Consider the following 70,949-nt stretch of genomic DNA (forward strand, 5'->3'; position numbering starts at 1 on the left):
AAAGGGGCGGGCCCAACAAGGTCCCCTTCATGGGCACTATCACTGCTTGCTGTCAGGGAGGCTGCCAGACAATTTTCCATGCACACTCTGGGCTGGGGGGCAGTCAACCACCAGTACACACAGCAGAACCTAAACCCATACCATTATTGCTAAGCAGCAAGACAGGGGCCCATTGCACTCCCACGGGGCCTTTTTAAATGCAATCCATAACCCGGATTTGCCAGGAACCCTTCTTACTCCTCCTACTTGCATGTGACACTGGGCTTAGGATCTGCATAGGAAACACACACACAAGCACACACCTACCTTTGTTGCCTGCAGATGCCTCCTTGGCTGTCCCCAAACGGTATCAAACCAACACCCACGGGAAGCTGTAAGCATAGAGGACATGCCTGCACCCCATTGGACTTACCTGTGTGGGTTAAATCCGGGTTATTTGACAACCTATGGCGGTGATGGTTCTGCTCAGGCAGAGCAGTGCTGATGCTCCTCATAAAGCTGTCGCTGCTGTGAAGGTTCTAGGTGACATCACAAATCCCTATGGTTACATACACAACAAAGCTGGGTTGTTGTTGTTTACACTCTGCAAGGCCTGTGGAAGTGAGTGACATCATAGCACTGTAGTTCTGAGGGTTCTAGATGGATGCAACAATCTCCTGTTGCTTCTATGAAGGCCATAATAGACGACATCACCAAACAGCTCCATAGTCACATACACAGCAAAGGAGAGATGTTGTTTACACCTAGTGATGTCAGTGGTATTGAGTGACATCACAGCACAGTGCTAAGGCTCCTGGGCCTGGACACAGCAGCGGCTGCAATATCTCAACGGAGAATACGTTTATATATATGTGTGTGTGTGCGCGTATATATATATATATATATATATATATATATATATATATATATATTTCTCCGCCGAAATCACTTTTAAACCCATTTCCACCTTTTTTTCCCTTCTCTTCCTCTTACTTTTTTTTCACGTTTTTTTTACGTTTTTCTCCTTTTCGCCTCTTTTCTGGGCGTATTATTCTTCTTTTTCTTCTTTTTTTTCGTCTAATGCATACCCCATCAGTGCAGCAATGCTTATTCAATACCGCCAGCAGATGGAGACACTGGGGGATAATTTTCTAAGGATTTATACTGATTTTTCCTGTCTGAATTTGTCGCACAGAAAGTTGCAGGCCAAATATGTGTGACATTTCTGCGACTTTAGCTTCTAGAGCATTTTTACAACATTATACATAGGTGCTGAATACATAAAAAGCGACTGTTCAGCGACAGACAAGTCGCATCGGCTGAAAGTAGGCCAGAATGTCAGTCCATGTTGGAGCAGGTTTAGATACAGTCTAAAGCATAGATCTCAAAGTCTGTGCACAGAATTTAGCAAGGGCCTCGCACCTTCTGATGCATCAGGTAGGTGCACTATAGCATAGCCTAACCCTCTGTACTTTGGTCTATATTGATGCGGGACATAGACAGCCAGCTGATGACCAATCCATTAGTGCAATGGATGGCTGGAAGCATTTGTCTTTGCCTTTGCAATACCACAGAAGCAATGCATGGTCAATGTACAGCAATGACACACCTGTGTGAACAGCCAGGAGACCCCCCCATGTTATGTTACATAGTTACATAGTTAGTACGGTCGAAAAAAGACATATGTCCATCAAGTTCAACCAGGGAATTAAGGGGTAGGGGTGTGGCGCGATATTGGGGAAGGGATGAGATTTTATATTTCTTCATAAGCATTAATCTTATTTTGTCAATTAGGAACATTCAGCACCCACCCGCTATCAAGGCAGCTGCCTATCATGTCATGCCCTACCTGCACAGGTGTGCTGGCTACTCAAATGATCCAATTAAGGAGGCCATTTAGTCAGCAGCAGCAGAAGTCCTGTGCCTGGACGCTCCAACAGCGGCCAGACACAAGCAGAAGCAGCAGAAGCAGCAGCAGCACCACCTTTTGTTTTTTGGCTGCAGCAGCAGCAGCAAGGCCCACAGGGCTGGCTAGCTGGCTAGCCAGCAAGCAGGTAGCAATGAAAGTAGGAATCTTTCTTTTTAACCCTGTAAGGGGGTGGTGCACTGTACCCGAAGATACTGCCATATCGGGTCAATGCATAGGGCGACGGAAGCAAGCTTCGAAATCGGCCCCCGTTCTCAAAAATCCATTTAATATATGGTCCCCAGATAGGGGACGTATCAGATATTAAACTGATAAGAACAGATTTTTTTTTTTTTTTATCTAAAGCCGAGGAACGTGCTTTCGATTCACCCAAAGTGCAAGAAAAAGTGCAAACGTGTTACACTAAAAAAACGTGCACAAAGGATGCGGTCTATCGCAAGCCCTTCTCCGATAGGAGAGAGGCCCCCCAACAAACCTTACCCTTCGCCTCCGGACCAAAAGGTACCTGCGAGGTTCCAGGTTCGATGTCCCTTTTCGCCGAAGCTACTAGGGGACCACAAATGCTCCCGGCATCCCCCTTGGCGTTAGCCAAGGTATCTGCCCGCAGAGCCGATTACGGTAGGTACCCTGCCAAAGCAGGAGTACCCGGGGTGTTTGCAGGGAGGTGCGGAACCGAATGGCCACACACACCTCCCCTAGACCGCCAGGAGGGACACCCAGAAGGGCTACCGCATCCTGACCAATCCTGTGAACACACAACACGCAAAAAGTGACACAGTGAGACAAAAAAGAAATAAATAAGTGAATGTGTGCAGATATACTGCCCGGACATCCGGCCGGATCTATAAAAATTTCTCTGATCCTAGCCAGAAGGCCGGGAATCAAGAGGTGAGTGCCACAAGGTGAAGAGATTATGGTGCCCGTGCTTCAACTCAGTGAGTCTATTCTCCCAGTGAGTTTCGGCACCTCGGGGTCACCACTCCCCGAGGCACAAAAGTACCTCGGCTCTAGACCCTCTCAGCCTCATGGCGAGACCCGGAGGGAACAGGTCACATCGGGGCAGCCGTCGAGCTGATTCCTCAGAACCAGCCCCGGAAAGCCCTGGTACACCTGCATCCTCCATGCAGCACCCATCCCCACCAGCATGAAAACTGATAAGAACAGATACTACACTTGATCTTAGCCAAAAGGCCGAGAAGCGATAACCGTGAAAGGGGCGGGCCCAACAAGGTCCCCTTCATGGGCACTATCACTGCTTGCTGTCAGGGAGGCTGCCAGACAATTTTCCATGCACACTCTGGGCTGGGGGGCAGTCAACCACCAGTACACACAGCAGAACCTAAACCCATACCATTATTGCTAAGCAGCAAGACAGGGGCCCATTGCACTCCCACGGGGCCTTTTTAAATGCAATCCATAACCCGGATTTGCCAGGAACCCTTCTTACTCCTCCTACTTGCATGTGACACTGGGCTTAGGATCTGCATAGGAAACACACACACAAGCACACACCTACCTTTGTTGCCTGCAGATGCCTCCTTGGCTGTCCCCAAACGGTATCAAACCAACACCCACGGGAAGCTGTAAGCATAGAGGACATGCCTGCACCCCATTGGACTTACCTGTGTGGGTTAAATCCGGGTTATTTGACAACCTATGGCGGTGATGGTTCTGCTCAGGCAGAGCAGTGCTGATGCTCCTCATAAAGCTGTCGCTGCTGTGAAGGTTCTAGGTGACATCACAATCCCTATGGTTACATACACAACAAAGCTGGGTTGTTGTTGTTTACACTCTGCAAGGCCTGTGGAAGTGAGTGACATCATAGCACTGTAGTTCTGAGGGTTCTAGATGGATGCAACAATCTCCTGTTGCTTCTATGAAGGCCATAATAGACGACATCACCAAACAGCTCCATAGTCACATACACAGCAAAGGAGAGATGTTGTTTACACCTAGTGATGTCAGTGGTATTGAGTGACATCACAGCACAGTGCTAAGGCTCCTGGGCCTGGACACAGCAGCGGCTGCAATATCTCAACGGAGAATACGTTTATATATATGTGTGTGTGTGCGCGTATATATATATATATATATATATATATATATATATATATATATATATTCTCCGCCGAAATCACTTTTAAACCCATTTCCACCTTTTTTTCCCTTCTCTTCCTCTTACTTTTTTTTCACGTTTTTTTACGTTTTTCTCCTTTTCGCCTCTTTTCTGGGCGTATTATTCTTCTTTTTCTTCTTTTTTTTCGTCTAATGCATACCCCATCAGTGCAGCAATGCTTATTCAATACCGCCAGCAGATGGAGACACTGGGGGATAATTTTCTAAGGATTTATACTGATTTTTCCTGTCTGAATTTGTCGCACAGAAAGTTGCAGGCCAAATATGTGTGACATTTCTGCGACTTTAGCTTCTAGAGCATTTTTACAACATTATACATAGGTGCTGAATACATAAAAAGCGACTGTTCAGCGACAGACAAGTCGCATCGGCTGAAAGTAGGCCAGAATGTCAGTCCATGTTGGAGCAGGTTTAGATACAGTCTAAAGCATAGATCTCAAAGTCTGTGCACAGAATTTAGCAAGGGCCTCGCACCTTCTGATGCATCAGGTAGGTGCACAATAGCATAGCCTAACCCTCTGTACTTTGGTCTATATTGATGCGGGACATAGACAGCCAGCTGATGACCAATCCATTAGTGCAATGGATGGCTGGAAGCATTTGTCTTTGCCTTTGCAATACCACAGAAGCAATGCATGGTCAATGTACAGCAATGACACACCTGTGTGAACAGCCAGGAGACCCCCCCCCATGTTATGTTACATAGTTACATAGTTAGTACGGTCGAAAAAAGACATATGTCCATCACGTTCAACCAGGGAATTAAGGGGTAGGGGTGTGGCGCGATATTGGGGAAGGGATGAGATTTTATATTTCTTCATAAGCATTAATCTTATTTTGTCAATTAGGAACATTCAGCACCCACCCGCTATCAAGGCAGCTGCCTATCATGTCATGCCCTACCTGCACAGGTGTGCTGGCTACTCAAATGATCCAATTAAGGAGGCCATTTAGTCAGCAGCAGCAGAAGTCCTGTGCCTGGACGCTCCAACAGGGGCCAGACACAAGCAGAAGCAGAAGCAGCAGAAGCAGCAGCAGCACCACCTTTTGTTTTTTGGCTGCAGCAGCAGCAAGGCCCACAGGGCTGGCTAGCTGGCTAGCCAGCAAGCAGGTAGCAATGAAAGTAGGAATCTTTCTTTTTAACCCTGTAAGGGGGTGGTGCACTGTACCCGAAGATACTGCCATATCGGGTCAATGCATAGGGCGACGGAAGCAAGCTTCGAAATCGGCCCCCGTTCTCAAAAATCCATTTAATATATGGTCCCCAGATAGGGGACGTATCAGATATTAAACTGATAAGAACAGATACTACACTTGATCTTAGCCAAAAGGCCGAGAAGCGATAACCGTGAAAGGGGCGGGCCCAACAAGGTCCCCTTCATGGGCACTATCACTGCTTGCTGTCAGGGAGGCTGCCAGACAATTTTCCATGCACACTCTGGGCTGGGGGGCAGTCAACCACCAGTACACACAGCAGAACCTAAACCCATACCATTATTGCTAAGCAGCAAGACAGGGGCCCATTGCACTCCCACGGGGCCTTTTTAAATGCAATCCATAACCCGGATTTGCCAGGAACCCTTCTTACTCCTCCTACTTGCATGTGACACTGGGCTTAGGATCTGCATAGGAAACACACACACAAGCACACACCTACCTTTGTTGCCTGCAGATGCCTCCTTGGCTGTCCCCAAACGGTATCAAACCAACACCCACGGGAAGCTGTAAGCATAGAGGACATGCCTGCACCCCATTGGACTTACCTGTGTGGGTTAAATCCGGGTTATTTGACAACCTATGGCGGTGATGGTTCTGCTCAGGCAGAGCAGTGCTGATGCTCCTCATAAAGCTGTCGCTGCTGTGAAGGTTCTAGGTGACATCACAAATCCCTTTGGTTACATACACAACAAAGCTGGGTTGTTGTTGTTTACACTCTGCAAGGCCTGTGGAAGTGAGTGACATCATAGCACTGTAGTTCTGAGGGTTCAAGATGGATGCAACAATCTCCTGTTGCTTCTATGAAGGCCGTAATAGACGACATCACCAAACAGCTCCATAGTCACATACACAGCAAAGGAGAGATGTTGTTTACACCTAGTGATGTCAGTGGTATTGAGTGACATCACAGCACAGTGCTAAGGCTCCTGGGCCTGGACACAGCAGCGGCTGCAATATCTCAACGGAGAATACGTTTATATCTATGTGTGTGTGTGCGCATATATATATATATATATATATATATATATATATATATATATATATATATATATTCTCCGCCGAAATCACTTTTAAACCCATTTCCACCTTTTTTTCCCTTCTCTTCCTCTTACTTTTTTTTCACGTTTTTTTACGTTTTTCTCCTTTTCGCCTCTTTTCTGGGCGTATTATTCTTCTTTTTCTTCTTTTTTTTCGTCTAATGCATACCCCATCAGTGCAGCAATGCTTATTCAATACCGCCAGCAGATGGAGACACTGGGGGATAATTTTCTAAGGATTTATACTGATTTTTCCTGTCTGAATTTGTCGCACAGAAAGTTGCAGGCCAAATATGTGTGACATTTCTGCGACTTTAGCTTCTAGAGCATTTTTACAACATTATACATAGGTGCTGAATACATAAAAAGCGACTGTTCAGCGACAGACAAGTCGCATCGGCTGAAAGTAGGCCAGAATGTCAGTCCATGTTGGAGCAGGTTTAGATACAGTCTAAAGCATAGATCTCAAAGTCTGTGCACAGAATTTAGCAAGGGCCTCGCACCTTCTGATGCATCAGGTAGGTGCACAATAGCATAGCCTAACCCTCTGTACTTTGGTCTATATTGATGCGGGACATAGACAGCCAGCTGATGACCAATCCATTAGTGCAATGGATGGCTGGAAGCATTTGTCTTTGCCTTTGCAATACCACAGAAGCAATGCATGGTCAATGTACAGCAATGACACACCTGTGTGAACAGCCAGGAGACCCCCCCCCATGTTATGTTACATAGTTACATAGTTAGTACGGTCGAAAAAAGACATATGTCCATCACGTTCAACCAGGGAATTAAGGGGTAGGGGTGTGGCGCGATATTGGGGAAGGGATGAGATTTTATATTTCTTCATAAGCATTAATCTTATTTTGTCAATTAGGAACATTCAGCACCCACCCGCTATCAAGGCAGCTGCCTATCATGTCATGCCCTACCTGCACAGGTGTGCTGGCTACTCAAATGATCCAATTAAGGAGGCCATTTAGTCAGCAGCAGCAGAAGTCCTGTGCCTGGACGCTCCAATAGGGGCCAGACACAAGCAGAAGCAGCAGCAGCACCACCTTTTGTTTTTTGGCTGCAGCAGCAGCAAGGCCCACAGGGCTGGCTAGCTGGCTAGCCAGCAAGCAGGTAGCAATGAAAGTAGGAATCTTTCTTTTTAACCCTGTAAGGGGGTGGTGCACTGTACCCGAAGATACTGCCATATCGGGTCAATGCATAGGGCGACGGAAGCAAGCTTCGAAATCGGCCCCCGTTCTCAAAAATCCATTTAATATATGGTCCCCAGATAGGGGACGTATCAGATATTAAACTGATAAGAACAGATACTACACTTGATCTTAGCCAAAAGGCCGAGAAGCGATAACCGTGAAAGGGGCGGGCCCAACAAGGTCCCCTTCATGGGCACTATCACTGCTTGCTGTCAGGGAGGCTGCCAGACAATTTTCCATGCACACTCTGGGCTGGGGGGCAGTCAACCACCAGTACACACAGCAGAACCTAAACCCATACCATTATTGCTAAGCAGCAAGACAGGGGCCCATTGCACTCCCACGGGGCCTTTTTAAATGCAATCCATAACCCGGATTTGCCAGGAACCCTTCTTACTCCTCCTACTTGCATGTGACACTGGGCTTAGGATCTGCATAGGAAACACACACACAAGCACACACCTACCTTTGTTGCCTGCAGATGCCTCCTTGGCTGTCCCCAAACGGTATCAAACCAACACCCACGGGAAGCTGTAAGCATAGAGGACATGCCTGCACCCCATTGGACTTACCTGTGTGGGTTAAATCCGGGTTATTTGACAACCTATGGCGGTGATGGTTCTGCTCAGGCAGAGCAGTGCTGATGCTCCTCATAAAGCTGTCGCTGCTGTGAAGGTTCTAGGTGACATCACAAATCCCTTTGGTTACATACACAACAAAGCTGGGTTGTTGTTGTTTACACTCTGCAAGGCCTGTGGAAGTGAGTGACATCATAGCACTGTAGTTCTGAGGGTTCAAGATGGATGCAACAATCTCCTGTTGCTTCTATGAAGGCCGTAATAGACGACATCACCAAACAGCTCCATAGTCACATACACAGCAAAGGAGAGATGTTGTTTACACCTAGTGATGTCAGTGGTATTGAGTGACATCACAGCACAGTGCTAAGGCTCCTGGGCCTGGACACAGCAGCGGCTGCAATATCTCAACAGAGAATACGTTTATATCTATGTGTGTGTGTGCGCATATATATATATATATATATATATATATATATATATCTCCGCCGAAATCACTTTTAAACCCATTTCCACCTTTTTTTCCCTTCTCTTCCTCTTACTTTTTTTTCACGTTTTTTTACGTTTTTCTCCTTTTCGCCTCTTTTCTGGGCGTATTATTCTTCTTTTTCTTCTTTTTTTTCGTCTAATGCATACCCCATCAGTGCAGCAATGCTTATTCAATACCGCCAGCAGATGGAGACACTGGGGGATAATTTTCTAAGGATTTATACTGATTTTTCCTGTCTGAATTTGTCGCACAGAAAGTTGCAGGCCAAATATGTGTGACATTTCTGCGACTTTAGCTTCTAGAGCATTTTTACAACATTATACATAGGTGCTGAATACATAAAAAGCGACTGTTCAGCGACAGACAAGTCGCATCGGCTGAAAGTAGGCCAGAATGTCAGTCCATGTTGGAGCAGGTTTAGATACAGTCTAAAGCATAGATCTCAAAGTCTGTGCACAGAATTTAGCAAGGGCCTCGCACCTTCTGATGCATCAGGTAGGTGCACAATAGCATAGCCTAACCCTCTGTACTTTGGTCTATATTGATGCGGGACATAGACAGCCAGCTGATGACCAATCCATTAGTGCAATGGATGGCTGGAAGCATTTGTCTTTGCCTTTGCAATACCACAGAAGCAATGCATGGTCAATGTACAGCAATGACACACCTGTGTGAACAGCCAGGAGACCCCCCCCCCCATGTTATGTTACATAGTTACATAGTTAGTACGGTCGAAAAAAGACATATGTCCATCACGTTCAACCAGGGAATTAAGGGGTAGGGGTGTGGCGCGATATTGGGGAAGGGATGAGATTTTATATTTCTTCATAAGCATTAATCTTATTTTGTCAATTAGGAACATTCAGCACCCACCCGCTATCAAGGCAGCTGCCTATCATGTCATGCCCTACCTGCACAGGTGTGCTGGCTACTCAAATGATCCAATTAAGGAGGCCATTTAGTCAGCAGCAGCAGAAGTCCTGTGCCTGGACGCTCCAACAGGGGCCAGACACAAGCAGAAGCAGAAGAAGCAGCAGCAGCACCACCTTTTGTTTTTTGGCTGCAGCAGCAGCAAGGCCCACAGGGCTGGCTAGCTGGCTAGCCAGCAAGCAGGTAGCAATGAAAGTAGGAATCTTTCTTTTTAACCCTGTAAGGGGGTGGTGCACTGTACCCGAAGATACTGCCATATCGGGTCAATGCATAGGGCGACGGAAGCAAGCTTCGAAATCGGCCCCCGTTCTCAAAAATCCATTTAATATATGGTCCCCAGATAGGGGACGTATCAGATATTAAACTGATAAGAACAGATACTACACTTGATCTTAGCCAAAAGGCCGAGAAGCGATAACCGTGAAAGGGGCGGGCCCAACAAGGTCCCCTTCATGGGCACTATCACTGCTTGCTGTCAGGGAGGCTGCCAGACAATTTTCCATGCACACTCTGGGCTGGGGGGCAGTCAACCACCAGTACACACAGCAGAACCTAAACCCATACCATTATTGCTAAGCAGCAAGACAGGGGCCCATTGCACTCCCACGGGGCCTTTTTAAATGCAATCCATAACCCGGATTTGCCAGGAACCCTTCTTACTCCTCCTACTTGCATGTGACACTGGGCTTAGGATCTGCATAGGAAACACACACACAAGCACACACCTACCTTTGTTGCCTGCAGATGCCTCCTTGGCTGTCCCCAAACGGTATCAAACCAACACCCACGGGAAGCTGTAAGCATAGAGGACATGCCTGCACCCCATTGGACTTACCTGTGTGGGTTAAATCCGGGTTATTTGACAACCTATGGCGGTGATGGTTCTGCTCAGGCAGAGCAGTGCTGATGCTCCTCATAAAGCTGTCGCTGCTGTGAAGGTTCTAGGTGACATCACAATCCCTATGGTTACATACACGACAAAGCTGGGTTGTTGTTGTTTACACTCTGCAAGGCCTGTGGAAGTGAGTGACATCATAGCACTGTAGTTCTGAGGGTTCTAGATGGATGCAACAATCTCCTGTTGCTTCTATGAAGGCCATAATAGACGACATCACCAAACAGCTCCATAGTCACATACACAGCAAAGGAGAGATGTTGTTTACACCTAGTGATGTCAGTGGTATTGAGTGACATCACAGCACAGTGCTAAGGCTCCTGGGCCTGGACACAGCAGCGGCTGCAATATCTCAACGGAGAATACGTTTATATATATGTGTGTGTGTGCGCGTATATATATATATATATATATATATATATATATATATATATATTTCTCCGCCGAAATCACTTTTAAACCCATTTCCACCTTTTTTTCCCTTCTCTTCCTCTTACTTTTTTTTCACGTTTTTTTACGTTTTTCTCCTTTTCGCCTCTTTTCTGGGCGTATTATTCTTCTTTTTCTTCTTTTTTTTCGTCTAATGCATACCCCATCAGTGCAGCAATGCTTATTCAATACCGCCAGCAGATGGAGACACTGGGGGATAATTTTCTAAGGATTTATACTGATTTTTCCTGTCTGAATTTGTCGCACAGAAAGTTGCAGGCCAAATATGTGTGACATTTCTGCGACTTTAGCTTCTAGAGCATTTTTACAACATTATACATAGGTGCTGAATACATAAAAAGCGACTGTTCAGCGACAGACAAGTCGCATCGGCTGAAAGTAGGCCAGAATGTCAGTCCATGTTGGAGCAGGTTTAGATACAGTCTAAAGCATAGATCTCAAAGTCTGTGCACAGAATTTAGCAAGGGCCTTGCACCTTCTGATGCATCAGGTAGGTGCACTATAGCATAGCCTAACCCTCTGTACTTTGGTCTATATTGATGCGGGACATAGACAGCCAGCTGATGACCAATCCATTAGTGCAATGGATGGCTGGAAGCATTTGTCTTTGCCTTTGCAATACCACAGAAGCAATGCATGGTCAATGTACAGCAATGACACACCTGTGTGAACAGCCAGGAGACCCCCCCATGTTATGTTACATAGTTACATAGTTAGTACGGTCGAAAAAAGACATATGTCCATCAAGTTCAACCAGGGAATTAAGGGGTAGGGGTGTGGCGCGATATTGGGGAAGGGATGAGATTTTATATTTCTTCATAAGCATTAATCTTATTTTGTCAATTAGGAACATTCAGCACCCACCCGCTATCAAGGCAGCTGCCTATCATGTCATGCCCTACCTGCACAGGTGTGCTGGCTACTCAAATGATCCAATTAAGGAGGCCATTTAGTCAGCAGCAGCAGAAGTCCTGTGCCTGGACGCTCCAACAGCGGCCAGACACAAGCAGAAGCAGCAGAAGCAGCAGCAGCACCACCTTTTGTTTTTTGGCTGCAGCAGCAGCAGCAGCAGCAGCAAGGCCCACAGGGCTGGCTAGCTGGCTAGCCAGCAAGCAGGTAGCAATGAAAGTAGGAATCTTTCTTTTTAACCCTGTAAGGGGGTGGTGCACTGTACCCGAAGATACTGCCATATCGGGTCAATGCATAGGGCGACGGAAGCAAGCTTCGAAATCGGCCCCCGTTCTCAAAAATCCATTTAATATATGGTCCCCAGATAGGGGACGTATCAGATATTAAACTGATAAGAACAGATACTACACTTGATCTTAGCCAAAAGGCCGAGAAGCGATAACCGTGAAAGGGGCGGGCCCAACAAGGTCCCCTTCATGGGCACTATCACTGCTTGCTGTCAGGGAGGCTGCCAGACAATTTTCCATGCACACTCTGGGCTGGGGGGCAGTCAACCACCAGTACACACAGCAGAACCTAAACCCATACCATTATTGCTAAGCAGCAAGACAGGGGCCCATTGCACTCCCACGGGGCCTTTTTAAATGCAATCCATAACCCGGATTTGCCAGGAACCCTTCTTACTCCTCCTACTTGCATGTGACACTGGGCTTAGGATCTGCATAGGAAACACACACACAAGCACACACCTACCTTTGTTGCCTGCAGATGCCTCCTTGGCTGTCCCCAAACGGTATCAAACCAACACCCACGGGAAGCTGTAAGCATAGAGGACATGCCTGCACCCCATTGGACTTACCTGTGTGGGTTAAATCCGGGTTATTTGACAACCTATGGCGGTGATGGTTCTGCTCAGGCAGAGCAGTGCTGATGCTCCTCATAAAGCTGTCGCTGCTGTGAAGGTTCTAGGTGACATCACAATCCCTATGGTTACATACACGACAAAGCTGGGTTGTTGTTGTTTACACTCTGCAAGGCCTGTGGAAGTGAGTGACATCATAGCACTGTAGTTCTGAGGGTTCTAGATGGATGCAACAATCTCCTGTTGCTTCTATGAAGGCCATAATAGACGACATCACCAAACAGCTCCATAGTCACATACACAGCAAAGGAGAGATGTTGTTTACACCTAGTGATGTCAGTGGTATTGAGTGACATCACAGCACAGTGCTAAGGCTCCTGGGCCTGGACACAGCAGCGGCTGCAATATCTCAACGGAGAATACGTTTATATATATGTGTGTGTGTGCGCGTATATATATATATATATATATATATATATATATATATATATATATATATTTCTCCGCCGAAATCACTTTTAAACCCATTTCCACCTTTTTTTCCCTTCTCTTCCTCTTACTTTTTTTTCACGTTTTTTTACGTTTTTCTCCTTTTCGCCTCTTTTCTGGGCGTATTATTCTTCTTTTTCTTCTTTTTTTTCGTCTAATGCATACCCCATCAGTGCAGCAATGCTTATTCAATACCGCCAGCAGATGGAGACACTGGGGGATAATTTTCTAAGGATTTATACTGATTTTTCCTGTCTGAATTTGTCGCACAGAAAGTTGCAGGCCAAATATGTGTGACATTTCTGCGACTTTAGCTTCTAGAGCATTTTTACAACATTATACATAGGTGCTGAATACATAAAAAGCGACTGTTCAGCGACAGACAAGTCGCATCGGCTGAAAGTAGGCCAGAATGTCAGTCCATGTTGGAGCAGGTTTAGATACAGTCTAAAGCATAGATCTCAAAGTCTGTGCACAGAATTTAGCAAGGGCCTCGCACCTTCTGATGCATCAGGTAGGTGCACTATAGCATAGCCTAACCCTCTGTACTTTGGTCTATATTGATGCGGGACATAGACAGCCAGCTGATGACCAATCCATTAGTGCAATGGATGGCTGGAAGCATTTGTCTTTGCCTTTGCAATACCACAGAAGCAATGCATGGTCAATGTACAGCAATGACACACCTGTGTGAACAGCCAGGAGACCCCCCCATGTTATGTTACATAGTTACATAGTTAGTACGGTCGAAAAAAGACATATGTCCATCAAGTTCAACCAGGGAATTAAGGGGTAGGGGTGTGGCGCGATATTGGGGAAGGGATGAGATTTTATATTTCTTCATAAGCATTAATCTTATTTTGTCAATTAGGAACATTCAGCACCCACCCGCTATCAAGGCAGCTGCCTATCATGTCATGCCCTACCTGCACAGGTGTGCTGGCTACTCAAATGATCCAATTAAGGAGGCCATTTAGTCAGCAGCAGCAGAAGTCCTGTGCCTGGACGCTCCAACAGCGGCCAGACACAAGCAGAAGCAGCAGAAGCAGCAGCAGCACCACCTTTTGTTTTTTGGCTGCAGCAGCAGCAGCAGCAGCAGCAGCAAGGCCCACAGGGCTGGCTAGCTGGCTAGCCAGCAAGCAGGTAGCAATGAAAGTAGGAATCTTTCTTTTTAACCCTGTAAGGGGGTGGTGCACTGTACCCGAAGATACTGCCATATCGGGTCAATGCATAGGGCGACGGAAGCAAGCTTCGAAATCGGCCCCCGTTCTCAAAAATCCATTTAATATATGGTCCCCAGATAGGGGACGTATCAGATATTAAACTGATAAGAACAGATACTACACTTGATCTTAGCCAAAAGGCCGAGAAGCGATAACCGTGAAAGGGGCGGGCCCAACAAGGTCCCCTTCATGGGCACTATCACTGCTTGCTGTCAGGGAGGCTGCCAGACAATTTTCCATGCACACTCTGGGCTGGGGGGCAGTCAACCACCAGTACACACAGCAGAACCTAAACCCATACCATTATTGCTAAGCAGCAAGACAGGGGCCCATTGCACTCCCACGGGGCCTTTTTAAATGCAATCCATAACCCGGATTTGCCAGGAACCCTTCTTACTCCTCCTACTTGCATGTGACACTGGGCTTAGGATCTGCATAGGAAACACACACACAAGCACACACCTACCTTTGTTGCCTGCAGATGCCTCCTTGGCTGTCCCCAAACGGTATCAAACCAACACCCACGGGAAGCTGTAAGCATAGAGGACATGCCTGCACCCCATTGGACTTACCTGTGTGGGTTAAATCCGGGTTATTTGACAACCTATGGCGGTGATGGTTCTGCTCAGGCAGAGCAGTGCTGATGCTCCTCATAAAGCTGTCGCTGCTGTGAAGGTTCTAGGTGACATCACAATCCCTATGGTTACATACACGACAAAGCTGGGTTGTTGTTGTTTACACTCTGCAAGGCCTGTGGAAGTGAGTGACATCATAGCACTGTAGTTCTGAGGGTTCTAGATGGATGCAACAATCTCCTGTTGCTTCTATGAAGGCCATAATAGACGACATCACCAAACAGCTCCATAGTCACATACACAGCAAAGGAGAGATGTTGTTTACACCTAGTGATGTCAGTGGTATTGAGTGACATCACAGCACAGTGCTAAGGCTCCTGGGCCTGGACACAGCAGCGGCTGCAATATCTCAACGGAGAATACGTTTATATATATGTGTGTGTGTGCGCGTATATATATATATATATATATATATATATATATATATATATATATATTTCTCCGCCGAAATCACTTTTAAACCCATTTCCACCTTTTTTTCCCTTCTCTTCCTCTTACTTTTTTTTCACGTTTTTTTACGTTTTTCTCCTTTTCGCCTCTTTTCTGGGCGTATTATTCTTCTTTTTCTTCTTTTTTTTCGTCTAATGCATACCCCATCAGTGCAGCAATGCTTATTCAATACCGCCAGCAGATGGAGACACTGGGGGATAATTTTCTAAGGATTTATACTGATTTTTCCTGTCTGAATTTGTCGCACAGAAAGTTGCAGGCCAAATATGTGTGACATTTCTGCGACTTTAGCTTCTAGAGCATTTTTACAACATTATACATAGGTGCTGAATACATAAAAAGCGACTGTTCAGCGACAGACAAGTCGCATCGGCTGAAAGTAGGCCAGAATGTCAGTCCATGTTGGAGCAGGTTTAGATACAGTCTAAAGCATAGATCTCAAAGTCTGTGCACAGAATTTAGCAAGGGCCTCGCACCTTCTGATGCATCAGGTAGGTGCACTATAGCATAGCCTAACCCTCTGTACTTTGGTCTATATTGATGCGGGACATAGACAGCCAGCTGATGACCAATCCATTAGTGCAATGGATGGCTGGAAGCATTTGTCTTTGCCTTTGCAATACCACAGAAGCAATGCATGGTCAATGTACAGCAATGACACACCTGTGTGAACAGCCAGGAGACCCCCCCATGTTATGTTACATAGTTACATAGTTAGTACGGTCGAAAAAAGACATATGTCCATCAAGTTCAACCAGGGAATTAAGGGGTAGGGGTGTGGCGCGATATTGGGGAAGGGATGAGATTTTATATTTCTTCATAAGCATTAATCTTATTTTGTCAATTAGGAACATTCAGCACCCACCCGCTATCAAGGCAGCTGCCTATCATGTCATGCCCTACCTGCACAGGTGTGCTGGCTACTCAAATGATCCAATTAAGGAGGCCATTTAGTCAGCAGCAGCAGAAGTCCTGTGCCTGGACGCTCCAACAGCGGCCAGACACAAGCAGAAGCAGCAGAAGCAGCAGCAGCACCACCTTTTGTTTTTTGGCTGCAGCAGCAGCAGCAGCAGCAGCAAGGCCCACAGGGCTGGCTAGCTGGCTAGCCAGCAAGCAGGTAGCAATGAAAGTAGGAATCTTTCTTTTTAACCCTGTAAGGGGGTGGTGCACTGTACCCGAAGATACTGCCATATCGGGTCAATGCATAGGGCGACGGAAGCAAGCTTCGAAATCGGCCCCCGTTCTCAAAAATCCATTTAATATATGGTCCCCAGATAGGGGACGTATCAGATATTAAACTGATAAGAACAGATACTACACTTGATCTTAGCCAAAAGGCCGAGAAGCGATAACCGTGAAAGGGGCGGGCCCAACAAGGTCCCCTTCATGGGCACTATCACTGCTTGCTGTCAGGGAGGCTGCCAGACAATTTTCCATGCACACTCTGGGCTGGGGGGCAGTCAACCACCAGTACACACAGCAGAACCTAAACCCATACCATTATTGCTAAGCAGCAAGACAGGGGCCCATTGCACTCCCAAGGGGCCTTTTTAAATGCAATCCATAACCCGGATTTGCCAGGAACCCTTCTTACTCCTCCTACTTGCATGTGACACTGGGCTTAGGATCTGCATAGGAAACACACACACAAGCACACACCTACCTTTGTTGCCTGCAGATGCCTCCTTGGCTGTCCCCAAACGGTATCAAACCAACACCCACGGGAAGCTGTAAGCATAGAGGACATGCCTGCACCCCATTGGACTTACCTGTGTGGGTTAAATCCGGGTTATTTGACAACCTATGGCGGTGATGGTTCTGCTCAGGCAGAGCAGTGCTGATGCTCCTCATAAAGCTGTCGCTGCTGTGAAGGTTCTAGGTGACATCACAATCCCTATGGTTACATACACGACAAAGCTGGGTTGTTGTTGTTTACACTCTGCAAGGCCTGTGGAAGTGAGTGACAGCATAGCACTGTAGTTCTGAGGGTTCTAGATGGATGCAACAATCTCCTGTTGCTTCTATGAAGGCCATAATAGACGACATCACCAAACAGCTCCATAGTCACATACACAGCAAAGGAGAGATGTTGTTTACACCTAGTGATGTCAGTGGTATTGAGTGACATCACAGCACAGTGCTAAGGCTCCTGGGCCTGGACACAGCAGCGGCTGCAATATCTCAACGGAGAATACGTTTATATATATGTGTGTGTGTGCGCGTATATATATATATATATATATATATATATATATATATATATATTTCTCCGCCGAAATCACTTTTAAACCCATTTCCACCTTTTTTTCCCTTCTCTTCCTCTTACTTTTTTTTCACGTTTTTTTACGTTTTTCTCCTTTTCGCCTCTTTTCTGGGCGTATTATTCTTCTTTTTCTTCTTTTTTTTCGTCTAATGCATACCCCATCAGTGCAGCAATGCTTATTCAATACCGCCAGCAGATGGAGACACTGGGGGATAATTTTCTAAGGATTTATACTGATTTTTCCTGTCTGAATTTGTCGCACAGAAAGTTGCAGGCCAAATATGTGTGACATTTCTGCGACTTTAGCTTCTAGAGCATTTTTACAACATTATACATAGGTGCTGAATACATAAAAAGCGACTGTTCAGCGACAGACAAGTCGCATCGGCTGAAAGTAGGCCAGAATGTCAGTCCATGTTGGAGCAGGTTTAGATACAGTCTAAAGCATAGATCTCAAAGTCTGTGCACAGAATTTAGCAAGGGCCTCGCACCTTCTGATGCATCAGGTAGGTGCACTATAGCATAGCCTAACCCTCTGTACTTTGGTCTATATTGATGCGGGACATAGACAGCCAGCTGATGACCAATCCATTAGTGCAATGGATGGCTGGAAGCATTTGTCTTTGCCTTTGCAATACCACAGAAGCAATGCATGGTCAATGTACAGCAATGACACACCTGTGTGAACAGCCAGGAGACCCCCCCATGTTATGTTACATAGTTACATAGTTAGTACGGTCGAAAAAAGACATATGTCCATCAAGTTCAACCAGGGAATTAAGGGGTAGGGGTGTGGCGCGATATTGGGGAAGGGATGAGATTTTATATTTCTTCATAAGCATTAATCTTATTTTGTCAATTAGGAACATTCAGCACCCACCCGCTATCAAGGCAGCTGCCTATCATGTCATGCCCTACCTGCACAGGTGTGCTGGCTACTCAAATGATCCAATTAAGGAGGCCATTTAGTCAGCAGCAGCAGAAGTCCTGTGCCTGGACGCTCCAACAGCGGCCAGACACAAGCAGAAGCAGCAGAAGCAGCAGCAGCACCACCTTTTGTTTTTTGGCTGCAGCAGCAGCAGCAGCAGCAGCAAGGCCCACAGGGCTGGCTAGCTGGCTAGCCAGCAAGCAGGTAGCAATGAAAGTAGGAATCTTTCTTTTTAACCCTGTAAGGGGGTGGTGCACTGTACCCGAAGATACTGCCATATCGGGTCAATGCATAGGGCGACGGAAGCAAGCTTCGAAATCGGCCCCCGTTCTCAAAAATCCATTTAATATATGGTCCCCAGATAGGGGACGTATCAGATATTAAACTGATAAGAACAGATACTACACTTGATCTTAGCCAAAAGGCCGAGAAGCGATAACCGTGAAAGGGGCGGGCCCAACAAGGTCCCCTTCATGGGCACTATCACTGCTTGCTGTCAGGGAGGCTGCCAGACAATTTTCCATGCACACTCTGGGCTGGGGGGCAGTCAACCACCAGTACACACAGCAGAACCTAAACCCATACCATTATTGCTAAGCAGCAAGACAGGGGCCCATTGCACTCCCACGGGGCCTTTTTAAATGCAATCCATAACCCGGATTTGCCAGGAACCCTTCTTACTCCTCCTACTTGCATGTGACACTGGGCTTAGGATCTGCATAGGAAACACACACACAAGCACACACCTACCTTTGTTGCCTGCAGATGCCTCCTTGGCTGTCCCCAAACGGTATCAAACCAACACCCACGGGAAGCTGTAAGCATAGAGGACATGCCTGCACCCCATTGGACTTACCTGTGTGGGTTAAATCCGGGTTATTTGACAACCTATGGCGGTGATGGTTCTGCTCAGGCAGAGCAGTGCTGATGCTCCTCATAAAGCTGTCGCTGCTGTGAAGGTTCTAGGTGACATCACAATCCCTATGGTTACATACACGACAAAGCTGGGTTGTTGTTGTTTACACTCTGCAAGGCCTGTGGAAGTGAGTGACATCATAGCACTGTAGTTCTGAGGGTTCTAGATGGATGCAACAATCTCCTGTTGCTTCTATGAAGGCCATAATAGACGACATCACCAAACAGCTCCATAGTCACATACACAGCAAAGGAGAGATGTTGTTTACACCTAGTGATGTCAGTGGTATTGAGTGACATCACAGCACAGTGCTAAGGCTCCTGGGCCTGGACACAGCAGCGGCTGCAATATCTCAACGGAGAATACGTTTATATATATGTGTGTGTGTGCGCGTATATATATATATATATATATATATATATATATATATATATATATATATATATTCTCCGCCGAAATCACTTTTAAACCCATTTCCACCTTTTTTTCCCTTCTCTTCCTCTTACTTTTTTTTCACGTTTTTTTACGTTTTTCTCCTTTTCGCCTCTTTTCTGGGCGTATTATTCTTCTTTTTCTTCTTTTTTTTCGTCTAATGCATACCCCATCAGTGCAGCAATGCTTATTCAATACCGCCAGCAGATGGAGACACTGGGGGATAATTTTCTAAGGATTTATACTGATTTTTCCTGTCTGAATTTGTCGCACAGAAAGTTGCAGGCCAAATATGTGTGACATTTCTGCGACTTTAGCTTCTAGAGCATTTTTACAACATTATACATAGGTGCTGAATACATAAAAAGCGACTGTTCAGCGACAGACAAGTCGCATCGGCTGAAAGTAGGCCAGAATGTCAGTCCATGTTGGAGCAGGTTTAGATACAGTCTAAAGCATAGATCTCAAAGTCTGTGCACAGAATTTAGCAAGGGCCTCGCACCTTCTGATGCATCAGGTAGGTGCACTATAGCATAGCCTAACCCTCTGTACTTTGGTCTATATTGATGCGGGACATAGACAGCCAGCTGATGACCAATCCATTAGTGCAATGGATGGCTGGAAGCATTTGTCTTTGCCTTTGCAATACCACAGAAGCAATGCATGGTCAATGTACAGCAATGACACACCTGTGTGAACAGCCAGGAGACCCCCCCATGTTATGTTACATAGTTACATAGTTAGTACGGTCGAAAAAAGACATATGTCCATCAAGTTCAACCAGGGAATTAAGGGGTAGGGGTGTGGCGCGATATTGGGGAAGGGATGAGATTTTATATTTCTTCATAAGCATTAATCTTATTTTGTCAATTAGGAACATTCAGCACCCACCCGCTATCAAGGCAGCTGCCTATCATGTCATGCCCTACCTGCACAGGTGTGCTGGCTACTCAAATGATCCAATTAAGGAGGCCATTTAGTCAGCAGCAGCAGAAGTCCTGTGCCTGGACGCTCCAACAGCGGCCAGACACAAGCAGAAGCAGCAGAAGCAGCAGCAGCACCACCTTTTGTTTTTTGGCTGCAGCAGCAGCAGCAGCAGCAGCAAGGCCCACAGGGCTGGCTAGCTGGCTAGCCAGCAAGCAGGTAGCAATGAAAGTAGGAATCTTTCTTTTTAACCCTGTAAGGGGGTGGTGCACTGTACCCGAAGATACTGCCATATCGGGTCAATGCATAGGGCGACGGAAGCAAGCTTCGAAATCGGCCCCCGTTCTCAAAAATCCATTTAATATATGGTCCCCAGATAGGGGACGTATCAGATATTAAACTGATAAGAACAGATACTACACTTGATCTTAGCCAAAAGGCCGAGAAGCGATAACCGTGAAAGGGGCGGGCCCAACAAGGTCCCCTTCATGGGCACTATCACTGCTTGCTGTCAGGGAGGCTGCCAGACAATTTTCCATGCACACTCTGGGCTGGGGGGCAGTCAACCACCAGTACACACAGCAGAACCTAAACCCATACCATTATTGCTAAGCAGCAAGACAGGGGCCCATTGCACTCCCACGGGGCCTTTTTAAATGCAATCCATAACCCGGATTTGCCAGGAACCCTTCTTACTCCTCCTACTTGCATGTGACACTGGGCTTAGGATCTGCATAGGAAACACACACACAAGCACACACCTACCTTTGTTGCCTGCAGATGCCTCCTTGGCTGTCCCCAAACGGTATCAAACCAACACCCACGGGAAGCTGTAAGCATAGAGGACATGCCTGCACCCCATTGGACTTACCTGTGTGGGTTAAATCCGGGTTATTTGACAACCTATGGCGGTGATGGTTCTGCTCAGGCAGAGCAGTGCTGATGCTCCTCATAAAGCTGTCGCTGCTGTGAAGGTTCTAGGTGACATCACAATCCCTATGGTTACATACACGACAAAGCTGGGTTGTTGTTGTTTACACTCTGCAAGGCCTGTGGAAGTGAGTGACATCATAGCACTGTAGTTCTGAGGGTTCTAGATGGATGCAACAATCTCCTGTTGCTTCTATGAAGGCCATAATAGACGACATCACCAAACAGCTCCATAGTCACATACACAGCAAAGGAGAGATGTTGTTTACACCTAGTGATGTCAGTGGTATTGAGTGACATCACAGCACAGTGCTAAGGCTCCTGGGCCTGGACACAGCAGCGGCTGCAATATCTCAACGGAGAATACGTTTATATATATGTGTGTGTGTGCGCGTATATATATATATATATATATATATATATATATATATATATATATATATTTCTCCGCCGAAATCACTTTTAAACCCATTTCCACCTTTTTTTCCCTTCTCTTCCTCTTACTTTTTTTTCACGTTTTTTTACGTTTTTCTCCTTTTCGCCTCTTTTCTGGGCGTATTATTCTTCTTTTTCTTCTTTTTTTTCGTCTAATGCATACCCCATCAGTGCAGCAATGCTTATTCAATACCGCCAGCAGATGGAGACACTGGGGGATAATTTTCTAAGGATTTATACTGATTTTTCCTGTCTGAATTTGTCGCACAGAAAGTTGCAGGCCAAATATGTGTGACATTTCTGTGACTTTAGCTTCTAGAGCATTTTTACAACATTATACATAGGTGCTGAATACATAAAAAGCGACTGTTCAGCGACAGACAAGTCGCATCGGCTGAAAGTAGGCCAGAATGTCAGTCCATGTTGGAGCAGGTTTAGATACAGTCTAAAGCATAGATCTCAAAGTCTGTGCACAGAATTTAGCAAGGGCCTCGCACCTTCTGATGCATCAGGTAGGTGCACTATAGCATAGCCTAACCCTCTGTACTTTGGTCTATATTGATGCGGGACATAGACAGCCAGCTGATGACCAATCCATTAGTGCAATGGATGGCTGGAAGCATTTGTCTTTGCCTTTGCAATACCACAGAAGCAATGCATGGTCAATGTACAGCAATGACACACCTGTGTGAACAGCCAGGAGACCCCCCCCATGTTATGTTACATAGTTACATAGTTAGTACGGTCGAAAAAAGACATATGTCCATCAAGTTCAACCAGGGAATTAAGGGGTAGGGGTGTGGCGCGATATTGGGGAAGGGATGAGATTTTATATTTCTTCATAAGCATTAATCTTATTTTGTCAATTAGGAACATTCAGCACCCACCCGCTATCAAGGCAGCTGCCTATCATGTCATGCCCTACCTGCACAGGTGTGCTGGCTACTCAAATGATCCAATTAAGGAGGCCATTTAGTCAGCAGCAGCAGAAGTCCTGTGCCTGGACGCTCCAACAGCGGCCAGACACAAGCAGAAGCAGCAGAAGCAGCAGCAGCACCACCTTTTGTTTTTTGGCTGCAGCAGCAGCAGCAGCAGCAGCAAGGCCCACAGGGCTGGCTAGCTGGCTAGCCAGCAAGCAGGTAGCAATGAAAGTAGGAATCTTTCTTTTTAACCCTGTAAGGGGGTGGTGCACTGTACCCGAAGATACTGCCATATCGGGTCAATGCATAGGGCGACGGAAGCAAGCTTCGAAATCGGCCCCCGTTCTCAAAAATCCATTTAATATATGGTCCCCAGATAGGGGACGTATCAGATATTAAACTGATAAGAACAGATACTACACTTGATCTTAGCCAAAAGGCCGAGAAGCGATAACCGTGAAAGGGGCGGGCCCAACAAGGTCCCCTTCATGGGCACTATCACTGCTTGCTGTCAGGGAGGCTGCCAGACAATTTTCCATGCACACTCTGGGCTGGGGGGCAGTCAACCACCAGTACACACAGCAGAACCTAAACCCATACCATTATTGCTAAGCAGCAAGACAGGGGCCCATTGCACTCCCACGGGGCCTTTTTAAATGCAATCCATAACCCGGATTTGCCAGGAACCCTTCTTACTCCTCCTACTTGCATGTGACACTGGGCTTAGGATCTGCATAGGAAACACACACACAAGCACACACCTACCTTTGTTGCCTGCAGATGCCTCCTTGGCTGTCCCCAAACGGTATCAAACCAACACCCACGGGAAGCTGTAAGCATAGAGGACATGCCTGCACCCCATTGGACTTACCTGTGTGGGTTAAATCCGGGTTATTTGACAACCTATGGCGGTGATGGTTCTGCTCAGGCAGAGCAGTGCTGATGCTCCTCATAAAGCTGTCGCTGCTGTGAAGGTTCTAGGTGACATCACAATCCCTATGGTTACATACACGACAAAGCTGGGTTGTTGTTGTTTACACTCTGCAAGGCCTGTGGAAGTGAGTGACATCATAGCACTGTAGTTCTGAGGGTTCTAGATGGATGCAACAATCTCCTGTTGCTTCTATGAAGGCCATAATAGACGACATCACCAAACAGCTCCATAGTCACATACACAGCAAAGGAGAGATGTTGTTTACACCTAGTGATGTCAGTGGTATTGAGTGACATCACAGCACAGTGCTAAGGCTCCTGGGCCTGGACACAGCAGCGGCTGCAATATCTCAACGGAGAATACGTTTATATATATGTGTGTGTGTGCGCGTATATATATATATTTCTCCACCGAAATCACTTTTAAACCCATTTCCACCTTTTTTTCCCTTCTCTTCCTCTTACTTTTTTTTCACGTTTTTTTACGTTTTTCTCCTTTTCGCCTCTTTTCTGGGCGTATTATTCTTCTTTTTCTTCTTTTTTTTCGTCTAATGCATACCCCATCAGTGCAGCAATGCTTATTCAATACCGCCAGCAGATGGAGACACTGGGGGATAATTTTCTAAGGATTTATACTGATTTTTCCTGTCTGAATTTGTCGCACAGAAAGTTGCAGGCCAAATATGTGTGACATTTCTGCGACTTTAGCTTCTAGAGCATTTTTACAACATTATACATAGGTGCTGAATACATAAAAAGCGACTGTTCAGCGACAGACAAGTCGCATCGGCTGAAAGTAGGCCAGAATGTCAGTCCATGTTGGAGCAGGTTTAGATACAGTCTAAAGCATAGATCTCAAAGTCTGTGCACAGAATTTAGCAAGGGCCTCGCACCTTCTGATGCATCAGGTAGGTGCACTATAGCATAGCCTAACCCTCTGTACTTTGGTCTATATTGATGCGGGACATAGACAGCCAGCTGATGACCAATCCATTAGTGCAATGGATGGCTGGAAGCATTTGTCTTTGCCTTTGCAATACCACAGAAGCAATGCATGGTCAATGTACAGCAATGACACACCTGTGTGAACAGCCAGGAGACCCCCCCATGTTATGTTACATAGTTACATAGTTAGTACGGTCGAAAAAAGACATATGTCCATCAAGTTCAACCAGGGAATTAAGGGGTAGGGGTGTGGCGCGATATTGGGGAAGGGATGAGATTTTATATTTCTTCATAAGCATTAATCTTATTTTGTCAATTAGGAACATTCAGCACCCACCCGCTATCAAGGCAGCTGCCTATCATGTCATGCCCTACCTGCACAGGTGTGCTGGCTACTCAAATGATCCAATTAAGGAGGCCATTTAGTCAGCAGCAGCAGAAGTCCTGTGCCTGGACGCTCCAACAGCGGCCAGACACAAGCAGAAGCAGCAGAAGCAGCAGCAGCACCACCTTTTGTTTTTTGGCTGCAGCAGCAGCAGCAGCAGCAGCAAGGCCCACAGGGCTGGCTAGCTGGCTAGCCAGCAAGCAGGTAGCAATGAAAGTAGGAATCTTTCTTTTTAACCCTGTAAGGGGGTGGTGCACTGTACCCGAAGATACTGCCATATCGGGTCAATGCATAGGGCGACGGAAGCAAGCTTCGAAATCGGCCCCCGTTCTCAAAAATCCATTTAATATATGGTCCCCAGATAGGGGACGTATCAGATATTAAACTGATAAGAACAGATACTACACTTGATCTTAGCCAAAAGGCCGAGAAGCGATAACCGTGAAAGGGGCGGGCCCAACAAGGTCCCCTTCATGGGCACTATCACTGCTTGCTGTCAGGGAGGCTGCCAGACAATTTTCCATGCACACTCTGGGCTGGGGGGCAGTCAACCACCAGTACACACAGCAGAACCTAAACCCATACCATTATTGCTAAGCAGCAAGACAGGGGCCCATTGCACTCCCACGGGGCCTTTTTAAATGCAATCCATAACCCGGATTTGCCAGGAACCCTTCTTACTCCTCCTACTTGCATGTGACACTGGGCTTAGGATCTGCATAGGAAACACACACACAAGCACACACCTACCTTTGTTGCCTGCAGATGCCTCCTTGGCTGTCCCCAAACGGTATCAAACCAACACCCACGGGAAGCTGTAAGCATAGAGGACATGCCTGCACCCCATTGGACTTACCTGTGTGGGTTAAATCCGGGTTATTTGACAACCTATGGCGGTGATGGTTCTGCTCAGGCAGAGCAGTGCTGATGCTCCTCATAAAGCTGTCGCTGCTGTGAAGGTTCTAGGTGACATCACAATCCCTATGGTTACATACACGACAAAGCTGGGTTGTTGTTGTTTACACTCTGCAAGGCCTGTGGAAGTGAGTGACATCATAGCACTGTAGTTCTGAGGGTTCTAGATGGATGCAACAATCTCCTGTTGCTTCTATGAAGGCCATAATAGACGACATCACCAAACAGCTCCATAGTCACATACACAGCAAAGGAGAGATGTTGTTTACACCTAGTGATGTCAGTGGTATTGAGTGACATCACAGCACAGTGCTAAGGCTCCTGGGCCTGGACACAGCAGCGGCTGCAATATCTCAACGGAGAATACGTTTATATATATGTGTGTGTGTGCGCGTATATATATATATATATATATATATATATATATATATATATATATTTCTCCGCCGAAATCACTTTTAAACCCATTTCCACCTTTTTTTCCCTTCTCTTCCTCTTACTTTTTTTTCACGTTTTTTTACGTTTTTCTCCTTTTCGCCTCTTTTCTGGGCGTATTATTCTTCTTTTTCTTCTTTTTTTTCGTCTAATGCATACCCCATCAGTGCAGCAATGCTTATTCAATACCGCCAGCAGATGGAGACACTGGGGGATAATTTTCTAAGGATTTATACTGATTTTTCCTGTCTGAATTTGTCGCACAGAAAGTTGCAGGCCAAATATGTGTGACATTTCTGCGACTTTAGCTTCTAGAGCATTTTTACAACATTATACATAGGTGCTGAATACATAAAAAGCGACTGTTCAGCGACAGACAAGTCGCATCGGCTGAAAGTAGGCCAGAATGTCAGTCCATGTTGGAGCAGGTTTAGATACAGTCTAAAGCATAGATCTCAAAGTCTGTGCACAGAATTTAGCAAGGGCCTCGCACCTTCTGATGCATCAGGTAGGTGCACTATAGCATAGCCTAACCCTCTGTACTTTGGTCTATATTGATGCGGGACATAGACAGCCAGCTGATGACCAATCCATTAGTGCAATGGATGGCTGGAAGCATTTGTCTTTGCCTTTGCAATACCACAGAAGCAATGCATGGTCAATGTACAGCAATGACACACCTGTGTGAACAGCCAGGAGACCCCCCCATGTTATGTTACATAGTTACATAGTTAGTACGGTCGAAAAAAGACATATGTCCATCAAGTTCAACCAGGGAATTAAGGGGTAGGGGTGTGGCGCGATATTGGGGAAGGGATGAGATTTTATATTTCTTCATAAGCATTAATCTTATTTTGTCAATTAGGAACATTCAGCACCCACCCGCTATCAAGGCAGCTGCCTATCATGTCATGCCCTACCTGCACAGGTGTGCTGGCTACTCAAATGATCCAATTAAGGAGGCCATTTAGTCAGCAGCAGCAGAAGTCCTGTGCCTGGACGCTCCAACAGCGGCCAGACACAAGCAGAAGCAGCAGAAGCAGCAGCAGCACCACCTTTTGTTTTTTGGCTGCAGCAGCAGCAGCAGCAGCAGCAAGGCCCACAGGGCTGGCTAGCTGGCTAGCCAGCAAGCAGGTAGCAATGAAAGTAGGAATCTTTCTTTTTAACCCTGTAAGGGGGTGGTGCACTGTACCCGAAGATACTGCCATATCGGGTCAATGCATAGGGCGACGGAAGCAAGCTTCGAAATCGGCCCCCGTTCTCAAAAATCCATTTAATATATGGTCCCCAGATAGGGGACGTATCAGATATTAAACTGATAAGAACAGATACTACACTTGATCTTAGCCAAAAGGCCGAGAAGCGATAACCGTGAAAGGGGCGGGCCCAACAAGGTCCCCTTCATGGGCACTATCACTGCTTGCTGTCAGGGAGGCTGCCAGACAATTTTCCATGCACACTCTGGGCTGGGGGGCAGTCAACCACCAGTACACACAGCAGAACCTAAACCCATACCATTATTGCTAAGCAGCAAGACAGGGGCCCATTGCACTCCCACGGGGCCTTTTTAAATGCAATCCATAACCCGGATTTGCCAGGAACCCTTCTTACTCCTCCTACTTGCATGTGACACTGGGCTTAGGATCTGCATAGGAAACACACACACAAGCACACACCTACCTTTGTTGCCTGCAGATGCCTCCTTGGCTGTCCCCAAACGGTATCAAACCAACACCCACGGGAAGCTGTAAGCATAGAGGACATGCCTGCACCCCATTGGACTTACCTGTGTGGGTTAAATCCGGGTTATTTGACAACCTATGGCGGTGATGGTTCTGCTCAGGCAGAGCAGTGCTGATGCTCCTCATAAAGCTGTCGCTGCTGTGAAGGTTCTAGGTGACATCACAATCCCTATGGTTACATACACGACAAAGCTGGGTTGTTGTTGTTTACACTCTGCAAGGCCTGTGGAAGTGAGTGACATCATAGCACTGTAGTTCTGAGGGTTCTAGATGGATGCAACAATCTCCTGTTGCTTCTATGAAGGCCATAATAGACGACATCACCAAACAGCTCCATAGTCACATACACAGCAAAGGAGAGATGTTGTTTACACCTAGTGATGTCAGTGGTATTGAGTGACATCACAGCACAGTGCTAAGGCTCCTGGGCCTGGACACAGCAGCGGCTGCAATATCTCAACGGAGAATACGTTTATATATATGTGTGTGTGTGCGCGTATATATATATATATATATATATATATATATATATATATATATATTTCTCCGCCGAAATCACTTTTAAACCCATTTCCACCTTTTTTTCCCTTCTCTTCCTCTTACTTTTTTTTCACGTTTTTTTACGTTTTTCTCCTTTTCGCCTCTTTTCTGGGCGTATTATTCTTCTTTTTCTTCTTTTTTTTCGTCTAATGCATACCCCATCAGTGCAGCAATGCTTATTCAATACCGCCAGCAGATGGAGACACTGGGGGATAATTTTCTAAGGATTTATACTGATTTTTCCTGTCTGAATTTGTCGCACAGAAAGTTGCAGGCCAAATATGTGTGACATTTCTGCGACTTTAGCTTCTAGAGCATTTTTACAACATTATACATAGGTGCTGAATACATAAAAAGCGACTGTTCAGCGACAGACAAGTCGCATCGGCTGAAAGTAGGCCAGAATGTCAGTCCATGTTGGAGCAGGTTTAGATACAGTCTAAAGCATAGATCTCAAAGTCTGTGCACAGAATTTAGCAAGGGCCTCGCACCTTCTGATGCATCAGGTAGGTGCACTATAGCATAGCCTAACCCTCTGTACTTTGGTCTATATTGATGCGGGACATAGACAGCCAGCTGATGACCAATCCATTAGTGCAATGGATGGCTGGAAGCATTTGTCTTTGCCTTTGCAATACCACAGAAGCAATGCATGGTCAATGTACAGCAATGACACACCTGTGTGAACAGCCAGGAGACCCCCCCATGTTATGTTACATAGTTACATAGTTAGTACGGTCGAAAAAAGACATATGTCCATCAAGTTCAACCAGGGAATTGAGGGGTAGGGGTGTGGCGCGATATTGGGGAAGGGATGAGATTTTATATTTCTTCATAAGCATTAATCTTATTTTGTCAATTAGGAACATTCAGCACCCACCCGCTATCAAGGCAGCTGCCTATCATGTCATGCCCTACCTGCACAGGTGTGCTGGCTACTCAAATGATCCAATTAAGGAGGCCATTTAGTCAGCAGCAGCAGAAGTCCTGTGCCTGGACGCTCCAACAGCGGCCAGACACAAGCAGAAGCAGCAGAAGCAGCAGCAGCACCACCTTTTGTTTTTTGGCTGCAGCAGCAGCAGCAGCAGCAGCAAGGCCCACAGGGCTGGCTAGCTGGCTAGCCAGCAAGCAGGTAGCAATGAAAGTAGGAATCTTTCTTTTTAACCCTGTAAGGGGGTGGTGCACTGTACCCGAAGATACTGCCATATCGGGTCAATGCATAGGGCGACGGAAGCAAGCTTCGAAATCGGCCCCCGTTCTCAAAAATCCATTTAATATATGGTCCCCAGATAGGGGACGTATCAGATATTAAACTGATAAGAACAGATTTTTTTACGTTTTTATTAGTAAAGTGCAAAAACAAGAAATACATACAAGTAAACTTTCACTACTATTCAAAATGCATCATATTACATATCACATTATTGCATTCCAAAGACTAAAGTGCCAAAGTGAATTAGCTTTCTGGGCCCCCAGTCTCTTTTTGTCCAATAAATAGTAGACAAAAAGATCACTCAGTGCAAGTTTAAAACAGTCACTTTCACTAATCAAGTCTTTCTGGAAAACCAAAATATTGCGAGACTTCCATAAGGCATTCTTGACGGTATTCACAACAGTCCATATCACTCTCTCTGTATCTTTATTTTGACTCGTAAAATTCCCGAATAAAACAACTTCATGATTAAAAGTCTTTAGACCGGTAAGAAACATTAAAAGACTCGCCACACTTTTCCACACCTCTTGAGCATAAAAACAGTTCCAAAACACATGTAAGACTGTCTCTTCTCCTCCACAGCTTCCTCTTGGACATCTTGAAGTATTGCACAATCCCCGTCTGTGCTGAAAGTGTCTGGTAGGTACACACTCATGTGCTATTGACCATGCAAGATCTTTATTGCAATTCTCCAGATACGGTGCATTAACCATCCTCCACACTCTGTCACATTTTGTTTTAGAGAAGTTTAAAATCCCAGAGGTTTGCTCCGATCTCCTGAGCTCCATCTCTATTCTTTTGGGATGCTTGAGAATCTCAATGTCCATGTCTTTCAAGTTATACAGACGAATCACTTTCTCTAAAACCATATAGTGCTTTGGAGGTATGATTAAAACAGGGGATGTCTGAGGTAGGTGAATCCATTTTCTTTTTCTAAATATATCACCAGCAGCATACTTTAGATAAAATGTCCATTGTTTAGAGGATAAAACAGTCTTAAAACACATGCTAAAAAACTTCAGGTATAAAAAATTTTTAAGATTAGGAACGTTTTTACCTCCATTTTTGTGCAGCTTGTACATAATGTCTCTCTTGAGTTTTTCCATCCTTGAACTCCAGATAAAATGAAAAAATTGTTTTTGCAGGTTTTTAAGAACAGTCTCTGATGGAGGAAACACTGTGTTAAGGTACAATAAAACAGGTAAAAGCAAGGAACGTATAATTAAAAGCTTCCCTTCAATTGATAGTTTCCTAAGCTTCCAAAAGTCAATTTTTTTCTGTACCTTTTCTTTAATAATGTTCCAACTCTCCTCTCCATCATTTTTTGCATTAAAAACCACTCCTAAAACCTTTATTTTCTCACTCTGGATCTTTAGTTGGGGGATGTCTGTATTTGACCACTTCCCAATCCCCAAACATTCACATTTAGCAATATTTAGTTTAAAAGCAGATGCTTGGCAAAAAAATTCAGTCTTCATCAAGGCTCTTCTGACAGATACTTCTGAGTCACATAAAATGGTCACATCATCCATATATGCAAGGGTTTTCGTAAACTGTCCATTACCCCCTGGTATGGGGACCCCTCTGATCACCTTGTCCTTTCTCAGCATAGCCAGTAGGGGTTCTATTGCACATATAAATAGCAGCGGTGACAAAGGGCATCCTTGCTTAACGCCCGAACTCAGTAAAACATCTTCAGATAAAAACCCATTGACTAAAATTTTGCTAAAGCAGTCATTGTATAAAAGTGCAACATGCTTGATAAAACTCTCTGGAAAACCCATCTTTTTTAAAACAGTCCATAAATGCTGGTGGGAAACTCTGTCATATGCTTTCATAAAATCAAGAGATAACACTGCAAGCTTCTGTTGGCGCTCCTGCTGGTACCAGATGGCATCTCTGATGACATTGAGATGCTCCCACACTGCACGCCCTGGGACACCACATACTTGGTCAGGGTGGATCACCGTCTCAATCACTAGCTTCATGCGGTTGACCAAGATTTTTGCAAAAATTTTATAGTCCACATTGAGTAGAGTGATTGGTCTCCAATTTTCTAGCTTTGTCTTGTCTCCTTTCTTGTACAACAAAGTCACCACACCACTCCTCCAGGACTCAGGCAGCTTCTCACAGTTAAAAACCTCTTTAAGAACAGCATAAAAATCAGACTTTAAAATTTCCCAAAAAGACAGGTAAAATTCTATTTGTAATCCATCAGATCCAGGAGTTTTCCCTTTTAAAAAACTCTTTACTGCACTTTCCACTTCAGCCATATTCACACTATTGCACAAAACATCTTTGTCCTGATCACTCAGACAATATTGCACAGAGTCCATTACTTCGGGTAAAAAGTCAGAGTCAATGTGTTTTTCACTAAAAAGATCATGATAAAAACTGTGTGCTTTATTTAAAAGTCCATCTTTAGTAGTCTCACCATCAAGATTTTTTATTAATTCTTTCTTTTCAACAAGTTTCTTTAAAAAGAAGCGTGAGCAAGTCTCATTTTTTTCCATATGTTCCACTTTTGCATTATAAATAATTTCTTTACCTTTTCCTTCCACAGCTTTCTTTATCTCCTCTTTCACCTTTACAATTGTATCATCCATGTTCACACCAATGCTCCTCAGCTGGTAACAGGTTTGCAGTTTTGTGTTTAGTCTTTTAAACCACCTTTGCTTCTCCTTGGCTTTGTTCACACCAGCACGCATAAAAAATTCTTTTATTTTGGCCTTTGCATGCTCCCACCAGTCCAGCATTGATGCAAACCGCTGTTGGAGATTTTTTAGTTTTTTATAATAAATAACAAAGTCTCTCTTTATGATTTCATCTTCTAGGAGCTGTGAGTTCAGTCTCCAAACACCTTTCCCTTTGATGACATCAGGTAAGTAAATTTCCACAGAGAGAAGTTTGTGGTCAGACAAGACATTATCTGTGAGTTTAGCATTATTTATTTTTATATTTTCAGAAATAAGGACAAAGTCAATTCTGGATTTATAGATGTTACTTTCCCAGGTGTAACCAGGGTCAGATGGGTTTTGACTTCTCCAGGCATCTTGCAATCTGTTGTCCTGAATTAGATTCTTCAGCTGCACTTCAGTCTTGTCTTTTCTCACAGACCCAGAGACTCTCCTCTCATCAGGCAACACACAGTTAAAATCTCCTCCCAAGACAAGAGAGGTAGCTCCATGCAAATACAACTGCACAATCTCTAGGAGGGAGGATCTTTCTTCTTTAACAGGGGAGGCATAGATGTTAATAATCCTCAACTCCACTCCATTATATTGTACATTCACAAGCAATGCCCTCCCAGGCACAATTTCCACAAAGGACATGATGTTAAAGTCCTGGCCCTTAAAAAGTATTCCAACTCCAGAGTTCTTGTTTGAGTTGTCACCTGACCAGATAGATGGGCCATATATCCAGTCAGTTCTCAGGTATTCATAATTCATGTGATGATAAATTCCACATTCTTGAATTAGAAAAATTCTTGCATTCAAAGTTGACAAAAATGAAAAAAAAGCAGCCCTCCTTGCAGGACTCTTTATTCCTCTCGCATTAAGCGAGGCAATGCTGATGGTAGCCATTTAACCCTTTTCAGGAGTTGCTGCCTCAGACTCAGGAGATGTAAGTTCCTGGATTACTTGAGATGGTGCAACCAGTAACCGTTTTGTTTGGCCACTGTTCACATCTGAGACAACAGGATCTTTCTTTCTCTTTTTTTTCAAGTCTTCAACCTCCATTTCCTCTGACCAGTCTCTTGCAAGTGTAGCCACAGATGATCCCTGCTCCATATCTGACTCGGCAAAGTCCGACTCAGTGACAGCGACCACCGACTCCACCGCCCCCATGGTGACAGCAGGGACAGCACGGGGTTCACTGCCACCAACTTTCCGCTGGATAACATCTGGCTTTACAGCAGCAGGTTTTACAGTCTCTTTCTTTTTAACTGCAGAGACTGCAGTCTGAACAGACCCAACAGTAACAGCAACAGGAACAGGATCCGCAGTCTGAATAGTGTCCACAGGTTTGGATCCAGCCTCGGGTGTGGCAGCAATAGCAGCAGCAGCAGCAGCAGCCTGGTCACAAGATGATGCAGCGACCTCCGCCCAAGTTCTGGACCTGTACAGACAGTCTTTGAACACATGTCCACGTTGCCCGCAGAGATTGCACACCACCTCCTCCGTGCAACCTCCTGAGGTATGTCCAGCTTTGCCGCAGCGACCACAGAACTGCACAGATGGTGAAGTGCAAGCATCCTGTCTGTGGCCAAAGCTCCTGCATTTTCTGCAAAATTCCGGCATGTTGTTATAAAACAGGTAGCCTCTGTCTCTGCCAATTGTAAAGCTGGAGGGCGGATGTTGCATGCCCTCAATTCCATCAGGATCAGCTCTAAACTTCACACGGAACTTGTATTTACCAGTCCAGAGATCCTCTGTATTGAAGATTTTCTCTCCTCCTTTCACCTCAGAGCAATATCTCTGGAGAAAGCGCCCAATGTCAGCCAGATTCACATACGGATTGTACATGAACACCACCAGGTTTGTCTCTCCTGCAGTGTATAACACAGTGAAGGTAAGTCCATCCAGCTCAGGTGAATTCAGCTTGGACTTTAATTGGTAGTGCAGATTCTGACAGGCGCTGTGAGATTCAAGCACAAGGACATATGAAGCTCTCCCATGCTGCTGCAGACATAGAATATCCTGCTTTTTCACCAGCAAGGTCTTTAGGAAGATGTTCTTCACAAGATGTTCCAAGCTGAACTTGTCCAATGCACTTTCAAGGATATCCACACGAAATCCATTCTTTATCCTGGTCTCTCCATCTTTCAGGTAATTAATTCGGCTCTGGAAAGCCATTATCGCACAATTCACAGTAGCCCCCGCAAGGGATAGCTCCTGCAATCCACCTCGCACCTCTTGATCTTAGCCAAAAGGCCGAGAAGCGATAACCGTGAAAGGGGCGGGCCCAACAAGGTCCCCTTCATGGGCACTATCACTGCTTGCTGTCAGGGAGGCTGCCAGACAATTTTCCATGCACACTCTGGGCTGGGGGGCAGTCAACCACCAGTACACACAGCAGAACCTAAACCCATACCATTATTGCTAAGCAGCAAGACAGGGGCCCATTGCACTCCCACGGGGCCTTTTTAAATGCAATCCATAACCCGGATTTGCCAGGAACCCTTCTTACTCCTCCTACTTGCATGTGACACTGGGCTTAGGATCTGCATAGGAAACACACACACAAGCACACACCTACCTTTGTTGCCTGCAGATGCCTCCTTGGCTGTCCCCAAACGGTATCAAACCAACACCCACGGGAAGCTGTAAGCATAGAGGACATGCCTGCACCCCATTGGACTTACCTGTGTGGGTTAAATCCGGGTTATTTGACAACCTATGGCGGTGATGGTTCTGCTCAGGCAGAGCAGTGCTGATGCTCCTCATAAAGCTGTCGCTGCTGTGAAGGTTCTAGGTGACATCACAATCCCTATGGTTACATACACGACAAAGCTGGGTTGTTGTTGTTTACACTCTGCAAGGCCTGTGGAAGTGAGTGACATCATAGCACTGTAGTTCTGAGGGTTCTAGATGGATGCAACAATCTCCTGTTGCTTCTATGAAGGCCATAATAGACGACATCACCAAACAGCTCCATAGTCACATACACAGCAAAGGAGAGATGTTGTTTACACCTAGTGATGTCAGTGGTATTGAGTGACATCACAGCACAGTGCTAAGGCTCCTGGGCCTGGACACAGCAGCGGCTGCAATATCTCAACGGAGAATACGTTTATATATATGTGTGTGTGTGCGCGTATATATATATATATATATATATATATATATATATATATATTTCTCCGCCGAAATCACTTTTAAACCCATTTCCACCTTTTTTTCCCTTCTCTTCCTCTTACTTTTTTTTCACGTTTTTTTACGTTTTTCTCCTTTTCGCCTCTTTTCTGGGCGTATTATTCTTCTTTTTCTTCTTTTTTTTTGTCTAATGCATACCCCATCAGTGCAGCAATGCTTATTCAATACCGCCAGCAGATGGAGACACTGGGGGATAATTTTCTAAGGATTTATACTGATTTTTCCTGTCTGAATTTGTCGCACAGAAAGTTGCAGGCCAAATATGTGTGACATTTCTGCGACTTTAGCTTCTAGAGCATTTTTACAACATTATACATAGGTGCTGAATACATAAAAAGCGACTGTTCAGCGACAGACAAGTCGCATCGGCTGAAAGTAGGCCAGAATGTCAGTCCATGTTGGAGCAGGTTTAGATACAGTCTAAAGCATAGATCTCAAAGTCTGTGCACAGAATTTAGCAAGGGCCTCGCACCTTCTGATGCATCAGGTAGGTGCACTATAGCATAGCCTAACCCTCTGTACTTTGGTCTATATTGATGCGGGACATAGACAGCCAGCTGATGACCAATCCATTAGTGCAATGGATGGCTGGAAGCATTTGTCTTTGCCTTTGCAATACCACAGAAGCAATGCATGGTCAATGTACAGCAATGACACACCTGTGTGAACAGCCAGGAGACCCCCCCATGTTATGTTACATAGTTACATAGTTAGTACGGTCGAAAAAAGACATATGTCCATCAAGTTCAACCAGGGAATTAAGGGGTAGGGGTGTGGCGCGATATTGGGGAAGGGATGAGATTTTATATTTCTTCATAAGCATTAATCTTATTTTGTCAATTAGGAACATTCAGCACCCACCCGCTATCAAGGCAGCTGCCTATCATGTCATGCCCTACCTGCACAGGTGTGCTGGCTACTCAAATGATCCAATTAAGGAGGCCATTTAGTCAGCAGCAGCAGAAGTCCTGTGCCTGGACGCTCCAACAGCGGCCAGACACAAGCAGAAGCAGCAGAAGCAGCAGCAGCACCACCTTTTGTTTTTTGGCTGCAGCAGCAGCAGCAGCAGCAGCAAGGCCCACAGGGCTGGCTAGCTGGCTAGCCAGCAAGCAGGTAGCAATGAAAGTAGGAATCTTTCTTTTTAACCCTGTAAGGGGGTGGTGCACTGTACCCGAAGATACTGCCATATTGGGTCAATGCATAGGGCGACGGAAGCAAGCTTCGAAATCGGCCCCCGTTCTCAAAAATCCATTTAATATATGGTCCCCAGATAGGGGACGTATCAGATATTAAACTGATAAGAACAGATACTACACTTGATCTTAGCCAAAAGGCCGAGAAGCGATAACCGTGAAAGGGGCGGGCCCAACAAGGTCCCCTTCATGGGCACTATCACTGCTTGCTGTCAGGGAGGCTGCCAGACAATTTTCCATGCACACTCTGGGCTGGGGGGCAGTCAACCACCAGTACACACAGCAGAACCTAAACCCATACCATTATTGCTAAGCAGCAAGACAGGGGCCCATTGCACTCCCACGGGGCCTTTTTAAATGCAATCCATAACCCGGATTTGCCAGGAACCCTTCTTACTCCTCCTACTTGCATGTGACACTGGGCTTAGGATCTGCATAGGAAACACACACACAAGCACACACCTACCTTTGTTGCCTGCAGATGCCTCCTTGGCTGTCCCCAAACGGTATCAAACCAACACCCACGGGAAGCTGTAAGCATAGAGGACATGCCTGCACCCCATTGGACTTACCTGTGTGGGTTAAATCCGGGTTATTTGACAACCTATGGCGGTGATGGTTCTGCTCAGGCAGAGCAGTGCTGATGCTCCTCATAAAGCTGTCGCTGCTGTGAAGGTTCTAGGTGACATCACAATCCCTATGGTTACATACACGACAAAGCTGGGTTGTTGTTGTTTACACTCTGCAAGGCCTGTGGAAGTGAGTGACATCATAGCACTGTAGTTCTGAGGGTTCTAGATGGATGCAACAATCTCCTGTTGCTTCTATGAAGGCCATAATAGACGACATCACCAAACAGCTCCATAGTCACATACACAGCAAAGGAGAGATGTTGTTTACACCTAGTGATGTCAGTGGTATTGAGTGACATCACAGCACAGTGCTAAGGCTCCTGGGCCTGGACACAGCAGCGGCTGCAATATCTCAACGGAGAATACGTTTATATATATGTGTGTGTGTGCGCGTATATATATATATATATATATATATATATATATATATATATATTTCTCCGCCGAAATCACTTTTAAACCCATTTCCACCTTTTTTTCCCTTCTCTTCCTCTTACTTTTTTTTCACGTTTTTTTACGTTTTTCTCCTTTTCGCCTCTTTTCTGGGCGTATTATTCTTCTTTTTCTTCTTTTTTTTCGTCTAATGCATACCCCATCAGTGCAGCAATGCTTATTCAATACCGCCAGCAGATGGAGACACTGGGGGATAATTTTCTAAGGATTTATACTGATTTTTCCTGTCTGAATTTGTCGCACAGAAAGTTGCAGGCCAAATATGTGTGACATTTCTGCGACTTTAGCTTCTAGAGCATTTTTACAACATTATACATAGGTGCTGAATACATAAAAAGCGACTGTTCAGCGACAGACAAGTCGCATCGGCTGAAAGTAGGCCAGAATGTCAGTCCATGTTGGAGCAGGTTTAGATACAGTCTAAAGCATAGATCTCAAAGTCTGTGCACAGAATTTAGCAAGGGCCTCGCACCTTCTGATGCATCAGGTAGGTGCACTATAGCATAGCCTAACCCTCTGTACTTTGGTCTATATTGATGCGGGACATAGACAGCCAGCTGATGACCAATCCATTAGTGCAATGGATGGCTGGAAGCATTTGTCTTTGCCTTTGCAATACCACAGAAGCAATGCATGGTCAATGTACAGCAATGACACACCTGTGTGAACAGCCAGGAGACCCCCCCATGTTATGTTACATAGTTACATAGTTAGTACGGTCGAAAAAAGACATATGTCCATCAAGTTCAACCAGGGAATTAAGGGGTAGGGGTGTGGCGCGATATTGGGGAAGGGATGAGATTTTATATTTCTTCATAAGCATTAATCTTATTTTGTCAATTAGGAACATTCAGCACCCACCCGCTATCAAGGCAGCTGCCTATCATGTCATGCCCTACCTGCACAGGTGTGCTGGCTACTCAAATGATCCAATTAAGGAGGCCATTTAGTCAGCAGCAGCAGAAGTCCTGTGCCTGGACGCTCCAACAGCGGCCAGACACAAGCAGAAGCAGCAGAAGCAGCAGCAGCACCACCTTTTGTTTTTTGGCTGCAGCAGCAGCAGCAGCAGCAGCAAGGCCCACAGGGCTGGCTAGCTGGCTAGCCAGCAAGCAGGTAGCAATGAAAGTAGGAATCTTTCTTTTTAACCCTGTAAGGGGGTGGTGCACTGTACCCGAAGATACTGCCATATCGGGTCAATGCATAGGGCGACGGAAGCAAGCTTCGAAATCGGCCCCCGTTCTCAAAAATCCATTTAATATATGGTCCCCAGATAGGGGACGTATCAGATATTAAACTGATAAGAACAGATTTTTTTTTTTTTTCTTTAAATCCCTCAGGTAGGGGATGAAAGTACTCCAAGCAATACTTTCAAACTGGCATTACAAACTTTCTGTAACACACAACCCTCTCATCATTGGGAAACTTTATTTATCAATCAAACAGACAAAAAAAAACAATCAAGATAAATCAACAAGATGAATCCATTTTTTCGATTTCCAAATGCCTTCCGCATCAATCCCACCCCTCTTAGAATCCCACAAATAACACAAATACAGTTTGCCTAACACCATTCGCACACTATTATTAACACTCACTTCTTTCCTCAAAAACACATAAACATTCCTCACATCCCACAAGACTTCCTTAATACACGACAACAATAACCACAACACTCTTACATTCTGACCTCCACTTACACAAAGCCCAAACATCATCATCTCAAAAGACAAAAACTCCATACCTGTCAATTCCTTGCATAAAGGACCAAGCCTTCTAACAACCTCACGAGCATACTTACAATTCCAAAAGAGATGAATAACACTTTCAAAACCATTACAACCCACTCTAGGACACACATCACATCTCACCAAACCCCTTGCTTTCTGAAACTCTCTCACAGGCAACACACCATGTAGACTTTGCCACACAATCTCCTTTTGCTTATTAGACATACCATCCATCCTTACTTTCTTCCAAACTTTCTCCACATCCGCTCCCCTCACAGAATTAATATTACATACAACCTCTTTACTCTCAATCATTCTCATCACCAAACGTTTATTCTTCAACACACTCATCTCTTCTTCTATCAACTCAAATTTCTCCAAAAACCTCACAACCCACTCATACCACTTAGGAACCTCAAAAGCAACAGGCCTACTCAGATCCCTCTTACACCACTTCAGCCTAACAAACAGTCTTCCAGCAAGAAACTTAGTCATACAAGACATCTTCTTATCTCCTTCAATAATGACCAGTATGAAAACTAAAATATTCACTCCAAAATAAACCTCCAGATTTGGAAAACTCATCCCACCCTTCCGCCAATTTTTAATCACCACTTCTCTCCTTAATCTTTCTACTTTAGACCCCCAGAAAAAGACAAACAAAACCCGATTCAGACTCCTTAAACACATATACTGCGGAGGAAAAATCATAGCAACATACAGAAAAATTGGTAAAACAACACTTTTAATAACCACAATTTTTCCAATAAAAGAAAGACTTCTCATACTCCAAAAATTCAAACGCATCTCTACCTTCTTTTTTGCATCATCCCAACTCTCCTTTCCATCCAAGTCCTTACTAAATTTAATCCCCAATACTTTAATAGCCCCCTCCACTACATTCACCCCAACATCACTACTTAACCCACCTTCACCAAAGCATTTACATTCGCTCTTTAACCAATTCACTTTAAAAGCAGACGCACCACAGAAAATTGAAACCAAAAGCCTCACTCTCCTCACAGCACACTCAGAATCACACAGGACACATACATCATCCATATAAGCATTCACTTTAAATTCCCTACCATTGCTACCAGGAATATGAACACCTCTCACTATCTTATCCCTCCTAATCAGACATAACAGAGGCTCAATCGCGCATATAAACGCTACTGGCGAGAGCGGGCACCCCTGCCTTACTCCTGAAAAAACATTCACTCTTCTCCCCACACATCCATTAACGAGCATCCTACTATATATTCTATCATACAAACTCCTAACTCTCCACACAAAATCACTCGGAAACCCCATTCGCAACAATACCCTGAACAAAAAATTATGAGACAACCTATCATACGCCTTTTCAAAATCAAGTGACAACAAATAAGCATTTTGTTTTCTACTCTTACAATCCCACAAACAATCTCTCAACAGACACAAACTCTCATGTATACGACGTCCAGGCACAGCACAAAACTGATCATAACCAACCACACATTCAACAACATCCCTCATTCGATTAGCAATAATTTTTGCATAGATCTTATAATCGCAGTTAAGTAACGTAATTGGACGCCAATTCTTTAAATTTTTTAAATTCCCTTTTTTTGGAATTAATACTACCACACCACCACGCATACTCTCCGCAATTTCCATATTCTCCCACATAAACTGACACACTGCAACAACATCCTTACCCACCACATTCCACAAAAAACGATAAAATTCCACAGGCAAACCATCTTCCCCTGGAGTCTTATTTGCTGACATTTTCTGCACTACATCCCATACTTCTTCACTTGAAATCTTACGCATAACAAAAGCCTGCTCAGCTTCTCCAAGCTTCCCATCCAACACACTCAATACCTCACTCTCCAAATTCTCATCTCTCCACTTCTCTCCATACAGCTCCTCATAAAAGCATGCAATTTCCTCACTCACACCATCACCAGTCACTTCCCTACCATCCTCTCTCACAATCATATCAATAACAGGTTTTTTAGAAAAAACTTTTTTGAAAAAATAACGTGAACATTTCTCATCATGTTCCAATTTATCTAACTTGGCCCTATACATGATACTCCTACCCTTTTCCAACACAAAATTATTAATCTCCCTCTTAGTGCTCACAATATCATCCTGAACATCCACTCCACAATCTCTCAACCTACACAAATAGGACAAACGCGCATTCAACTTCACATATTGCTCCCTCTTAAGAGCAGCGACTTTGTATCCAAAGGACTTAAAAAAGGACTTTGTTTTCTTTTTAACCCATTCCCACCACAAAATAATGTTATCAAACTCACCTTTCTTTCCACACCACTTCTTATACATACATTCATACTGATCTCTCACATCCACACTATCTAAATGTTTAATATTCATTTTCCACAAACCTCTCCCATACACAGCACTCTGACCCACATCAATCTCACACAGCAAGGAATCATGGTCCGAATAACAAACAGACCTCTGTCTGTAACTTAAAGCATTCAAACTCTCAGACAAAAAACAATAATCTAACTTAGAGTGAAAATTACCTCTATCTGCATGATATGTACATAAATTAGGATTAATATTACATAACTCTTGGATATCCCTTAACCTAAAATCAGAGACTAGCTCAAATAATTTTCTACCAGATACATCAAAAGCTTTTTTTGTTAAATCAACATTCATATCTCCAACTAAAATAACAGGCATCTTGCCCTGAACATAAAACTTTAACTTATCAAACAAATTTTTTCTTTCATTTTTATATGCAGGAGCATAAACATTAATCAAACGAAATTTCACATTTTTATAACTTAATACAGCAGAAATACACCTGCCAGGTTCAATTACCACATAGCTTTCCACAGCAATGTCAGGTGATTTAATCAAGATCCCCACACCATCATTCTTATTCAAAACACTCCCAGACCACACACACCGACCATACACCCATTCATCCTGACTTATGGTGAGATCAATACCACACTCCTGCAAACAAAAAATTGCAGCATTTTCCTGAGCTAAAAAACTTAAAATAGCAGCTCTCCTAGCCTTATTTTTAAACACTCTCACATTTTGAGAACATACAACAAAACCCGTAGCCTAAAGCTACAAAGAACAAGGTTTAACCCTGCATGAGCTACACAGGTGCATCAGCCACCTGCTACTAACTAGCAAATCAAGTCCCAGCATAGTTATTCACCACTCTCAGTAGCCTCCATAACATCCGTCTCCAGGACTTCATAAAAGTTGCTGGTTTCCGGGCGCGAGTCCGCACCCTTCTCACCTCTTCTTTTCTTGGCAGACTTCCCTCCATGCACCAGTTGAAAGCCATCATAATTTTCATCCTCTGCATTATGTTTCCCACCACCCTCCCTGTTACACAAATCAGTCTCACCTGAGGATGGAAATGGCTCAATGTGAACAGGGTCAGAGGGGTGAACAGACTCCACAGAGTGACTAGGACTCTGCACTCCCTCAATAACTTCCTCCAACTGTCTGAAGGCATCAGAGACTGCAGCCTGAACATCAGGGGGCTTCTGAGGAGCTGCAATGGTCTTCAGAGGGGCCAATCTCCTCACTATTTCCCCCTCTCTCACCACACTACTGAATAAAGGACTTCTCACCCCAGGGCAGTCCTTATAAACATGACCTTCCTCCCGACATAAGTCACATTTCCTGGCTTTAGGACAACTTCCAGCATGGTGGCCAGCAGTATTACAGTTCCTGCACATTTGTCCTTGCACACAGTTCTCCTTTAAATGTCCAAAGGAAAAACAATTCCTGCAGTAGGAAGGCTGACCAGCATAGGACAGGTACCCCCTATAACCTGCAATGGAAAAACTGGCAGGGGGGTGTTTAAAACCCCCAACACAAGTAGGGTCTACTTTTAATTTAACCACAAACTTATAATTGCAGTTAAAAATCCCCAGTACATTCGTCTGTTTCTCTCCACCCTTCACATAGTCACAGTACTTGTGCAAAAAGTTCTTAATAATTTCCACATCTGTGTAAGGATTATGCACATGCACTATCACAGTTTTTTCCTGCACCCCAACCAGCGGAGTAATCTTCACCCCAACCAGCAAGGGCTCATTGCTGAGATTCCTTAAGTATTCATACACATGCAAACACCTGCCCTCATCCACAAAGGTTACCTCATAGGAGCCCCTGCGGGGAGACTCATTAACACTGAAGATTTCAGCCTTGTCCACTCCAATCTTCTCCATAATGATGTCTCTCACCAGATAAACCATGTTGTTCTTGGAACTTGCAGGATCCACCTCCATGCGGATAGTATTCTTTACTCCAGCCATTCTTCCAGATGATAATCTGTCGGTACAGGACCACAGTGAAAAAAATCTTCCTCCGGCAAACTGGGTAAACCCAGAGATCGCACCCTCTGGCCAGACCAGAGCAAACTGCACTTGATCTTAGCCAAAAGGCCGAGAAGCGATAACCGTGAAAGGGGCGGGCCCAACAAGGTCCCCTTCATGGGCACTATCACTGCTTGCTGTCAGGGAGGCTGCCAGACAATTTTCCATGCACACTCTGGGCTGGGGGGCAGTCAACCACCAGTACACACAGCAGAACCTAAACCCATACCATTATTGCTAAGCAGCAAGACAGGGGCCCATTGCACTCCCACGGGGCCTTTTTAAATGCAATCCATAACCCGGATTTGCCAGGAACCCTTCTTACTCCTCCTACTTGCATGTGACACTGGGCTTAGGATCTGCATAGGAAACACACACACAAGCACACACCTACCTTTGTTGCCTGCAGATGCCTCCTTGGCTGTCCCCAAACGGTATCAAACCAACACCCACGGGAAGCTGTAAGCATAGAGGACATGCCTGCACCCCATTGGACTTACCTGTGTGGGTTAAATCCGGGTTATTTGACAACCTATGGCGGTGATGGTTCTGCTCAGGCAGAGCAGTGCTGATGCTCCTCATAAAGCTGTCGCTGCTGTGAAGGTTCTAGGTGACATCACAATCCCTATGGTTACATACACGACAAAGCTGGGTTGTTGTTGTTTACACTCTGCAAGGCCTGTGGAAGTGAGTGACATCATAGCACTGTAGTTCTGAGGGTTCTAGATGGATGCAACAATCTCCTGTTGCTTCTATGAAGGCCATAATAGACGACATCACCAAACAGCTCCATAGTCACATACACAGCAAAGGAGAGATGTTGTTTACACCTAGTGATGTCAGTGGTATTGAGTGACATCACAGCACAGTGCTAAGGCTCCTGGGCCTGGACACAGCAGCGGCTGCAATATCTCAACGGAGAATACGTTTATATATATGTGTGTGTGTGCGCGTATATATATATATATATATATATATATATATATATATATATATATCTCCGCCGAAATCACTTTTAAACCCATTTCCACCTTTTTTTCCCTTCTCTTCCTCTTACTTTTTTTTCACGTTTTTTTACGTTTTTCTCCTTTTCGCCTCTTTTCTGGGCGTATTATTCTTCTTTTTCTTCTTTTTTTTCGTCTAATGCATACCCCATCAGTGCAGCAATGCTTATTCAATACCGCCAGCAGATGGAGACACTGGGGGATAATTTTCTAAGGATTTATACTGATTTTTCCTGTCTGAATTTGTCGCACAGAAAGTTGCAGGCCAAATATGTGTGACATTTCTGCGACTTTAGCTTCTAGAGCATTTTTACAACATTATACATAGGTGCTGAATACATAAAAAGCGACTGTTCAGCGACAGACAAGTCGCATCGGCTGAAAGTAGGCCAGAATGTCAGTCCATGTTGGAGCAGGTTTAGATACAGTCTAAAGCATAGATCTCAAAGTCTGTGCACAGAATTTAGCAAGGGCCTCGCACCTTCTGATGCATCAGGTAGGTGCACTATAGCATAGCCTAACCCTCTGTACTTTGGTCTATATTGATGCGGGACATAGACAGCCAGCTGATGACCAATCCATTAGTGCAATGGATGGCTGGAAGCATTTGTCTTTGCCTTTGCAATACCACAGAAGCAATGCATGGTCAATGTACAGCAATGACACACCTGTGTGAACAGCCAGGAGACCCCCCCATGTTATGTTACATAGTTACATAGTTAGTACGGTCGAAAAAAGACATATGTCCATCAAGTTCAACCAGGGAATTAAGGGGTAGGGGTGTGGCGCGATATTGGGGAAGGGATGAGATTTTATATTTCTTCATAAGCATTAATCTTATTTTGTCAATTAGGAACATTCAGCACCCACCCGCTATCAAGGCAGCTGCCTATCATGTCATGCCCTACCTGCACAGGTGTGCTGGCTACTCAAATGATCCAATTAAGGAGGCCATTTAGTCAGCAGCAGCAGAAGTCCTGTGCCTGGACGCTCCAACAGCGGCCAGACACAAGCAGAAGCAGCAGAAGCAGCAGCAGCACCACCTTTTGTTTTTTGGCTGCAGCAGCAGCAGCAGCAGCAGCAAGGCCCACAGGGCTGGCTAGCTGGCTAGCCAGCAAGCAGGTAGCAATGAAAGTAGGAATCTTTCTTTTTAACCCTGTAAGGGGGTGGTGCACTGTACCCGAAGATACTGCCATATCGGGTCAATGCATAGGGCGACGGAAGCAAGCTTCGAAATCGGCCCCCGTTCTCAAAAATCCATTTAATATATGGTCCCCAGATAGGGGACGTATCAGATATTAAACTGATAAGAACAGATACTACACTTGATCTTAGCCAAAAGGCCGAGAAGCGATAACCGTGAAAGGGGCGGGCCCAACAAGGTCCCCTTCATGGGCACTATCACTGCTTGCTGTCAGGGAGGCTGCCAGACAATTTTCCATGCACACTCTGGGCTGGGGGGCAGTCAACCACCAGTACACACAGCAGAACCTAAACCCATACCATTATTGCTAAGCAGCAAGACAGGGGCCCATTGCACTCCCACGGGGCCTTTTTAAATGCAATCCATAACCCGGATTTGCCAGGAACCCTTCTTACTCCTCCTACTTGCATGTGACACTGGGCTTAGGATCTGCATAGGAAACACACACACAAGCACACACCTACCTTTGTTGCCTGCAGATGCCTCCTTGGCTGTCCCCAAACGGTATCAAACCAACACCCACGGGAAGCTGTAAGCATAGAGGACATGCCTGCACCCCATTGGACTTACCTGTGTGGGTTAAATCCGGGTTATTTGACAACCTATGGCGGTGATGGTTCTGCTCAGGCAGAGCAGTGCTGATGCTCCTCATAAAGCTGTCGCTGCTGTGAAGGTTCTAGGTGACATCACAATCCCTATGGTTACATACACGACAAAGCTGGGTTGTTGTTGTTTACACTCTGCAAGGCCTGTGGAAGTGAGTGACATCATAGCACTGTAGTTCTGAGGGTTCTAGATGGATGCAACAATCTCCTGTTGCTTCTATGAAGGCCATAATAGACGACATCACCAAACAGCTCCATAGTCACATACACAGCAAAGGAGAGATGTTGTTTACACCTAGTGATGTCAGTGGTATTGAGTGACATCACAGCACAGTGCTAAGGCTCCTGGGCCTGGACACAGCAGCGGCTGCAATATCTCAACGGAGAATACGTTTATATATATGTGTGTGTGTGCGCGTATATATATATATATATATATATATATATATATATATATATATATATATATATATATATTCTCCGCCGAAATCACTTTTAAACCCATTTCCACCTTTTTTTCCCTTCTCTTCCTCTTACTTTTTTTTCACGTTTTTTTACGTTTTTCTCCTTTTCGCCTCTTTTCTGGGCGTATTATTCTTCTTTTTCTTCTTTTTTTTCGTCTAATGCATACCCCATCAGTGCAGCAATGCTTATTCAATACCGCCAGCAGATGGAGACACTGGGGGATAATTTTCTAAGGATTTATACTGATTTTTCCTGTCTGAATTTGTCGCACAGAAAGTTGCAGGCCAAATATGTGTGACATTTCTGCGACTTTAGCTTCTAGAGCATTTTTACAACATTATACATAGGTGCTGAATACATAAAAAGCGACTGTTCAGCGACAGACAAGTCGCATCGGCTGAAAGTAGGCCAGAATGTCAGTCCATGTTGGAGCAGGTTTAGATACAGTCTAAAGCATAGATCTCAAAGTCTGTGCACAGAATTTAGCAAGGGCCTCGCACCTTCTGATGCATCAGGTAGGTGCACTATAGCATAGCCTAACCCTCTGTACTTTGGTCTATATTGATGCGGGACATAGACAGCCAGCTGATGACCAATCCATTAGTGCAATGGATGGCTGGAAGCATTTGTCTTTGCCTTTGCAATACCACAGAAGCAATGCATGGTCAATGTACAGCAATGACACACCTGTGTGAACAGCCAGGAGACCCCCCCATGTTATGTTACATAGTTACATAGTTAGTACGGTCGAAAAAAGACATATGTCCATCAAGTTCAACCAGGGAATTAAGGGGTAGGGGTGTGGCGCGATATTGGGGAAGGGATGAGATTTTATATTTCTTCATAAGCATTAATCTTATTTTGTCAATTAGGAACATTCAGCACCCACCCGCTATCAAGGCAGCTGCCTATCATGTCATGCCCTACCTGCACAGGTGTGCTGGCTACTCAAATGATCCAATTAAGGAGGCCATTTAGTCAGCAGCAGCAGAAGTCCTGTGCCTGGACGCTCCAACAGCGGCCAGACACAAGCAGAAGCAGCAGAAGCAGCAGCAGCACCACCTTTTGTTTTTTGGCTGCAGCAGCAGCAGTAGCAGCAGCAAGGCCCACAGGGCTGGCTAGCTGGCTAGCCAGCAAGCAGGTAGCAATGAAAGTAGGAATCTTTCTTTTTAACCCTGTAAGGGGGTGGTGCACTGTACCCGAAGATACTGCCATATCGGGTCAATGCATAGGGCGACGGAAGCAAGCTTCGAAATCGGCCCCCGTTCTCAAAAATCCATTTAATATATGGTCCCCAGATAGGGGACGTATCAGATATTAAACTGATAAGAACAGATACTACACTTGATCTTAGCCAAAAGGCCGAGAAGCGATAACCGTGAAAGGGGCGGGCCCAACAAGGTCCCCTTCATGGGCACTATCACTGCTTGCTGTCAGGGAGGCTGCCAGACAATTTTCCATGCACACTCTGGGCTGGGGGGCAGTCAACCACCAGTACACACAGCAGAACCTAAACCCATACCATTATTGCTAAGCAGCAAGACAGGGGCCCATTGCACTCCCACGGGGCCTTTTTAAATGCAATCCATAACCCGGATTTGCCAGGAACCCTTCTTACTCCTCCTACTTGCATGTGACACTGGGCTTAGGATCTGCATAGGAAACACACACACAAGCACACACCTACCTTTGTTGCCTGCAGATGCCTCCTTGGCTGTCCCCAAACGGTATCAAACCAACACCCACGGGAAGCTGTAAGCATAGAGGACATGCCTGCACCCCATTGGACTTACCTGTGTGGGTTAAATCCGGGTTATTTGACAACCTATGGCGGTGATGGTTCTGCTCAGGCAGAGCAGTGCTGATGCTCCTCATAAAGCTGTCGCTGCTGTGAAGGTTCTAGGTGACATCACAATCCCTATGGTTACATACACGACAAAGCTGGGTTGTTGTTGTTTACACTCTGCAAGGCCTGTGGAAGTGAGTGACATCATAGCACTGTAGTTCTGAGGGTTCTAGATGGATGCAACAATCTCCTGTTGCTTCTATGAAGGCCATAATAGACGACATCACCAAACAGCTCCATAGTCACATACACAGCAAAGGAGAGATGTTGTTTACACCTAGTGATGTCAGTGGTATTGAGTGACATCACAGCACAGTGCTAAGGCTCCTGGGCCTGGACACAGCAGCGGCTGCAATATCTCAACGGAGAATACGTTTATATATATGTGTGTGTGTGCGCGTATATATATATATATATATATATATATATATATATATATTTCTCCGCCGAAATCACTTTTAAACCCATTTCCACCTTTTTTTCCCTTCTCTTCCTCTTACTTTTTTTTCACGTTTTTTTACGTTTTTCTCCTTTTCGCCTCTTTTCTGGGCGTATTATTCTTCTTTTTCTTCTTTTTTTTCGTCTAATGCATACCCCATCAGTGCAGCAATGCTTATTCAATACCGCCAGCAGATGGAGACACTGGGGGATAATTTTCTAAGGATTTATACTGATTTTTCCTGTCTGAATTTGTCGCACAGAAAGTTGCAGGCCAAATATGTGTGACATTTCTGCGACTTTAGCTTCTAGAGCATTTTTACAACATTATACATAGGTGCTGAATACATAAAAAGCGACTGTTCAGCGACAGACAAGTCGCATCGGCTGAAAGTAGGCCAGAATGTCAGTCCATGTTGGAGCAGGTTTAGATACAGTCTAAAGCATAGATCTCAAAGTCTGTGCACAGAATTTAGCAAGGGCCTCGCACCTTCTGATGCATCAGGTAGGTGCACTATAGCATAGCCTAACCCTCTGTACTTTGGTCTATATTGATGCGGGACATAGACAGCCAGCTGATGACCAATCCATTAGTGCAATGGATGGCTGGAAGCATTTGTCTTTGCCTTTGCAATACCACAGAAGCAATGCATGGTCAATGTACAGCAATGACACACCTGTGTGAACAGCCAGGAGACCCCCCCATGTTATGTTACATAGTTACATAGTTAGTACGGTCGAAAAAAGACATATGTCCATCAAGTTCAACCAGGGAATTAAGGGGTAGGGGTGTGGCGCGATATTGGGGAAGGGATGAGATTTTATATTTCTTCATAAGCATTAATCTTATTTTGTCAATTAGGAACATTCAGCACCCACCCGCTATCAAGGCAGCTGCCTATCATGTCATGCCCTACCTGCACAGGTGTGCTGGCTACTCAAATGATCCAATTAAGGAGGCCATTTAGTCAGCAGCAGCAGAAGTCCTGTGCCTGGACGCTCCAACAGCGGCCAGACACAAGCAGAAGCAGCAGAAGCAGCAGCAGCACCACCTTTTGTTTTTTGGCTGCAGCAGCAGCAGCAGCAGCAGCAAGGCCCACAGGGCTGGCTAGCTGGCTAGCCAGCAAGCAGGTAGCAATGAAAGTAGGAATCTTTCTTTTTAACCCTGTAAGGGGGTGGTGCACTGTACCCGAAGATACTGCCATATCGGGTCAATGCATAGGGCGACGGAAGCAAGCTTCGAAATCGGCCCCCGTTCTCAAAAATCCATTTAATATATGGTCCCCAGATAGGGGACGTATCAGATATTAAACTGATAAGAACAGATTTTTTTTTTTTTTTTTTTTTTTTTATCTAAAGCCGAGGAACGTGCTTTCGATTCACCCAAAGTGCAAGAAAAAGTGCAAACGTGTTACACTAAAAAAACGTGCACAAAGGATGCGGTCTATCGCAAGCCCTTCTCCGATAGGAGAGAGGCCCCCCAACAAACCTTACCCTTCGCCTCCGGACCAAAAGGTACCTGCGAGGTTCCAGGTTCGATGTCCCTTTTCGCCGAAGCTACTAGGGGACCACAAATGCTCCCGGCATCCCCCTTGGCGTCAGCCAAGGTATCTGCCCGCAGAGCCGATTACGGTAGGTACCCTGCCAAAGCAGGAGTACCCGGGGTGTTTGCAGGGAGGTGCGGAACCTAATGGCCACACACACCTCCCCTAGACCGCCAGGAGGGACACCCAGAAGGGCTACCGCATCCTGACAAATCCTGTGAACACACAACACGCAAAAAGTGACACAGTGAGACAAAAAATAAATAAATAAGTGAATGTGTGCAGATATACTGCCCGGACATCCGGCCGGATCTATAAAAATTTCTCTGATCCTAGCCAGAAGGCCGGGAATCAAGAGGTGAGTGCCACAAGGTGAAGAGATTATGGTGCCCGTGCTTCAACTCAGTGAGTCTATTCTCCCAGTGAGTTTCGGCACCTCGGGGTCACCACTCCCCGAGGCACAAAAGTACCTCGGCTCTAGACCCTCTCAGCCTCATGGCGAGACCCGGAGGGAACAGGTCACATCGGGGCAGCCGTCGAGCTGATTCCTCAGAACCAGCCCCGGAAAGCCCTGGTACACCTGCATCCTCCATGCAGCACCCATCCCCACCAGCCCCATACCGGCGTTACTGTACACCGGCATGAAAAACTGATAAGAACAGATACTACACTTGATCTTAGCCAAAAGGCCGAGAAGCGATAACCGTGAAAGGGGCGGGCCCAACAAGGTCCCCTTCATGGGCACTATCACTGCTTGCTGTCAGGGAGGCTGCCAGACAATTTTCCATGCACACTCTGGGCTGGGGGGCAGTCAACCACCAGTACACACAGCAGAACCTAAACCCATACCATTATTGCTAAGCAGCAAGACAGGGGCCCATTGCACTCCCACGGGGCCTTTTTAAATGCAATCCATAACCCGGATTTGCCAGGAACCCTTCTTACTCCTCCTACTTGCATGTGACACTGGGCTTAGGATCTGCATAGGAAACACACACACAAGCACACACCTACCTTTGTTGCCTGCAGATGCCTCCTTGGCTGTCCCCAAACGGTATCAAACCAACACCCACGGGAAGCTGTAAGCATAGAGGACATGCCTGCACCCCATTGGACTTACCTGTGTGGGTTAAATCCGGGTTATTTGACAACCTATGGCGGTGATGGTTCTGCTCAGGCAGAGCAGTGCTGATGCTCCTCATAAAGCTGTCGCTGCTGTGAAGGTTCTAGGTGACATCACAATCCCTATGGTTACATACACGACAAAGCTGGGTTGTTGTTGTTTACACTCTGCAAGGCCTGTGGAAGTGAGTGACATCATAGCACTGTAGTTCTGAGGGTTCTAGATGGATGCAACAATCTCCTGTTGCTTCTATGAAGGCCATAATAGACGACATCACCAAACAGCTCCATAGTCACATACACAGCAAAGGAGAGATGTTGTTTACACCTAGTGATGTCAGTGGTATTGAGTGACATCACAGCACAGTGCTAAGGCTCCTGGGCCTGGACACAGCAGCGGCTGCAATATCTCAACGGAGAATACGTTTATATATATGTGTGTGTGTGCGCGTATATATATATATATATATATATATATATATATATATATATATATTTCTCCGCCGAAATCACTTTTAAACCCATTTCCACCTTTTTTTCCCTTCTCTTCCTCTTACTTTTTTTTCACGTTTTTTTACGTTTTTCTCCTTTTCGCCTCTTTTCTGGGCGTATTATTCTTCTTTTTCTTCTTTTTTTTCGTCTAATGCATACCCCATCAGTGCAGCAATGCTTATTCAATACCGCCAGCAGATGGAGACACTGGGGGATAATTTTCTAAGGATTTATACTGATTTTTCCTGTCTGAATTTGTCGCACAGAAAGTTGCAGGCCAAATATGTGTGACATTTCTGCGACTTTAGCTTCTAGAGCATTTTTACAACATTATACATAGGTGCTGAATACATAAAAAGCGACTGTTCAGCGACAGACAAGTCGCATCGGCTGAAAGTAGGCCAGAATGTCAGTCCATGTTGGAGCAGGTTTAGATACAGTCTAAAGCATAGATCTCAAAGTCTGTGCACAGAATTTAGCAAGGGCCTCGCACCTTCTGATGCATCAGGTAGGTGCACTATAGCATAGCCTAACCCTCTGTACTTTGGTCTATATTGATGCGGGACATAGACAGCCAGCTGATGACCAATCCATTAGTGCAATGGATGGCTGGAAGCATTTGTCTTTGCCTTTGCAATACCACAGAAGCAATGCATGGTCAATGTACAGCAATGACACACCTGTGTGAACAGCCAGGAGACCCCCCCATGTTATGTTACATAGTTACATAGTTAGTACGGTCGAAAAAAGACATATGTCCATCAAGTTCAACCAGGGAATTAAGGGGTAGGGGTGTGGCGCGATATTGGGGAAGGGATGAGATTTTATATTTCTTCATAAGCATTAATCTTATTTTGTCAATTAGGAACATTCAGCACCCACCCGCTATCAAGGCAGCTGCCTATCATGTCATGCCCTACCTGCACAGGTGTGCTGGCTACTCAAATGATCCAATTAAGGAGGCCATTTAGTCAGCAGCAGCAGAAGTCCTGTGCCTGGACGCTCCAACAGCGGCCAGACACAAGCAGAAGCAGCAGAAGCAGCAGCAGCACCACCTTTTGTTTTTTGGCTGCAGCAGCAGCAGCAGCAGCAGCAAGGCCCACAGGGCTGGCTAGCTGGCTAGCCAGCAAGCAGGTAGCAATGAAAGTAGGAATCTTTCTTTTTAACCCTGTAAGGGGGTGGTGCACTGTACCCGAAGATACTGCCATATCGGGTCAATGCATAGGGCGACGGAAGCAAGCTTCGAAATCGGCCCCCGTTCTCAAAAATCCATTTAATATATGGTCCCCAGATAGGGGACGTATCAGATATTAAACTGATAAGAACAGATACTACACTTGATCTTAGCCAAAAGGCCGAGAAGCGATAACCGTGAAAGGGGCGGGCCCAACAAGGTCCCCTTCATGGGCACTATCACTGCTTGCTGTCAGGGAGGCTGCCAGACAATTTTCCATGCACACTCTGGGCTGGGGGGCAGTCAACCACCAGTACACACAGCAGAACCTAAACCCATACCATTATTGCTAAGCAGCAAGACAGGGGCCCATTGCACTCCCACGGGGCCTTTTTAAATGCAATCCATAACCCGGATTTGCCAGGAACCCTTCTTACTCCTCCTACTTGCATGTGACACTGGGCTTAGGATCTGCATAGGAAACACACACACAAGCACACACCTACCTTTGTTGCCTGCAGATGCCTCCTTGGCTGTCCCCAAACGGTATCAAACCAACACCCACGGGAAGCTGTAAGCATAGAGGACATGCCTGCACCCCATTGGACTTACCTGTGTGGGTTAAATCCGGGTTATTTGACAACCTATGGCGGTGATGGTTCTGCTCAGGCAGAGCAGTGCTGATGCTCCTCATAAAGCTGTCGCTGCTGTGAAGGTTCTAGGTGACATCACAATCCCTATGGTTACATACACGACAAAGCTGGGTTGTTGTTGTTTACACTCTGCAAGGCCTGTGGAAGTGAGTGACATCATAGCACTGTAGTTCTGAGGGTTCTAGATGGATGCAACAATCTCCTGTTGCTTCTATGAAGGCCATAATAGACGACATCACCAAACAGCTCCATAGTCACATACACAGCAAAGGAGAGATGTTGTTTACACCTAGTGATGTCAGTGGTATTGAGTGACATCACAGCACAGTGCTAAGGCTCCTGGGCCTGGACACAGCAGCGGCTGCAATATCTCAACGGAGAATACGTTTATATATATGTGTGTGTGTGCGCGTATATATATATATATATATATATATATATATATATATATATATTTCTCCGCCGAAATCACTTTTAAACCCATTTCCACCTTTTTTTCCCTTCTCTTCCTCTTACTTTTTTTTCACGTTTTTTTACGTTTTTCTCCTTTTCGCCTCTTTTCTGGGCGTATTATTCTTCTTTTTCTTCTTTTTTTTCGTCTAATGCATACCCCATCAGTGCAGCAATGCTTATTCAATACCGCCAGCAGATGGAGACACTGGGGGATAATTTTCTAAGGATTTATACTGATTTTTCCTGTCTGAATTTGTCGCACAGAAAGTTGCAGGCCAAATATGTGTGACATTTCTGCGACTTTAGCTTCTAGAGCATTTTTACAACATTATACATAGGTGCTGAATACATAAAAAGCGACTGTTCAGCGACAGACAAGTCGCATCGGCTGAAAGTAGGCCAGAATGTCAGTCCATGTTGGAGCAGGTTTAGATACAGTCTAAAGCATAGATCTCAAAGTCTGTGCACAGAATTTAGCAAGGGCCTCGCACCTTCTGATGCATCAGGTAGGTGCACTATAGCATAGCCTAACCCTCTGTACTTTGGTCTATATTGATGCGGGACATAGACAGCCAGCTGATGACCAATCCATTAGTGCAATGGATGGCTGGAAGCATTTGTCTTTGCCTTTGCAATACCACAGAAGCAATGCATGGTCAATGTACAGCAATGACACACCTGTGTGAACAGCCAGGAGACCCCCCCATGTTATGTTACATAGTTACATAGTTAGTACGGTCGAAAAAAGACATATGTCCATCAAGTTCAACCAGGGAATTAAGGGGTAGGGGTGTGGCGCGATATTGGGGAAGGGATGAGATTTTATATTTCTTCATAAGCATTAATCTTATTTTGTCAATTAGGAACATTCAGCACCCACCCGCTATCAAGGCAGCTGCCTATCATGTCATGCCCTACCTGCACAGGTGTGCTGGCTACTCAAATGATCCAATTAAGGAGGCCATTTAGTCAGCAGCAGCAGAAGTCCTGTGCCTGGACGCTCCAACAGCGGCCAGACACAAGCAGAAGCAGCAGAAGCAGCAGCAGCACCACCTTTTGTTTTTTGGCTGCAGCAGCAGCAGCAGCAGCAGCAGCAAGGCCCACAGGGCTGGCTAGCTGGCTAGCCAGCAAGCAGGTAGCAATGAAAGTAGGAATCTTTCTTTTTAACCCTGTAAGGGGGTGGTGCACTGTACCCGAAGATACTGCCATATCGGGTCAATGCATAGGGCGACGGAAGCAAGCTTCGAAATCGGCCCCCGTTCTCAAAAATCCATTTAATATATGGTCCCCAGATAGGGGACGTATCAGATATTAAACTGATAAGAACAGATTTTTTTTTTTTTTTTTTTTTTATTGAAAAGGAAATATACAATACATAACCAAGTAAATCATTCAAAAAATTACATATTCATCTGAAAACACATGAATAACACATATTTGACATATACAATATATACAGGAAGCATGTCTTTACATGTACATATAACAAAAAGCTTTCCCTTCATGACTTTCCCTCAGAAAAAATAAATTGCAGCGGATTCTGTCCCTCCAACTCTCCCTTCATATCAGGATATAATCTGTAAGAAAAGAAAAAGAAAGACAAATAAGAATACAATCATAACCAGTACTTCCATTTTTTGTGTTTCCAGATCCCCTCTGCATCATCAGAACCATAGTTTTTCCTATCACATAATACGTAAAGGTAAATTTTACCACGGATCATGCCCAGACATTCCTTCACACTTACTTCAGTTTGATTGAAAATCCTAATATTCCTTACATCCCACAGAACCTCTTTTACACAATTTACTATGAACCATAACACTCTTGCCTTCTCTCTCTCCACTGCACACAAACCAAACATCATCATATTAAAGGATAAGATTTCAATTCCAGTAAGATTTTTAATTAGACCAGACATTTTTCTCCACACAGACTTCGCATAACCACACTCCCAAAACACATGTACATAATTCTCACATCCACCGCAACCATCCCTGGGACACACTTCACTGTCTACCAATCTCCTTCTCCTCTGAAATTCCCTTGTTGGCAGACACCCATGAGCTAACATCCAAGACAAGTCCTTTTGTTTATTTGTCAGTTCCTTGTGACTGACATTTTTCCACACTACCTTACAATCCTTCTCAGACAGACCTCCCACACATTCCACTGTTTCTCTCTGCTCCAACACTTTCATCACCTTCTTACTATCATTCCATTCAGTCACACATTCCAGATTATTTTTCCTGACACACCGCCCTATTCTCTGATAGAACCAAGGAACCTCAAAACTTACAGGTACCCTTAAGTCCCTTTCCATTAGCTTATATTTCAACAACACATTACCAGCCAAATACCTTACCATGCACCCAAACACACATTCCTTCTTACTTACAGCGAGACAAAAACTGACATACTTCACAGCCAGGAACACTTCCACATTCATCATTCCTTTCCCACCATGCATTCTGCTTTTCACCACCTTCCCACGACTCAATTTCTCCATCCTTGAATTCCATAAGAAAACAAAGATCTGCCTGATAATTCTTGCCAGACACCTATCCGGTGGAGGAAACACATAATTAACATAAAGCAAAATAGGAATTATAACAGCTTTAATAACCAGAATCCTTCCCTCAATCGATAAAGTCCTTAAAGACCAGAAGTTTATTTTATTCCCCACCCTCCCCAAAACCCTCTCCCAACTTTCTTTCCCATACAAATCATTATCAAACACCACCCCAAGCACTTCCACACCCCCCTCTCTCACAGGCCACTCGCACAACCCACTCTCTCCCCACCCCTCAAAAAATTTACAACCACTCTTCCCAACATTAAGCTTAAACCCACTCATTAAACAGAAACACTCAATCAATAACTTAGCACGCCTTACCCCTGCCATTGACTTACATACAACAGTAACATCATCCATGTAACCAATCACTCGCATATCCTTCCCATGACTACCAGGTATTTCTATACCCCGCATCACCTTATCTCTCCTAATCATCCCCAACAAAGGCTCAATCATACAAATAAAAAGAATTGGCGACAGGGGACACCCCTGCCGCACTCCAGATTTTATACTCACCTCCCTACTCAGAAAACCATTGACCTGAATCTTACTATAAATGTCCCTATACAAACATTCAATCCACTTCACCATTCTGTCCGGCACATTCATCCTCCTCAAAACCCTAAACAATAAATCATGCACCACCCTATCATAAGCTTTTTCAAAATCCACCGTAACAACAGCCACACCTTGCTTCCTAGTTTTACAGTCCCACAATACATCCCTCAGACCTAACAGACATTCAGAAATCCTACGATCAGGCACTGCACACATTTGCTCCTCACCTACCATACAATCAATCACATCCTTTAACCTATTCGCAATAACTTTAGCAATAATTTTGTAATCACAATTCAAGAGCGCTATAGGCCTCCAATTTTTAAGATCCCTCTTATCCCCTTTTTTAAACAATAACACAGTCACACTCTCACTCATACTTTTAGATAACTTCCCTCTCCTAAGTACTTCCTTACACACCTCCCATACATAATCCCCTAACATATCCCAAAACACAAGATAAAATTCCACAGGCAAACCATCACTCCCTGCCACCTTTCCTTTCTTCATCCCATTCACAGCATCCTCCACCTCACTCTTCCTCACATCCTCTTCCATAAAGAACCCATCAATTTCATCCAAACGCTTATCCACATATCCCAAACATTCCTTCTCTAGAGTCACGTCCCGCTCCTTCTCCGTGAATAAATCAGAATAAAACTTCCACACTTCCTCTAACACCTCATCCTTACCAAAGACCTCTACCCCATCATTCTTAAAAACACTCATCATCTCAGTTTTTTTACTGAATGCCTTTTTAAAGAAAAATTTGCTACATTTCTCATCCTTCTCTTTCACTTCAACCCTAGCCTGTGCAATAATCTTCCTTCCATTCCTCTCCAGACACTCATTCACACTTCCACGAGCTTCCTCAATCTCCTTCTCAACACTCATCCCCAAACGCCTCAATTCATACAAATACTCTAACCTTCTTTGCCATCTCTCATACTCTTCTCTATCTTTCCTCCCTTTCTCACACCCTTTTTTAATAAAAAACCTTTTAGTCTCTAACTTCACCCACTCCCACCACTCAACCACACTATAAAATGCATCCTTCCTCAACACCCATCCATCAAAACGCTCCCTATATTCTTGTAATACACATTCATTATCCAATAAAGACACATTCAACTTCCAAACACCCTTTCCATACTCACTTAGACCACCACCTTTTACCACACACTCAATCCAGGCATGATCCGTGAACGGTAACCTCCTCCGTCTGAAATTAGAAACAGACATTAGTTTTGAGACAAAAATGAAATCAATACGCGAACTTGTATTGTTAGAAAAATATGTATAACCGATAGTACCATCATTATGGGCAACAAAGGAATCCTTTAACCCGAATAAATTTACAATCTCTTTAAGCTGCTTACTAGTACTGTCTAAACCAGACCCACCACCCACCGTAGTACTACTCCTATCCCCCTCTGTTATTATACAATTGAAATCCCCTATAAGGAACACATCATCCCTCCCACTCAAAAAGAAATATAATTTCTCAAACACCTCCCCTCTTTCCTTCCTCCCAGTTGGAGCATAAACATTAATTACTTTATATGTGAAACCCCTGAAAATAAAATGCACTAATAATACCCTACCCGGAACAATATGGACAACTTTTTTAACAACAAACTCATTACTTTTGAACAAAATCCCCACCCCCGAATTACGTTCCATTGAACCAGACCATACCGATTGCCCATAAGGCCAGGAGATATTTGGCTCCCCATCCAAGCAGCACTCCTGGAGACCTAGAACATCAAAAGAATATCTAGAAAGTAAATCAAAAATGGCGGATCTCCTTTCTAAAGATCTAATACTGCGGACATTTAGAGAACCAATTGTTAAACTCATTCAAACATTTGAAGGAAAAAAAGGAAATACAAAATCAAGCATTATCAAAAGGAGGCCTAGCCTTTCCCCGACCTCTACCCTTATTTTTTGCCTCCCCTTCCTTAAACTTAAGAGTCTTTGTCAAATTTTTGACTGAACATTCCTCCAAATAACCTGTGCCCAGGGAGGATAAAGAGGAGTCAGAATCAATCTGACATGACGACCCTCCACCTGCCTCCTCCCTTCCCGGGCTAGGAAAGTCCTCAATCCTTTGACTCTGAGGAGTCGGACAGTCATCCTCCGATTCTTCCACCGGCATCTTTCTCTTCAAGGATTCTTTGTCCACAGTCATCTCCTCTGGGGGATCAGAGGCCTCCGAAACAGATGCCCCCGAAACAGACTCCGCCTTCTCCCCCTCTGCCACCAAAGCATCCGGAACAGACCTAGAAATGGAAGGAAAAACAGGGGCAGACTCTGCTTCACTGGTCAGCACGCTAACCTCTGCATCGCCTGCCCTGGCAGCATTGGAGTCCTCAGGAACTGTCCCACCTCGAAGAGCCATTGCATATGATCGGGGTGCCCCGGACTGGTAAGTGGGGCAACTCCTAGCCAGGTGATCCGAAGAACCACAGAAATGACACTTGCGTTTCTCGGGACAGTCTGCAGTGCGGTGATCAGGCTTGTGGCAGTTCCTGCAAACCTGCCCGGTTGTACAGTTCTCTCTGGTATGACCAAAGCAAAAACAGTCCCGGCAAAAACTTGGCATCCCCGGGTAGTGCAGAAACCCCCTGTTGTTCCCTATCGCAAAGTTCTGCGGGGGGTGACAAAAACCTTCAGCACCACCCTCGGGGGCAGGCCTAAACTCCACCCAAAAACGTCTCATGCCTGTGAAAGTCCCCAGGATGTTATTTTTCCTCTCCGCACCAGAAACAGACACACAATACCTTCTTAGAAAGGTCTGGATCTCCTCATCCCGCACAAAAGGGTTGTACATATGCACTACCACTGGAACTTTCTTAGGCCGAGCCTCGCAGGAAATGAATCGGATCCCTTGTAGGTCAGGGTGAGAAGCATTCTCCTTACTCCGGTAGAGACAGGTACGGAGATCATCCAGGTTGTAGAAGGTCACGTCAAAGAATCCTTGGCTGGGAAAGACCTGGACACAGAAGATGGAAGCATGCGGCATCCTCAGCACTCCCTCCACGACCTTCTGCTGGACATGCAAAATCCCGTAGGCACTCCTCTTTTCCTCCTCGATAAACAGCCGTACTGTATTAGGAGCGTTCGGCGCATTAGCCATCCTCTCCGGCAGACCCGTCCTCCGATGATCACCTTCCCGTTATCCTGGGACTAAGCCCTCTCCCCAATAGCAGCAGGTGGGTGAAGCCCAGGCAATAAACCTGGGCGATCCCACAAGGCCGAGGAGAGGCGTACCCGAATACCTTAGGGCAAGACACTTGATCTTAGCCAAAAGGCCGAGAAGCGATAACCGTTAAAGGGGCGGGCCCAACAAGGTCCCCTTCATGGGCACTATCACTGCTTGCTGTCAGGGAGGCTGCCAGACAATTTTCCATGCACACTCTGGGCTGGGGGGCAGTCAACCACCAGTACACACAGCAGAACCTAAACCCATACCATTATTGCTAAGCAGCAAGACAGGGGCCCATTGCACTCCCACGGGGCCTTTTTAAATGCAATCCATAACCCGGATTTGCCAGGAACCCTTCTTACTCCTCCTACTTGCATGTGACACTGGGCTTAGGATCTGCATAGGAAACACACACACAAGCACACACCTACCTTTGTTGCCTGCAGATGCCTCCTTGGCTGTCCCCAAACGGTATCAAACCAACACCCACGGGAAGCTGTAAGCATAGAGGACATGCCTGCACCCCATTGGACTTACCTGTGTGGGTTAAATCCGGGTTATTTGACAACCTATGGCGGTGATGGTTCTGCTCAGGCAGAGCAGTGCTGATGCTCCTCATAAAGCTGTCGCTGCTGTGAAGGTTCTAGGTGACATCACAAATCCCTTTGGTTACATACACAACAAAGCTGGGTTGTTGTTGTTTACACTCTGCAAGGCCTGTGGAAGTGAGTGACATCATAGCACTGTAGTTCTGAGGGTTCAAGATGGATGCAACAATCTCCTGTTGCTTCTATGAAGGCCGTAATAGACGACATCACCAAACAGCTCCATAGTCACATACACAGCAAAGGAGAGATGTTGTTTACACCTAGTGATGTCAGTGGTATTGAGTGACATCACAGCACAGTGCTAAGGCTCCTGGGCCTGGACACAGCAGCGGCTGCAATATCTCAACGGAGAATACGTTTATATCTATGTGTGTGTGTGCGCATATATATATATATATATATATATATATATATATATATTTCTCCGCCGAAATCACTTTTAAACCCATTTCCACCTTTTTTTCCCTTCTCTTCCTCTTACTTTTTTTTCACGTTTTTTTACGTTTTTCTCCTTTTCGCCTCTTTTCTGGGCGTATTATTCTTCTTTTTCTTCTTTTTTTTCGTCTAATGCATACCCCATCAGTGCAGCAATGCTTATTCAATACCGCCAGCAGATGGAGACACTGGGGGATAATTTTCTAAGGATTTATACAGATTTTTCCTGTCTGAATTTGTCGCACAGAAAGTTGCAGGCCAAATATGTGTGACATTTCTGCGACTTTAGCTTCTAGAGCATTTTTACAACATTATACATAGGTGCTGAATACATAAAAAGCGACTGTTCAGCGACAGACAAGTCGCATCGGCTGAAAGTAGGCCAGAATGTCAGTCCATGTTGGAGCAGGTTTAGATACAGTCTAAAGCATAGATCTCAAAGTCTGTGCACAGAATTTAGCAAGGGCCTCGCACCTTCTGATGCATCAGGTAGGTGCACAATAGCATAGCCTAACCCTCTGTACTTTGGTCTATATTGATGCGGGACATAGACAGCCAGCTGATGACCAATCCATTAGTGCAATGGATGGCTGGAAGCATTTGTCTTTGCCTTTGCAATACCACAGAAGCAATGCATGGTCAATGTACAGCAATGACACACCTGTGTGAACAGCCAGGAGACACCCCCCCCCCCCCATGTTATGTTACATAGTTACATAGTTAGTACGGTCGAAAAAAGACATATGTCCATCACGTTCAACCAGGGAATTAAGGGGTAGGGGTGTGGCGCGATATTGGGGAAGGGATGAGATTTTATATTTCTTCATAAGCATTAATCTTATTTTGTCAATTAGGAACATTCAGCACCCACCCGCTATCAAGGCAGCTGCCTATCATGTCATGCCCTACCTGCACAGGTGTGCTGGCTACTCAAATGATCCAATTAAGGAGGCCATTTAGTCAGCAGCAGCAGAAGTCCTGTGCCTGGACGCTCCAACAGGGGCCAGACACAAGCAGAAGCAGAAGCAGCAGAAGCAGCAGCAGCACCACCTTTTGTTTTTTGGCTGCAGCAGCAGCAAGGCCCACAGGGCTGGCTAGCTGGCTAGCCAGCAAGCAGGTAGCAATGAAAGTAGGAATCTTTCTTTTTAACCCTGTAAGGGGGTGGTGCACTGTACCCGAAGATACTGCCATATCGGGTCAATGCATAGGGCGACGGAAGCAAGCTTCGAAATCGGCCCCCGTTCTCAAAAATCCATTTAATATATGGTCCCCAGATAGGGGACGTATCAGATATTAAACTGATAAGAACAGATACTACACTTGATCTTAGCCAAAAGGCCGAGAAGCGATAACCGTGAAAGGGGCGGGCCCAACAAGGTCCCCTTCATGGGCACTATCACTGCTTGCTGTCAGGGAGGCTGCCAGACAATTTTCCATGCACACTCTGGGCTGGGGGGCAGTCAACCACCAGTACACACAGCAGAACCTAAACCCATACCATTATTGCTAAGCAGCAAGACAGGGGCCCATTGCACTCCCACGGGGCCTTTTTAAATGCAATCCATAACCCGGATTTGCCAGGAACCCTTCTTACTCCTCCTACTTGCATGTGACACTGGGCTTAGGATCTGCATAGGAAACACACACACAAGCACACACCTACCTTTGTTGCCTGCAGATGCCTCCTTGGCTGTCCCCAAACGGTATCAAACCAACACCCACGGGAAGCTGTAAGCATAGAGGACATGCCTGCACCCCATTGGACTTACCTGTGTGGGTTAAATCCGGGTTATTTGACAACCTATGGCGGTGATGGTTCTGCTCAGGCAGAGCAGTGCTGATGCTCCTCATAAAGCTGTCGCTGCTGTGAAGGTTCTAGGTGACATCACAAATCCCTATGGTTACATACACAACAAAGCTGGGTTGTTGTTGTTTACACTCTGCAAGGCCTGTGGAAGTGAGTGACATCATAGCACTGTAGTTCTGAGGGTTCAAGATGGATGCAACAATCTCCTGTTGCTTCTATGAAGGCCGTAATAGACGACATCACCAAACAGCTCCATAGTCACATACACAGCAAAGGAGAGATGTTGTTTACACCTAGTGATGTCAGTGGTATTGAGTGACATCACAGCACAGTGCTAAGGCTCCTGGGCCTGGACACAGCAGCGGCTGCAATATCTCAACGGAGAATACGTTTATATCTATGTGTGTGTGTGCGCGTATATATATATATATATATATATATATATATATATATATATATTTCTCCGCCGAAATCACTTTTAAACCCATTTCCACCTTTTTTTCCCTTCTCTTCCTCTTACTTTTTTTTCACGTTTTTTTACGTTTTTCTCCTTTTCGCCTCTTTTCTGGGCGTATTATTCTTCTTTTTCTTCTTTTTTTTCGTCTAATGCATACCCCATCAGTGCAGCAATGCTTATTCAATACCGCCAGCAGATGGAGACACTGGGGGATAATTTTCTAAGGATTTATACTGATTTTTCCTGTCTGAATTTGTCGCACAGAAAGTTGCAGGCCAAATATGTGTGACATTTCTGCGACTTTAGCTTCTAGAGCATTTTTACAACATTATACATAGGTGCTGAATACATAAAAAGCGACTGTTCAGCGACAGACAAGTCGCATCGGCTGAAAGTAGGCCAGAATGTCAGTCCATGTTGGAGCAGGTTTAGATACAGTCTAAAGCATAGATCTCAAAGTCTGTGCACAGAATTTAGCAAGGGCCTCGCACCTTCTGATGCATCAGGTAGGTGCACAATAGCATAGCCTAACCCTCTGTACTTTGGTCTATATTGATGCGGGACATAGACAGCCAGCTGATGACCAATCCATTAGTGCAATGGATGGCTGGAAGCATTTGTCTTTGCCTTTGCAATACCACAGAAGCAATGCATGGTCAATGTACAGCAATGACACACCTGTGTGAACAGCCAGGAGACCCCCCCCCCCCCCATGTTATGTTACATAGTTACATAGTTAGTACGGTCGAAAAAAGACATATGTCCATCACGTTCAACCAGGGAATTAAGGGGTAGGGGTGTGGCGCGATATTGGGGAAGGGATGAGATTTTATATTTCTTCATAAGCATTAATCTTATTTTGTCAATTAGGAACATTCAGCACCCACCCGCTATCAAGGCAGCTGCCTATCATGTCATGCCCTACCTGCACAGGTGTGCTGGCTACTCAAATGATCCAATTAAGGAGGCCATTTAGTCAGCAGCAGCAGAAGTCCTGTGCCTGGACGCTCCAACAGGGGCCAGACACAAGCAGAAGCAGAAGCAGCAGAAGCAGCAGAAGCAGCAGCAGCACCACCTTTTGTTTTTTGGCTGCAGCAGCAGCAAGGCCCACAGGGCTGGCTAGCTGGCTAGCCAGCAAGCAGGTAGCAATGAAAGTAGGAATCTTTCTTTTTAACCCTGTAAGGGGGTGGTGCACTGTACCCGAAGATACTGCCATATCGGGTCAATGCATAGGGCGACGGAAGCAAGCTTCGAAATCGGCCCCCGTTCTCAAAAATCCATTTAATATATGGTCCCCAGATAGGGGACGTATCAGATATTAAACTGATAAGAACAGATACTACACTTGATCTTAGCCAAAAGGCCGAGAAGCGATAACCGTGAAAGGGGCGGGCCCAACAAGGTCCCCTTCATGGGCACTATCACTGCTTGCTGTCAGGGAGGCTGCCAGACAATTTTCCATGCACACTCTGGGCTGGGGGGCAGTCAACCACCAGTACACACAGCAGAACCTAAACCCATACCATTATTGCTAAGCAGCAAGACAGGGGCCCATTGCACTCCCACGGGGCCTTTTTAAATGCAATCCATAACCCGGATTTGCCAGGAACCCTTCTTACTCCTCCTACTTGCATGTGACACTGGGCTTAGGATCTGCATAGGAAACACACACACAAGCACACACCTACCTTTGTTGCCTGCAGATGCCTCCTTGGCTGTCCCCAAACGGTATCAAACCAACACCCACGGGAAGCTGTAAGCATAGAGGACATGCCTGCACCCCATTGGACTTACCTGTGTGGGTTAAATCCGGGTTATTTGACAACCTATGGCGGTGATGGTTCTGCTCAGGCAGAGCAGTGCTGATGCTCCTCATAAAGCTGTCGCTGCTGTGAAGGTTCTAGGTGACATCACAAATCCCTATGGTTACATACACAACAAAGCTGGGTTGTTGTTGTTTACACTCTGCAAGGCCTGTGGAAGTGAGTGACATCATAGCACTGCAGTTCTGAGGGTTCAAGATGGATGCAACAATCTCCTGTTGCTTCTATGAAGGCCGTAATAGACGACATCACCAAACAGCTCCATAGTCACATACACAGCAAAGGAGAGATGTTGTTTACACCTAGTGATGTCAGTGGTATTGAGTGACATCACAGCACAGTGCTAAGGCTCCTGGGCCTGGACACAGCAGCGGCTGCAATATCTCAACGGAGAATACGTTTATATCTATGTGTGTGTGTGCGCGTATATATATATATATATATATATATATATATATATATATATATATATATATATCTCCGCCGAAATCACTTTTAAACCCATTTCCACCTTTTTTTCCCTTCTCTTCCTCTTACTTTTTTTTCACGTTTTTTTACGTTTTTCTCCTTTTCGCCTCTTTTCTGGGCGTATTATTCTTCTTTTTCTTCTTTTTTTTCGTCTAATGCATACCCCATCAGTGCAGCAATGCTTATTCAATACCGCCAGCAGATGGAGACACTGGGGGATAATTTTCTAAGGATTTATACTGATTTTTCCTGTCTGAATTTGTCGCACAGAAAGTTGCAGGCCAAATATGTGTGACATTTCTGCGACTTTAGCTTCTAGAGCATTTTTACAACATTATACATAGGTGCTGAATACATAAAAAGCGACTGTTCAGCGACAGACAAGTCGCATCGGCTGAAAGTAGGCCAGAATGTCAGTCCATGTTGGAGCAGGTTTAGATACAGTCTAAAGCATAGATCTCAAAGTCTGTGCACAGAATTTAGCAAGGGCCTCGCACCTTCTGATGCATCAGGTAGGTGCACAATAGCATAGCCTAACCCTCTGTACTTTGGTCTATATTGATGCGGGACATAGACAGCCAGCTGATGACCAATCCATTAGTGCAATGGATGGCTGGAAGCATTTGTCTTTGCCTTTGCAATACCACAGAAGCAATGCATGGTCAATGTACAGCAATGACACACCTGTGTGAACAGCCAGGAGACCCCCCCCCCCCCCCCCCCCCATGTTATGTTACATAGTTACATAGTTAGTACGGTCGAAAAAAGACATATGTCCATCACGTTCAACCAGGGAATTAAGGGGTAGGGGTGTGGCGCGATATTGGGGAAGGGATGAGATTTTATATTTCTTCATAAGCATTAATCTTATTTTGTCAATTAGGAACATTCAGCACCCACCCGCTATCAAGGCAGCTGCCTATCATGTCATGCCCTACCTGCACAGGTGTGCTGGCTACTCAAATGATCCAATTAAGGAGGCCATTTAGTCAGCAGCAGCAGAAGTCCTGTGCCTGGATGCTCCAACAGGGGCCAGACACAAGCAGAAGCAGAAGCAGCAGAAGCAGCAGCAGCACCACCTTTTGTTTTTTGGCTGCAGCAGCAGCAAGGCCCACAGGGCTGGCTAGCTGGCTAGCCAGCAAGCAGGTAGCAATGAAAGTAGGAATCTTTCTTTTTAACCCTGTAAGGGGGTGGTGCACTGTACCCGAAGATACTGCCATATCGGGTCAATGCATAGGGCGACGGAAGCAAGCTTCGAAATCGGCCCCCGTTCTCAAAAATCCATTTAATATATGGTCCCCAGATAGGGGACGTATCAGATATTAAACTGATAAGAACAGATACTACACTTGATCTTAGCCAAAAGGCCGAGAAGCGATAACCGTGAAAGGGGCGGGCCCAACAAGGTCCCCTTCATGGGCACTATCACTGCTTGCTGTCAGGGAGGCTGCCAGACAATTTTCCATGCACACTCTGGGCTGGGGGGCAGTCAACCACCAGTACACACAGCAGAACCTAAACCCATACCATTATTGCTAAGCAGCAAGACAGGGGCCCATTGCACTCCCACGGGGCCTTTTTAAATGCAATCCATAACCCGGATTTGCCAGGAACCCTTCTTACTCCTCCTACTTGCATGTGACACTGGGCTTAGGATCTGCATAGGAAACACACACACAAGCACACACCTACCTTTGTTGCCTGCAGATGCCTCCTTGGCTGTCCCCAAACGGTATCAAACCAACACCCACGGGAAGCTGTAAGCATAGAGGACATGCCTGCACCCCATTGGACTTACCTGTGTGGGTTAAATCCGGGTTATTTGACAACCTATGGCGGTGATGGTTCTGCTCAGGCAGAGCAGTGCTGATGCTCCTCATAAAGCTGTCGCTGCTGTGAAGGTTCTAGGTGACATCACAAATCCCTTTGGTTACATACACAACAAAGCTGGGTTGTTGTTGTTTACACTCTGCAAGGCCTGTGGAAGTGAGTGACATCATAGCACTGTAGTTCTGAGGGTTCAAGATGGATGCAACAATCTCCTGTTGCTTCTATGAAGGCCGTAATAGACGACATCACCAAACAGCTCCATAGTCACATACACAGCAAAGGAGAGATGTTGTTTACACCTAGTGATGTCAGTGGTATTGAGTGACATCACAGCACAGTGCTAAGGCTCCTGGGCCTGGACACAGCAGCGGCTGCAATATCTCAACGGAGAATACGTTTATATCTATGTGTGTGTGTGCGCATATATATATATATATATATATATATATATATATATATATATATATTTCTCTGCCGAAATCACTTTTAAACCCATTTCCACCTTTTTTTCCCTTCTCTTCCTCTTACTTTTTTTTCACGTTTTTTTACGTTTTTCTCCTTTTCGCCTCTTTTCTGGGCGTATTATTCTTCTTTTTCTTCTTTTTTTTCGTCTAATGCATACCCCATCAGTGCAGCAATGCTTATTCAATACCGCCAGCAGATGGAGACACTGGGGGATAATTTTCTAAGGATTTATACTGATTTTTCCTGTCTGAATTTGTCGCACAGAAAGTTGCAGGCCAAATATGTGTGACATTTCTGCGACTTTAGCTTCTAGAGCATTTTTACAACATTATACATAGGTGCTGAATACATAAAAAGCGACTGTTCAGCGACAGACAAGTCGCATCGGCTGAAAGTAGGCCAGAATGTCAGTCCATGTTGGAGCAGGTTTAGATACAGTCTAAAGCATAGATCTCAAAGTCTGTGCACAGAATTTAGCAAGGGCCTCGCACCTTCTGATGCATCAGGTAGGTGCACAATAGCATAGCCTAACCCTCTGTACTTTGGTCTATATTGATGCGGGACATAGACAGCCAGCTGATGACCAATCCATTAGTGCAATGGATGGCTGGAAGCATTTGTCTTTGCCTTTGCAATACCACAGAAGCAATGCATGGTCAATGTACAGCAATGACACACCTGTGTGAACAGCCAGGAGACCCCCCCCCCCCCCCCCCATGTTATGTTACATAGTTACATAGTTAGTACGGTCGAAAAAAGACATATGTCCATCACGTTCAACCAGGGAATTAAGGGGTAGGGGTGTGGCGCGATATTGGGGAAGGGATGAGATTTTATATTTCTTCATAAGCATTAATCTTATTTTGTCAATTAGGAACATTCAGCACCCACCCGCTATCAAGGCAGCTGCCTATCATGTCATGCCCTACCTGCACAGGTGTGCTGGCTACTCAAATGATCCAATTAAGGAGGCCATTTAGTCAGCAGCAGCAGAAGTCCTGTGCCTGGACGCTCCAACAGGGGCCAGACACAAGCAGAAGCAGCAGAAGCAGCAGCAGCACCACCTTTTGTTTTTTGGCTGCAGCAGCAGCAAGGCCCACAGGGCTGGCTAGCTGGCTAGCCAGCAAGCAGGTAGCAATGAAAGTAGGAATCTTTCTTTTTAACCCTGTAAGGGGGTGGTGCACTG

At 45.3% G+C, this 70,949-nt stretch overlaps 24 non-coding genes and 2 pseudogenes across 24 annotated transcripts in view; all 26 read right to left on the reverse strand.

The window, feature by feature from the left end:
• Nucleotides 1-2,075: 2,075 nt before the first annotated feature.
• On the reverse strand, nt 2,076-2,256 carry LOC130309659 (U2 spliceosomal RNA; annotated as a pseudogene).
• Nucleotides 2,257-2,949: 693 nt separating this feature from the next.
• On the reverse strand, nt 2,950-3,109 carry LOC130309664 (U2 spliceosomal RNA; annotated as a pseudogene).
• A 2,086-nt stretch (nt 3,110-5,195) lies between these two features.
• Nucleotides 5,196-5,386, reverse strand: LOC130309636 (U2 spliceosomal RNA). Its single transcript, XR_008858282.1, has one exon. It is a non-coding gene; the product is annotated as a U2 spliceosomal RNA (small nuclear RNA).
• A 2,078-nt stretch (nt 5,387-7,464) lies between these two features.
• Nucleotides 7,465-7,655, reverse strand: LOC130309648 (U2 spliceosomal RNA). The gene has a single exon (XR_008858294.1). It is a non-coding gene; the product is annotated as a U2 spliceosomal RNA (small nuclear RNA).
• Nucleotides 7,656-9,725: 2,070 nt separating this feature from the next.
• Nucleotides 9,726-9,916, reverse strand: LOC130309660 (U2 spliceosomal RNA). The gene has a single exon (XR_008858305.1). It is a non-coding gene; the product is annotated as a U2 spliceosomal RNA (small nuclear RNA).
• A 2,087-nt stretch (nt 9,917-12,003) lies between these two features.
• On the reverse strand, nt 12,004-12,194 carry LOC130309667 (U2 spliceosomal RNA). Its single transcript, XR_008858309.1, has one exon. It is a non-coding gene; the product is annotated as a U2 spliceosomal RNA (small nuclear RNA).
• Nucleotides 12,195-14,290: 2,096 nt separating this feature from the next.
• LOC130309668 (U2 spliceosomal RNA) lies at nt 14,291-14,481 on the reverse strand. Its single transcript, XR_008858310.1, has one exon. It is a non-coding gene; the product is annotated as a U2 spliceosomal RNA (small nuclear RNA).
• A 2,091-nt stretch (nt 14,482-16,572) lies between these two features.
• LOC130309637 (U2 spliceosomal RNA) lies at nt 16,573-16,763 on the reverse strand. Its single transcript, XR_008858283.1, has one exon. It is a non-coding gene; the product is annotated as a U2 spliceosomal RNA (small nuclear RNA).
• A 2,087-nt stretch (nt 16,764-18,850) lies between these two features.
• LOC130309638 (U2 spliceosomal RNA) lies at nt 18,851-19,041 on the reverse strand. The gene has a single exon (XR_008858284.1). It is a non-coding gene; the product is annotated as a U2 spliceosomal RNA (small nuclear RNA).
• A 2,096-nt stretch (nt 19,042-21,137) lies between these two features.
• Nucleotides 21,138-21,328, reverse strand: LOC130309639 (U2 spliceosomal RNA). The gene has a single exon (XR_008858285.1). It is a non-coding gene; the product is annotated as a U2 spliceosomal RNA (small nuclear RNA).
• Nucleotides 21,329-23,422: 2,094 nt separating this feature from the next.
• On the reverse strand, nt 23,423-23,613 carry LOC130309640 (U2 spliceosomal RNA). Its single transcript, XR_008858286.1, has one exon. It is a non-coding gene; the product is annotated as a U2 spliceosomal RNA (small nuclear RNA).
• A 2,057-nt stretch (nt 23,614-25,670) lies between these two features.
• On the reverse strand, nt 25,671-25,861 carry LOC130309642 (U2 spliceosomal RNA). The gene has a single exon (XR_008858287.1). It is a non-coding gene; the product is annotated as a U2 spliceosomal RNA (small nuclear RNA).
• A 2,089-nt stretch (nt 25,862-27,950) lies between these two features.
• On the reverse strand, nt 27,951-28,141 carry LOC130309643 (U2 spliceosomal RNA). The gene has a single exon (XR_008858288.1). It is a non-coding gene; the product is annotated as a U2 spliceosomal RNA (small nuclear RNA).
• Nucleotides 28,142-30,230: 2,089 nt separating this feature from the next.
• LOC130309656 (U2 spliceosomal RNA) lies at nt 30,231-30,424 on the reverse strand. The gene has a single exon (XR_008858301.1). It is a non-coding gene; the product is annotated as a U2 spliceosomal RNA (small nuclear RNA).
• Nucleotides 30,425-37,300: 6,876 nt separating this feature from the next.
• On the reverse strand, nt 37,301-37,491 carry LOC130309654 (U2 spliceosomal RNA). The gene has a single exon (XR_008858299.1). It is a non-coding gene; the product is annotated as a U2 spliceosomal RNA (small nuclear RNA).
• A 2,087-nt stretch (nt 37,492-39,578) lies between these two features.
• On the reverse strand, nt 39,579-39,769 carry LOC130309661 (U2 spliceosomal RNA). The gene has a single exon (XR_008858306.1). It is a non-coding gene; the product is annotated as a U2 spliceosomal RNA (small nuclear RNA).
• Nucleotides 39,770-46,694: 6,925 nt separating this feature from the next.
• On the reverse strand, nt 46,695-46,885 carry LOC130309644 (U2 spliceosomal RNA). The gene has a single exon (XR_008858289.1). It is a non-coding gene; the product is annotated as a U2 spliceosomal RNA (small nuclear RNA).
• Nucleotides 46,886-48,987: 2,102 nt separating this feature from the next.
• LOC130309645 (U2 spliceosomal RNA) lies at nt 48,988-49,178 on the reverse strand. Its single transcript, XR_008858290.1, has one exon. It is a non-coding gene; the product is annotated as a U2 spliceosomal RNA (small nuclear RNA).
• A 2,083-nt stretch (nt 49,179-51,261) lies between these two features.
• Nucleotides 51,262-51,452, reverse strand: LOC130309662 (U2 spliceosomal RNA). The gene has a single exon (XR_008858307.1). It is a non-coding gene; the product is annotated as a U2 spliceosomal RNA (small nuclear RNA).
• Nucleotides 51,453-52,145: 693 nt separating this feature from the next.
• Nucleotides 52,146-52,333, reverse strand: LOC130309665 (U2 spliceosomal RNA). Its single transcript, XR_008858308.1, has one exon. It is a non-coding gene; the product is annotated as a U2 spliceosomal RNA (small nuclear RNA).
• A 2,089-nt stretch (nt 52,334-54,422) lies between these two features.
• LOC130309646 (U2 spliceosomal RNA) lies at nt 54,423-54,613 on the reverse strand. The gene has a single exon (XR_008858291.1). It is a non-coding gene; the product is annotated as a U2 spliceosomal RNA (small nuclear RNA).
• Nucleotides 54,614-56,703: 2,090 nt separating this feature from the next.
• LOC130309657 (U2 spliceosomal RNA) lies at nt 56,704-56,891 on the reverse strand. Its single transcript, XR_008858302.1, has one exon. It is a non-coding gene; the product is annotated as a U2 spliceosomal RNA (small nuclear RNA).
• A 7,181-nt stretch (nt 56,892-64,072) lies between these two features.
• On the reverse strand, nt 64,073-64,263 carry LOC130309647 (U2 spliceosomal RNA). Its single transcript, XR_008858293.1, has one exon. It is a non-coding gene; the product is annotated as a U2 spliceosomal RNA (small nuclear RNA).
• A 2,098-nt stretch (nt 64,264-66,361) lies between these two features.
• On the reverse strand, nt 66,362-66,552 carry LOC130309649 (U2 spliceosomal RNA). The gene has a single exon (XR_008858295.1). It is a non-coding gene; the product is annotated as a U2 spliceosomal RNA (small nuclear RNA).
• Nucleotides 66,553-68,656: 2,104 nt separating this feature from the next.
• LOC130309650 (U2 spliceosomal RNA) lies at nt 68,657-68,847 on the reverse strand. Its single transcript, XR_008858296.1, has one exon. It is a non-coding gene; the product is annotated as a U2 spliceosomal RNA (small nuclear RNA).
• A 2,089-nt stretch (nt 68,848-70,936) lies between these two features.
• Nucleotides 70,937-70,949, reverse strand: part of LOC130309651 (U2 spliceosomal RNA) — a 191-nt gene continuing 178 nt past the window's right edge. The window contains exon 1 of the small nuclear RNA XR_008858297.1: nt 70,937-70,949. This exon is cut by the window's right edge and continues 178 nt beyond it. This is a non-coding gene — a small nuclear RNA (U2 spliceosomal RNA).

This window comes from Hyla sarda, unplaced genomic scaffold (genome assembly GCF_029499605.1).
Source record: "Hyla sarda isolate aHylSar1 unplaced genomic scaffold, aHylSar1.hap1 scaffold_1530, whole genome shotgun sequence".
Classification (NCBI taxonomy): Eukaryota; Metazoa; Chordata; class Amphibia; order Anura; family Hylidae; genus Hyla; species Hyla sarda.